We start from the raw sequence: 59628 nt of genomic DNA on the forward strand, positions 1-59628 counted from the left end.
ATAATCCCAGTATTCAGTAGACTGAGGGAGGCGAGAGGAAGGAAGGGAGGAAGGGAGAAAGGGAGGGAGGGAGGGAAGAAGGAAGGATTCAGCCATTTGCAACAACAGAAAGGTACTACTGGAGGATACTGAACTAAGCGACATGGGCAGATATAGGATATTATGATCACTCTTGTCAAACTCACAATCAGAGAGCAGAGTGGTGCATGCCAGGGGCAGAGAGGCTGGTGTGATACCTGGTAAGATACTAAGTAGCCAAAGGGCCCAAGGCTTCAGTTATGCATGGCAACAAATTCCATAGGTCTAACACCTGCAGCAAGGTGATCTCAGGTCTCCTACTGTTGTGTGTACTTAAAATGTGCCAAGGAGGTAGAGACTAAGTGTTCACAGAACTAGCACGCCCTCTCACACACACAGAGAACTCAGGCGATGGATATTTTAACCAGCTTGATCATGGTGGTTATATATAATGTATATATAAAACTGAATTGTATACTTGGTTTTTTTGTTCTTGTTTGTTGTTTTTAAGGTAGGGTTTCTTTGTATAACAGCCCTGATTGTCCTGCTACTCACTCTGTAGACCAGGCTGGCCTTGAACTCAGAGATCCACCTACTTCTGCCTCCAGAATGCTGGGATTAAAGGTAGGTGCCACCACTGCCCAGGATGGCTTTCAGTTTTTAAAAAAGATTTTAAAATGTATTTTACATGCATAAGTATTTTGTCTGCGTGTATGTATGTGCACTGAGTATGTGCTGACGCCCACAATGCCACAGAAGGGCATTGGATCTTCTAGAGCCAGAGTTACAGGCAGTTGTGAGCTGCCATATAGGTGCTGGGAACTGAACTCAGGTCCTCTGCAAGTGCAGTCAAGGCCATCTCTCCTGCCTCGTTTGTTTGTTTTCATTCATTCATTCACCTTTAGGAGAGATGTTCTTCCAGGCGGAAGACCATGCACTCCCTGGCCAGCTGGCCTGAGATGCAGGTAAAGAGACCAGCGGTAGATGATGACGTTGATGTCGAGGTGCTCTTCGGCGTCTACAGGGAGATGCTGAGTAGGATACCAGGTCTGGAGGAGAGATGTTGGGAATGATTGGCATTTGGGTGATGTGATGGTTACTGCCAGCTCCCCTGTGCTATGAGATGCCTAGATGTTGGACTGCACTATTTCTGGGCACTCTGTGGGGGTGTTTCCAGACAGGTGAGCATTTGAACTACTGAGGGAAGTGAGTAGGGCCTGCTCCATGGGGCCTCGTCTACTTGGCAGTGGTCCCAATAGAACAAGAAGGTGGAGTCTCAGAGTCCCCTTCCCTCTCTCTGATTAGTGGGAACCAGGGATGGGAAGGAGACTCAGGAGAGATGGTCAGAACTCACAAGAGCCATCTCTGCCACAGTACAGAGGGGCGGAGGATATGGGGGAAGCACAGGCACCGTGTGACCTACAGTGATCTCTGGAGCCAGCTTCTGAGGTAACCCATGGAGTTGGACCCTGAGGTGGAATTTCTCCTGGGAGCTAGAGGTTCTCTCCATCAGGGGACAGATCTACAGCGGCCTGGCCCCACACCCACCATAGCCCTCAGGTCTCAACTCCTGCCTTTGGCCAGCTGCTCCCTTGCATTCAGCCAGGAAACTGGGCAGCCCCTTGGCCTGAGATGGGGCCCCTGCATTGGGCTCCCAAAGAACCTGCTGTGACTTGAAGACTCCTCACTCCACGTGTCTGCCTATCAGTCTCCCACCTGGCCAGATGCACCCGAGGTTCCCACAAAGGCCCCTTGTTTCTGTGGCTTGAAATCTAAGAGTTTAAGAGGTGACTGACAAGCAGAAACCTTCAGAGAAAGCCCTTTGCTTGCTTGTTTGCACAAGGTGGCCCTTTGCCAAGCAGAATGCCCCTGAACTTCCTGAGACCCGAGGTTCCGGGAGGCCTTGTCAAAGCCCTCTGCAAGGCAGGAACCCCATAGCACCTGCCCTACTAACACTAAAGAGCACAGCAGGATAAATGTCTGTTAAATTGCATGGCCAGGACCCCAGGCTTGGGTCACAGTCCCGCTGTGGCATCCCAAGTGGCCTAGACTAGCACCTGAAATGGACAGGTACCCCAAGTCCCTCAGCAGCCCTAATGACACTCGGGAAAGCGTCTGGCAGGCGAATGAGCCAGTTGACCCGACTTTGTGGTCTTAGGGGTTTTCCTGGACAGCTGATTCAGGGCATGTGATCAGAACCACTTGGAGCCTTGAGGCTTTCTACCATATTCTATTGTATCGTATCATATCATATGGTATCATATTTCTCACATCCCTAAGGACAAGCACTGTTGTCCTCTGGCAGCAGGAACCTACAGAGTAAGAGGGGCCTGGACCCTGTGGAGACTAACTCACAAGTGTTCCCAATGACAAAGACAGCATGGACCCTTTCTGAAAACCTGGAGGGCTCTGACCAGAGCTGCCCATTCTGTCCACACTGTCCCACGTCTATGGGGACAGCGCTCCCCTCACTTCCAGGAGAGAAACCCAGGCTGTCCCTTTCCCAGGTTAGCGACAACACAGCAGGCTCGGCATGCATGACGGTTTATTGGATTTGACTTTTCCCTAGAGTTGTTCTTCACTGGCCAGGGAATGAAAGATGCGGGGAAGACAGATCAGAGTCAAAGGCACTTGGAATGTTGGGATGGGTAAAAAGAGGAAAAGAGGTTGTTCCGACAGTGACAAGCCCATGTCAAAGGCTTACAAAGTGTGCACCCAGGAAACCTGGCCTCATTCAGCAAGCACCTGCCTGTGCAGGCATCACTGGGCCTAGGCCTTCTGCTGTCCTTCTATCCCCAACATCTCCAGGCCCTGGCTGCCACACTCAGTGGGCTGAACACATGTGAAGTTCCGTGCACACAAAAAGTATTGGGAGAGGGGGTGCTTGTAGCCTTAGATAACAGCTCCACACTGCGATGTGACGGCCCTGGTCTGAAGACCACCGGACCCGAGGATTAATGTGAATGTTTGGCTCTGTGAGCCTGACCTGGCTTCGGGACTCTCCAGGGCAGCGTCTGCTCTCAGAGTCTCTGCACCACAGAGTGAAGGGAGAGGAAGTGGTGGTCCGCACAGCCGGAGCCTGGGGACTGTTCAGAGGGAGCTTCAGTTTCCTCAGACCCTGAGCCAAGGACAGAGACAGTCCAGGAGAGGAAACAGGATGCTGGCTCCCAGGAGGGCTGCCCCCACGGCCAAGGCCACAGGCTCCTCTCTACTTCTACCGCTTCTTCTTTGTCTCCTTCTTTGGCCTCTTGTTGGTGGAAGGAACAGCAGCCTTGGGCTTCTTCAGTACCTCTGCACCTCTGGCCTCGGACTGCTCCGCCTCCTGTGTGGTGAATTTTTAAAAGAGAAAGTTCTGTTTAGAGGAATCCACCTTGACCAACTGAAGCATGCCACAGAAACACAAGGGAAGGATTATTACCTAGACTAGATTCTGAAAGTACAAGGCACCAGGTGGCATCTGGGCTCCTTTACCTCCCAGTTCAGTGGCCTGTGAGCTCCTCAGTCCCAGTCTTATGTGTAAGATGAGAACAGTGACAGACAGGAGGTGAAGTCACAGGAAGCACCAGCAGGGTTGGTGACACCCAGTGGCTGTCAGGATGTCCCATGCTAGGACAGCATTAATGAGGGTTGGCGGTGGGGAGGCTGCCAAGGCTAGCACACCTGGTGGTTACTCCCCCTCTCCCCCTCCCATGCATCCACAGAATTTGGGCTGGGAGTGGAGCGAGTGGCTGGCAGGCGGGCTAGCACTACACTGCGTTCTGTAGACTCTGGCAGGGGTGCCCTGGGGAAGGGCAGAGGCAGCCTCAGGACGGAACCCTAGATTCTCAGCAACTGGGGCAGCTCCATTCTGCCTGTTTCATACCCTATGATGCATCCCTTGGAAGACTGGGCTGAAACAAAGGTTTTGCTGCTGAAAAGAAAAAAAGAGTTCAAAGTCACAGATCTAGGTCTGGCCCTCACTGTGCAGATAAAGAAGGTGAGCCCCAGGAGGGGACAGGCCCTGCCCCAGGCCACTGTACTTGTACCAGAGAAGAATCGGGAATGCTCCCATCAGGTGTTCTTTGGTATCTCCTTTGGTGATAACATGAGCAGTTTGATGGCCCAAAGGACACCAGAAGCAGGCTAGCTGAGGAAATGCCAGCCACAGCCTGGGTCTGTCTGCAAGCTGTACTTGGTATGCAGTGTTTATTCTTAAAACTCCATGCCGGGGGCTGGAGAGATGGCTCAGAGGTTAAGAGCACTGGCTGCTCTTCCAGAGGTCCTGAGTTCAATTCCCAGCAACCACATGGTGGCTCACAACCATCTGGCGCCCGGGCATACATCGAGGCAGAATGTTGTATACATAATAAATAAATAAATCTTTAAAAAAAAAAATCCATGCCGGGTGGCGGTGGGGTGGGGTGGGGTATGTGGCATGGTGCCTCAGCAGGTGAAGTGCAGCAATGAGCTGAGTTTGCTTGTATGTGTGTTTGTGTACATGTGTGTGCTCAGTGCCCGTGGAGGTCAGAAAAGGTTGTTGGAAGGTATATTTTGTTTATACATTAACAAATTAAGCTTGCCTGAAGATCAGAGTGCAGAGTTAAGCCACTATAGGCCAAGAGAGTGGTGGCACACACCTTTAATCCCAGGACTCGGGGAGACAGGGGCGGATGGATATCTTTTAGTTCAAGGCCACCTTGGGCTACACAGTATTGAATCTGTCTAAAAGAGAAACAGAGCTCACACAAAGGTGATCCCAGCACTCGGGATCCCATGCCTTTAATCCAGCACTAGGGAGTAGAGACAGGAGTGATATGGTTGGGTAGAGAGAGGAATTTAAGGCAGAAAGAGACAGGAACTCAGTGCAGTCTGAGGTTTGGTGGAGACAGTTGCAGTCTGAGGCTCGCCCGTGCAGTCAGAGGACGAAGTCTAAGGAGACAGTCAGAGAACAGGATCGCCCCTTCGGTCTGAGCATTGATAGAAGTAAAAGGAATCTTTAGTGGCTGGCTGCTCTGTTTCTCTGATCTTCAGCATTAACCTCTATATCTGACTCTGGGTTTTTATTATTAAGACCAATTAGAATTCGTGTTACATTGGATCTCCTGGATCTGAGCTACCTATGGCTGTGAGCCACAAGGTGAAAACTGAACCTTCTGCAAGAGAATCAAGAGCTCTTAACTGCTAAGATATCTTCCGGCCTCCAGCCTCTTTGATCTCAAGTTAAAATAGAAAAATCAAAAAGCAGACTAAGGCTACATCCTTGCTCTGGAAGGCAAAGAGGTTCCTCTTGAACGAGATGGGTGCAGGAAAGAAACCCATATAGCCACTTCTCCGTGGGTTACGGAAAGGGTTATTCCACACCGCCAAGGCTGTCTCGGGGATTTCTTGGGACCAGACACCTCTGTGTGGAGCTCGCTGAGCCTGGGTTCCAGCTTATTTTATTTTCCAGCATTACTCCAGCCCCCAGGGGCCCAGCCTCCATCACAGGAGCATAGGAACTGCAGCTCAGAGGATGGATCCTAGAACAGAGACCCAGCCCAGACCTGGCCAACTCCCCCTTAGCCAGAGGGCAGGTGCGAAGGCTGCCCTCCCCACCAAGTCTCAGGACTGGCTGCTGGGCCTCCTCCAGCCAGAACTCACAATGGAGTTCAAGGTCTCCCAACACTATTATTTATGTAAACTGGCCAAGAAATTAAAAAAAAAATTAACCAGTTAGAGAACAAACAAAATGGCAATTTTATTTTTTTATTTATTTATTTTTTTTTAAAGATTTTATTTATTTATTATGTATACAACATTCTGCCTCCATGGATGTCTGCAGGCCAGAGGGCGCCAGACCTCATTACAGATGGTTGTGAGCCACCATGCGGTTGCTGGGAATTGAACTCAGGTCCTCCGGAAGAACAGTCACTGCTCTTAACCGCTGAGCCATCTCTCCAGCCCCAAAATGGCAATTTTAAAAATCCAATATGTGCAGCTTCCAGTGAAGCTGGGCGTGGGCACCAATCACACCACCACCACGCTGGCCCCAACACTGCCTATAGTTAGTGTGACAGGTCCTGACGAAAAGCAGTATGGGCCTCAGGTTATAAACAAAGGAACCAATACCCAGAAAGGACCAGGGCTGGCCTGAGCTCTCGGCTGGTGAGTTGCAGAGTCAGCCCATGTCTCTTACTGCTTCCGTGGTAACTATGAAATCTATTTTCTACACTTGGGAGCCTCTTGCGCCCCATTCTGGAATGATGAGACTGCTCTGTTCTAGATTCTGCCTGTTCCTTCCTTGTGATCAGAAGTCCTGGAGGAGCCGGGAGAGAGGGTGAGTGCTGTAGTGATGTTTGCTTTGTGGCTGACGCAGGCCTGTGGGTGTACACGCTCTGCAGCCATCACGTCTGAACATATTAGCAGCCCCCCCTCCTGCTCACCCCCACCTTTTGGCACTGCTATCCATCTAGCTCGCAAGGCATTTCTGAGCTCTCACTGCTCCCTCTGACGGAGATGCCCCCACCTCCATCTGTCCCCAAGGCCTGTTTATTCTACTTTCCAAGAGGTTGCGGGTTTCGCGCATCCCAGCCACACATACAACTCAATGTCCATTCGTGTCTCGGCCACTCCGGGTTTTGCATCCTCCCCTCGCATCCTCCACATTGCTTCTAGTCCATTCTCTAAAACGATGTAAACAGTCACGATTGGGCTGGTTTTCCAGTTTTAAAAAGACCCAGTGTGACTTCTGAGAGGCAGTCTACTCTAGCCTTGGCTTGCCTGCAGGCAGGCCCCTCACTCTGGGCCATGGGCACTGCTTCCTGGCATCCGCTTGTTGCAGAGGTGCTGGGTACTCACTGTCTTTTTATGTGTGGCCGCTGTAAGAGGCCCTGCGCTCACCACAGGGGGTGCAGAGCGGTCAGTATACTCCACTCACTTGCTCACTGGGCCTTATGATGACGAGGCAGTCACTAGGCCTCATTTACTGGCAGGGACGCCAAGGCTCTGACACTGGGCCCTTCTAGGCCAGGCACAGGGAAGCAAAGCGTCTGTCTCAGTGTGAATTGGATGCTCAGGTCCTAGCACTACAGGGGTAGTGTCCACTCTGAGCTGACAGGAATGACTGAACAAATGAGTGATTTAATTTCTTTTCAGATGTGCCTGGCTAGGAAAAGGCAGGGAAGAGCAGACTACACACCCGACAGCCTCACCTTTAAGTCTGGGGACACCACACCTCATCTGAAGTGATGAAGTGATGAAGGGAAAAAGAAGCCTCCACTGTCAGGTGTTTCCTGGGTCTTTGGAGGCATCTTTTGGGGGACACAACTCCATCAATTATGAGGTGGTGAGAGAACGGCTCAACGGGTCAGAACATTGCTGCTGTCCACATTGCCCAGGTAATAGAATCTGTGCAGGATCAAGGGAGAAACACTAAGCTCGTTCTCTCCACTGTGCTGCTCCATGGGGCTGTGTGCCTGCAAATCGGGACAGAATGTCACTCAACACTGTCATTCTTTCCTTGAAAACAGTCCAGGGAAAGAAAAACACAGCTCTGCCCAGGCTCCGCCTGGGAACTGTCTCATCTGACCTGCCAGGAGCTCTCCTCTTTTTAGGTTGGACAGAACTCAGCAGGTCAGCCTCACGCTGCCGCTCTGGCCTTCCCACAGTGTCACTGAGGCCTGAGGCGGGGAGCTGGAGCAAGGCAGTGGCCTTGAGAAGAGGACAAGACACCAGCTGAAACGGAGTGGGGGAGACTGTCCATAAGGCTCAACTCTGGCAAACAGACACACGGCATCCAAGCTGCTCGGTTGGCAGTGGAACTGTGATCAGAAAACAGTTGGGCGGGGCGGGGGGCAACACACGGAGCAAAGCACTGCTGCAGAAGCAGAAGAGCCCAGTTCAGATCCCCGGTACCCATGTAAGAAGTGGGGTGTGGCAGCACAGCTGTTAGCTCAGCATTAGGGAGGCAGAGACAAGGTGTCTGGGGCTTGAGTACACACACATGCATGCACACATATATACACATCACATACACACATACATCAGTCCCAGAAGCTCATTCGGACATATTCTGGCAGGACTTTACAGGTCCTTCCCACTGGTTAGCCTGTGGGTGTGTCCAGTCGTCCCTCACATGAGCTGGCACACACTTGCAGCCTGGTGCTAGTGGGAGCATGAGGAGGCCCTCACCTTGCCCACCACATAGCGCTCTCAGGAACAGGTCATTAAGTCAAGCACACCTGCCTCGCAAGCTGCAACAACATGGCAGAACCAGAGTTGGCTCTATTAGCCAGTCCCTGGATGCTAGGACTGGGCGTGTGTTATAGTGGCCCTCATGGGCAGGGAAACTCCGTTCCTCTACAGAACATTGCACAGGGCTCTGGCACTCTGGGCCATTATCCCAGAGCTCAGGGAAGGAAGTGCCATCTCTGTGGGCAGTACATTAAATGCCCCCACACTCACTATCTATTCTAGTGAGCTGCCCAGAAGAGCACGTGGTCATGTAGAGCCTCCATGAGACTTGTCATCCCTGGATGACAGGATGCTGATAGCAACCATCCTCCCTACACACCACGGGGCCTGAGAAGGAAGTCAGTACTCCCTGGGACAGGCAGGAGCTGGAGAGACAGACGGCTCCAAAGACTCTATGCTTCCAAGTCCACTGTGCCTCGATTACCATGTCAGCTGCTTGCTGAGTCTTCACTAACACAACAGACCTGGACAGGCATGAGCAAGCAAAGCTGCCTACCTTCTACTGCTGGTAGCTGGCTGGTTGCTGATGACAGCTCAGCCAACAGCTAAACTATGACCTCCCGGGGCACTCACTACCAGGTGTACTCTTAGTACCTGCTATGTGAGCCACTGAACAAAGCAAATACCTACTCACATAGGGGGCCAACTGGGTCTACCTTCTGTGCAGAAGCGAATCCAAAAGAGGACTGGGAGGCAAGCTCAGACCAGATGAGGCAGAGGGGGCAGCCACCCACACTTCCTCAAACTCCATCTCTTCTCCCCCGCCGCTTCTTTCTTTTCTTTTTCTGTTTTTGTTGTTGTTGTTTTTTTGAGACAGGCTTTCTCTGTGTAACAGCCCTTGCTGTCCTCAAACTTGCTCTGCTTGCTCTGTAGACCAGAGTTCTGGCCTTGAACTCACAGAGATCCACCTGCCTCTGCCTCTCAAGTGCTGGTATTAAAGGTGTGTACCACCACCACCACCCAGCTTTCTTTTCTTTCTTTCTTCCCTACTTCCCTTTCCTCCCTTCCCTTCCTCTTTTGTTTCTTTGGTTTTTGAGACAGAGTTTCTCTGTGTAGTCCTGGCTGTCCTGGAACTCACTCTGTAGACCAGGCTGGCCTCAAACTCACAGAGATCTGCCTGCCTCTGCCTCCAAGCACTGGGATTAAAGGTGTGTGCCACCAATGCCCAGCTTTCTTTTCTTTAAGACAGGATCTCATTGTGCAGCCTTGACTGATCTGGAACTTGCTACGCAGATCAGACTTGCCTTGACTCACAGTCCCCACCTGCCTCTTCCTAGAGGGTTCAGGGATTAAAAGCATGCACAGGCATGTCTGGCTTACTACCCTGTAAACTGCTGCCTTTCACCTAGGAAAAGCTACACAGACCTCCCTAGAAATGCACCCAGTCAGCTCTGCCGGAACCCCTTTAAAGAGGGCTGCCCGGGCTTGGCAGAGCTGGCAAGCTGAGTCTGCTTGCCTCTGGTTTCTGAGGTAGTACATTTTACATAAGTTCCCCAGGACTCCAGCTTTTATAGGACTAGACCTCCCCTCTTCTTGCTCTGTAGCTTCCACCCACTGACTACTGCTGTCCACAGCGGGCCAGTATACAGTTCCTTCTAGAGGCCTTTGAACTAGATCAAGCAGGAAGGCAGCCCTCTTGAGATGCAACATCTGAAGGAGATAACCCCTGGGAGCTGTCATCACACTACAGGGTCAGGGAGCAGAGGAAGCAGGCCCTGGTGAGATCTCGGGGGATGGGGGGAGAGGGTACCTTAGGAGCAGCAACAGTGCATAGAAACTTCAAGCAGGGTAGGTAGGTGGGGTCAAGCTCAGGCCTTTCTGGAACCTTATTTTCCTTGCAGAGTCCAGCAACTCCTCCTTAGGTTTCAATTAAGCATGTTAAGTGGAAGTAAGTTCAAGGCCAGTCGGGGCGACAGGAGCAGACCCAGTTTTAAAACTGCCACACACACACACACACACACACACACACACACACACACACACACGCGCGCAGGCGTGAGAGCAGCAAGTTGGCGGGTGACCCTGAGGCCTCTAGTCTAGCTTCTTTCTCCAGGCTCTTCCTCTCCCAGCTTGAGACATCAAGCTGTCACTTCAAACTTAACCCATGCTCCTAAGATTCGTTTATGTATTAGCATCACTTGGGCAACTCTGAAGACCCCAGCAACAGCATCTCCATGAGTCAGTCCAGGCTACAAAAACTACCCCAGTGGCCCAGCCAGCTACAGAACCACAAGATGATGACACTCCCAGCCCCTGTCATGGGCAAACATCAGTAGTCAATTCTTTCTTCTAGAGTCTAGAAGCTCAGGATCCTTATTTTATTTTCCTTTTGAGACAGGGTCTCACCAGGTACCTGTAGCTGGCCTTGAACTTGAAGAGATCACTGCCTGCGGCCCCACCCTCCTCAGTGCTGTGACTAAAGGAGTATGCCACTACAGACAGCCTAAATCTTATCGCCTTTATTTATTATGGGTGTGTGCACGTGTGGGTACACTGTGGAGGTCAAGGGACAACTCTGGAGTCGGTTCTCTTCTGCCACTATGTCGGTTCTGGAACAGAAGAAGTTGTCACCAGTTCCCAGCCTTTTTACCATCCCCTCCATCCAACCAAACCTGGCTTAGAGGCAAGTGTATTTGCTGTGTTGTCTGGATGGGGCAGAGGCAGTCTAATGACCTGCTATCTCATATTTTAAAATTCAGCCTACAAGAAAATACTTGGGTTGTGTGACCTTGGCCTTAGCCGGGAGCAAATAAATGTTTTCTCAGGTCGTAGCTAATGAGCTGTCAATGGGAAAAGCTTCCATCTGGCTTAGAGTTCTAGAGACTTGGCTTGTGTGACCAATAGGCTCTTATTTCTCCTCTGAAAAGGAAGGGGGTGGGGTGGGAAGCATTTATATGCGTTCTTTTTTTTCTTCCCTGATTAGCCCCCAAAGAGCTTTCAAATAATTTGCTAAGTATTGAAGCATTGAAGTCATAAACCAGTTGCAAGAAATCAGCTTACTGGAACAAGAGGAAAGACATTCTTTTGCTTTTCAAAGGCTTTCCCATCATCTGAAGCCAAAAATATTATCTTCTGACCCAAAAAGACACTAATAAACCTTGTTTCTATATGATGCCAACGAAGAGGACGGTTTTGCCCTAAGCAAAACAGCAAAGAGCAGCATTGTTCTCTGGGCCTCTTTACCCCACTTCTGCCCCTGTCACCTCGGTAGCAACCTCGGCTACCAAGCACTTCACTTCCCTGTGCCCTCAGGCTCTAGGAGCCTCTCCAAGCTGCCCCTACTTTCCAGGCTCCCTTTCTCCCTTGTGCCCTAGCTAAAGCTCCCCCTCATCTCCCTGCTTGCTGTCGCACACCAGCAGTGGAGTGACACGCAGCATGACTGGCTCTGCTGTCTACTTCTCACACAGCTCCATTTCCTTTCCTTGCATGTAGCTAGGAACCGGTGAGGGAGAGGAGGCTGTCTCAGGCAACATACGGAAGAGAATCGGAAGCAGAATCCCTAATCCCAGGGGCCATGTGCTGGCCTAAGGCAGTAAGTGGGGTCACAGTACTTCATCTTCATCATTATCACTGTATTGCTACTGAACCACTGGAAAGGGTTTTTTTTTTTTTAAATTTTTTAAAAGATGTATTTTTCCTTAATATTTTCATTTATTATTTGGGAATTTCACATAATGCACCCAGATCACTTCCCAGTCCTCCCAGGTCTGCCCCCTCACCCTTGTGGCCTCCCTCCACCAAAAAAAGAGATTAAAAAAAAAGTCGAGTGCACAGTCAAACTCCCAGTGGTTGGCCCGCCCCCAGAGAAAAGTGAGTTTTTCTCCTCCCCAACTGGCAGCTATTTATTGTGGAAAGCTGCACCTCAGCATCCCCATCACAATTTCTAAGAGTTCTCTTCAATGGCTTCCTGTCTAGACTGTTTTTGGGGGGGATGGGGTTTGTCACAGAAGTCTTCTTCCATGTCTCTCTTTCTCAACTGTGAGTCTGCAATCATTGATGCCACTGCAGATGTGTTCTTGTCCTTTATAGCCAGCAGGAACATGGATCGTGCCTTTTGGTGTCAGCATGTACCATGGTGCCATGGACCTACCTCACCCTGGTCTCCAGTACAGGTCATAGACACCAACCAACACAGTTCCCACTGGCAGCCCAGCCCACAGACATCAACATCACTTCAGGCCGGCCATCTGTGGAGGCCCAAAAATGTGAGCCTATTTCCATATTGACCAAAGGTCAGAGAGGTGGAAATTACCTCTATTTCCTTCTAGGTTATTGTGTTTCTACCTCAAACAATGGTCTTACCTAGTTTTAGACCAGAGGGTTCTGTTTGCTCAAGATCATTTTCAGCAGGTGTGGCTAATAGCCAGACCTTGTATTTCAGGAATAGAGAAGTAGATATGTTTCTACCTCAAACAAAAGTCTAAGGATCCGCAGGGCAATGGTGGTGCACGCCTTTAATCCCAGCACTCGGGAGGCAGAGGCAGGCGGATCTCTGTGATTTCGAGACCAGCCTGGTCTACAGAGCAAGTTCCAGGACAGGCTCCAAAGCCACAGAGAAACCCTGTCTCGAACCCCCCCCCCAATAAAAAAGAAAGTCTAAGGATCCAACCAAGTTTCCAGGTCTCTTAAGGAGATAACATTGGATTCCACACAGGGAGTGATTTGTCTACAGATGTTTTGGTCTAGAATGTGGGTTGTTTTGTTCTAGCGACAGAACGCTTAACTATGGACGTAGCCCGCGACCGCAGTTTTTTGTCTTACTCCTACATTTTGAGGTCAGGGATATTTTAAGCAATTGGAAATTAAACATGGGCTGATTTCAGTACTCACTGGAATTCCCTCCTGGTACTATTCCATGTTTTTCTGTCTTATTATCTTTGTATTCTTTACTAATACTTCTAAATCCCCACGCCCCTACACTGGCGAGTGGTATTTTTGTCAAGGCTGGTCCCTGACAAAGTCCAGACCATGGGCATCTGCATGGCCTTTGCTGGTAGCATGGGCCGTGGACATTACATCCTCCAGCAGCTGTGAGCTACAGACGGCCTAATGTGGCAGCACAGACCATGGCCCCGGACATCAACGATGCCTCCTGCTGCAGCAGGACCATGAACCCAGACATGTCCCCTGGCGGTAGCACAGGCCACAGTCATTAATACAGCCTCCAGCCTCAGAGGCCTAGACATCAACATGGTTCAGTCTCTCTCTGCCGAGCACGCACTGCTCCATCCTTCCTACTCCTCCATCCATAATTCATCCATTGCAATGGCATTGGAAACCGCAGTACATCACTCTGTGTGTGCCTGCATGTGCATGTGTGTATGTATTTGCCCATACAGTTCTACATGCAAATACTCATTGCCACGAGTCACTGGTCTGGCTCAAGGCCTCTGGTCTCTTAAGCACTAAAAATACTGGACCATTTTCAAGATTTCTTTGATTACAGCTATGTTTCAGGTTTTTGTCTTTGGTGGCAATAACGTGCTCCCAGATCTGGTTCTGCAAGACCAGCTCCTCCTCGAGGTCCAGCAGCTTGTAGATGGAGTAGGTGTTGGGGTTGACTGACTTGAAGCATTGATCTGAGACTGGGTGGCTGCAGAACTGGTCAGGCCACCCTACGCTGTCATGGGCTTTTGAGTGCATCCATTTATTTACTGATTTTTGTTTTTCAAGACAGGGTTTCTTGTATAGCCTTGGTTGTTCTGGAACTAGCCTTGTAGACCTGGCCTCAAACTCAAAGAGATCGCCTGCCTCTGGCTTCTGAGTTCTGGGATTTAAACTGTGCACCAACACCCACCTTAAAAATGTATTTATTTTATTTTATGTGTATGAATGATTTGTCTCCATGTCTGTATATATACCATGGCATGTCTGGTACCTACAGAGATGGGAAGTCAGGCCAGAAGGTTTTTGGATCCCCTGGAACTGGAGTTATAGATGATTGTCAACCACCACATGACCCCACATGAGTGCCAGAAACTAAACCCAGGTCCTCTGTAAGAGCAACAGACACTTTTAATAGCTAAGCCATCTCTCCAGCCTCAGTGTTTTGTTGTTGTTTAAGATTTACTTTTTGTATTTTTGTACATATGTGTTTATGTGGATGCCTGCAAAGGCCAGAAGAGGGCGCTGGACCCTGTGGAGCTGGAGTTACAAGTATTGTGAGCTGCCTAATATGGGTGCTGGGAACCAAGCTTAGGTGCTCTGCGGAGTAGTAAGTACTCTTTACTGAGCCATCTCTCCAGTCCTCTAGCAAGCTTTTTTTTTTTTTTTTTTTTTTTTTTTTTTTGTAAAAAGGGACAAATTCAAATATAGTGGTACACCCTTTCATTCCCAGCACTTGGGAGATAGAGATGAACTGATCTCTGTGAGTTTGAGGACAGTCTGGTCTACACAGTGACCAGGCCAGCTGAAACTAGGGCCAGTGAGATGGCTCAACAGGTAAAGGATTTGCCACTAAGCCTGCCGACTTGAGTGTGATCCCCAGAGTCCACAGGGTGGAGAGACCAGACCCCTGCGAGCTGTTCTCTGACCTCCACACATATACACAGGCATTCACAAAGACTGCTGAAACAGCCCTGGTGGCAGCACTCGGGAAACTGAGGCAGAAAGGCTACTCTTAGTTCCAGGCTAGCCTGGGCAACAGTATGAAATCTTGTTTCAGTAAAACAAAGCTAATACAGTAAACTTCAGTTAGGAACGTACCTCCTGTGTTCCCAACCCTCTGAACTACAAACAAATAAAACAAAACAAAAAAGATTTGCTACACTGTATTAACATTTTTAAAGATGAGGTAAATTAAGTCTTCCTGCTTACTGGGGGACTTAGGAGAAGGCACGAGAATTTTTAAAGTTTCGTCTACTGATTTACTATGGAGTGTGCCACAGTGAACATGTGCGTAGATCAGAGAGCAACTTTCAGCTGATTTGGGGGAGACCTATTTCTAAGCCCTTTGTCAACTCCTTGCCTCAAAGGACCTTAACCTTCCCTGTAAGCCTTGGGGCTGACTGAGGCTCACTTCAAAGGGTTAAGAACAATGAGCGGAACATGACTTCCCCTTGTATCTCTCCAAACACAACACCCAGCATCTCCTCCCCCCTGGAGACTCAGGGCCTCAGCAGCAGCTCTAGAGACAATAAAAGTGTGTCCCTATCATCCCCAACAGCATGCCCTGTCTGAGGACTAGGGCCAGGGTTGTATTGTTAAAGGGTAGAAAGTCCAGTGGTAACAGTCACAAAATACCAGAGTACATGACAGACACAACCCCCAGAAGCCACAAACCCATTCATGCTGGACCTTTCAATGCTCTGTCCTTGTCTGGTTGCCGTATGTGCGCCTGAGTATGTGCTCATGTTGCGTGTGGTGCACGCGTCCATGAGCGTAAGACACCAAACCTAAGGCTTGCTATTCTTCAGCTAGGTTGGTGGCCAAGACACAGTACTCTGTCTGTTCCACCCACCCCAGCGCTGCAGCCATGTGCACTTAGCCAGGTGAGTACTGAGGACCCACACTCAGGTCCTTTATCCGCTGAGCCATTTCCATATCCCCCAGCTCCAGTGTCTATGCAGCCCAGACTGGTCCTGCAGGTACTGTGTGGCTGCCTTAGGGTTTTCTGCTGCTGGGAAGAGACACCATGACCATGGCAACAGTTCTGGAAACATTTAACTGAGGTGGCTCACGTAGTCTCCGAAGTTCAGTCCACTATGACCATGACAGGGAGCATGGCGGCATGTGGGCAGATGTGGTGCTGGAGTTGAGAGTTCTACATCTTGGCTTGCAGGCAACAGGAAGTTGACTGAGACACTGGGTGGTATCCTGAGCATAGGAAACCTCAATGCCCACCCCCACAGTGACACACTTCCTCCAACAAGGTTATACCCACTCCAACAAAGTCACACCTCCTAATAGTGCCACTCCCTGAGATTATGGGGCAATTACATTCCAACCACCACCACAGAAGCTAAGCTAGCCCCAAACTCACAAGTGCCGGACTACAGATGTGCTCCATCTTAGCTCCCTTCTCATCTCACTCCAGTGTCTTCCTAGGAGACTTCAGCCTCTCACATGGCTTCAATGCCATCTTACACATGCCCTAATGTCAGTCAACTATTTGGTTACGGCCTCCTCCTGCAGGTATACAAACCAACCTGCTGACTTGGGACAGACAGACCACCCACATGCCTTAAAGGCATGTTTAAAAACATATGTATGCATATATACAAATATATATACACACACATACATACATACACGTAATTTATTTTTATTTTATGTGCATTAGTGTTTTGCCTGCATGTATGTCTATGTGAGGTGTCAGAAGCCCTGGAACCGGAGTTATACAGTTGTGAGCTGCTGTGTGAGTGTGGAAAATTGAACCCCGTCCTCTGGCAGAGCAGCCAGCGCTCTAACCACTGAGCCATCCCCCAGCCCTTAAAGGAACTTTTTTAAAACTTAAAAACTGGCATGCTCTTTCCCTGACCCCATGTCACACCTGTCCCTTGACTTGGTTCCCATTGCACCAGCTCCCCTCGCCCTCTCCACTACATCAGCGGAACTTCAGAACACAGCAAGCCCCAAGATGTACAGTCTCCAGGGCGTGCTATGCATTGTGAAAAACACACCTTTAATCCCAGCACTTAGGAAACAGACAGGTAGGTCTTCATGAGTGCGAGGCCAGCCTGGTCTACATACACAGTGAGTTCAAGCCAGTCAGGGCTGCACGGTCTCATTTCTGGAGGGGGAGCATTCAGAAAGAAAAATAAAAAGAAGGAACAAAACTATGTTTATGACTATGTGCCAGCTCAGTACTCCAGAGGAAGGACTGAATACATACATGGATACATCACACACACCGCACACATATGTATATCACACACCACACATATAGATATATCACACACACCGCACACGTATAGATACACACACACCACACACATATAGATATATAACACACACCGCACACATAGATATATCACACACACCACACACATATAGATATATCACATACACCGCACACATATAGATATATCACATACACTGCACACATAGATACATCACACACCACACACATATAGATGTATCACACATACTGCACCTCCCACACAAGCAGTTATTTGGTTTTAAGAAACAACAATGAGCCGGGCGGTGGTGGCACACGCCTTTAATCTCAGCACTCAGGAGGCAGAGGCAGGTGGATCTCTATGAGTACAGCTTGGTCTACAAGAGCTAGTTCCAGGACACCTAGGACTGTTACACAGAGAACCAAAACCAAAACCAATCCAAAACGAAACAAACAAAAAACCAATGACTCAAAATGATAAAAATGAATCATAGTATAAAAATCGCATTCTATAGGAGGAAGAAAAGGGGACTGGTAGGAGCATAATGAGATTAAAGGAAACTTCCATGAATGTACCTTATCATACAGTTTGGAAATAGTATATATTTATATAAAATGTTTCATATGATTTCAAAAACAAATTAAACTAATAAGGAAAAATTCCTAGAAACTAAAAACAAGTTGTAGCGAATATACCTAATGGCTTCTGGAGTGGAGACACGGAGAGCAGGCTGGGTATTGTGCTTCGCTGCAGGAACACAACCTGAGGCCAAAACAAACCCTCACATTTCCACCTGAGTCCCAGGTTGGTAGTGAGAATCAGACACTGTAGGTGTGTAGAATAAAGTAACGTAAAACACAATAGCCATCTTTCCAGAAGCTGCTGGCACCGCTGGTCCCTGCTGGCACTGGCACTGGCACTTCTAAGCGCTGGTCCCTGCTGGCTCTGGGCACTGGGACCTCTAACAGCTTCCCTCGCTCCCACAGCTTGTATGAGTGCACTGTGCCTAACCCACCAAGGATCTGCTTATGCTGGACACCTGCTTTCCTGGAAGTCTGGAATTTGGGTATATGGTAGGTAACCAGTGCTTATGCAACCAGTTATGTGACCCCAATAAGAAGCCCGTGGGCTAGAGCTATATAGCTCATGGGTAGAATGCTTGCTTCTCAGTACATGATGCCCTAGATTCAAGGCCCATTACTGTCACAGAAAATAAAACTGTTAGTTTATGGCTGTGTTTGCTAAGCATGCACGAGGCCCTGAGTTTAGTCTCAAACACCCCATAAACCAGGTGTGGCAGTGCATATCTGACATCCCCATTATTAGGGATAGAGAGGCAGAAAGATCAGCAATGTAAGGCCAACCTCTGCTATGTGAGACTGTCTTGAACAAAAACAACCCAAACACACACACACACACACACACACACACACACACACACACGCGCGCACGCACGCATGCACGCACGCACACTGTATGGAGTTCCTGGTTGAACAATGCCTCATGACCTATCCACTCCTTGCTACTGGAGTTGGACACACCTGTGTGGCTCCAGCGAGGGCATTTTTGGGCTTGGGTTCCTCCAGGTTTAGTCCTCGCCTTTTCTATAGCCTTTCACTGTGGCAGCCACAGCTATGAGGCCTCCTAGTTAATCACTGAACCTAAGTCGGTCTTGGTTACCTCCAACGCAGCAGGACAGACCAAATTAGTCATTTTGTTAATCTTTCTAGGAAATAAGACTGCCAGTATAAACCAAAGATATTTGTTTAGGACAGGCAGGATGGCTCAGTGGGTGAAGGCACTTGCAGCCAAGCTTGACAACCTAAATTCAATCCCAGGGACCCTCATGGTGGAAGGAAAAACTCAACTCCTAAAGGTGTTCTCTGACCTCCACACACACACTGGCACATGCACACACTCACACATATACATACACACAAAATAAATAAATGTAAAGAATGTTTTAAGATATAATTGTAGCCTCCCAAGTAAAAACAGCAGCCTTCAGTTTGAATTCTAAACAGCTGGATGAACTCCAATTCTCTTTCCATTGAGACAGGGTCTCACTGTGTAGCCCAAACTGGCCTACAATTTACTAGAGTCTAGACTGCCCACAAATTTACAGAATCCTCCTGCTATAGCTTCCCGAGTGCTGTAATTACGAGCGGGAGCTATTCTATCTGACGCAACTTCTTTCCTAACAAACTTAGTGCGGTCGGTGTGCTGGCACACACTTGGTGCACATCCCAGTGCCTGGGGGGCTGAGGCGGGAGAAGAGTGGGTTCAAGGACAGACTGAAATTTAAAGGAAGATGCAGTCTCAAGTAACAAAACACGGAAACAAAAGCCAGGTCAGTGGGATGGCTCATAGCGTAAAGGTTACCAAGACTGACAAACTGAGTTCTGTCCCTGGAACCCACAAGGTGGAAGAAGAGAACCAACTCCCAAAAGTTGTCCTTTGACCTCCACACAAGCTCACACCCACACCCCCCACAACAAATAAATAAGTAAATAAATAAATAGAATTTAGAAATTAAAATGGGGCTGGAGAGATGGCTCGGTAGATAAGAGTACTTGTTGCTACTGCAGAGGACCTGGGTTCAATTCCCAGGACAGTCCATTGTGAGCTCCACGGGAGCCAACGGGCATGCACATGTTCATCTATATATATGCAGGTAAAATGTTCATACATATAAAGTAAAACCAAAAAAATTAAAAAAAAAAATAAGCCTAGTTAAAACATCAAATAGAGTGCTGGTGTCCCGGTTAGGGTGCTGATTGCTGTGAAGAGACACCATGACCATGGCAACTCTTATAAATTGGGGGGCGGGTAGGGCTGAGCTGCAGTGGATGCTGGAGCCACTTAGGACAGAGTTCAGGCTCAGGTAGACCATCTGAACTCATGATGATCTCAGTACACAGGGGCAGATGCCACGATCCTACTGACACCAACCACGACTATAAAAACAGCGAGTTCAAGCACCAGCTATGACGGGTATAACAAATACCTGAATGAATGGCTCTAGGTGCTTATATGAGACTTCCTGCAGGAACAGTGACCACACAGAGAGAAGCAATCATGCAAATCCTGGAGTGTATAGATCACAGAGGATAAAAACCTGCTTTCACCAACTAATCAATGTCCGAAAAAATGGGGGTGTTGTATAAGAACGAGGGGAAGAAGGTGTTGCAGAGTAAAGACATTCATAGCGTAAGAGTCAAACCCAAAGCCAATGTGACCACGTCACCATGTGTCTCCAGACCCGCTGGGCCCTGTGCACACCTCTGGCTGCACCTCTCACCCAGTCCCCTGGGTTCCAGCCACAGTCATCTCTGGGTCCCCTGGATTAGCTCAGTGCTTCAGTGTGCAGGCTCCTCGCAGGTACTTCCCCTGCCCTGGATTAGCTCAGTGCTTCAGTGTGCAGGCTCCTCGCAGGTACTTCCCCTGCCCTGGAATGCTGTCCCCCCACCTTCCCTACTCCGCCATTCTGTCTCGGCAGAGGGACAGCCCGGCCCTGGCCCAGGGTATGGGATTTGGTCCTTCTAGTTATTCACTCATACTGTACCTTGTGCTTCTCATAGAAGAAAAAAAAATTTTTTTTCTGAGACAGAGGTTTCTTTGTATAGTCTTGACTATCCGGGAACCACTCTCTAGGCTGGCCTTGAACTCACAGAGATCTGCCTGCTTCTGCCTCCAGAGTGCTGAGATTAAAGGTATGCATCACCACTGCCAGGCTCATAAAAGCAAATTTATTGCTTTTCATTCCCAACTTTGGGAGAAAGGATCTTACTACATAGCCCAGACTGGCCTTGAATTCACAACTCTCTTGCCTTGGTCTCTGAAGAGCTGGGACTATAGGCACACATCACTAAGAACTGCTTTATCTTTGCATCCCTCCAAAAGACAAGACGCTCCTTGAAGGAGAGGGCACCTTTTTTTAGCCATCTGACAGGAGCTAACAAGAGTCTTTATTTTTTTTTTTTTATTTTATTTTTTATTTTTTGGTTTTTCGAGACAGGGTTTCTCTGTGGCTTTGGAGCCTGTCCTGAAACTAGCTCTTGTAGACCAGGCTGGTCTCGAACTCACAGAGATCCGCCTGCCTCTGCCTCCCGAGTGCTGGGATTAAAGACGTGCGCCACCAACGCCCGGCAACAAGAGTCTTAACAGAAGCCAAGGGTGATGGCTCACACTTGTAATCCCAGGAGGCTGAGGCAGGGAGGTTGCCTTAAGCCTAAAGACAGCTAGAATCCATATCAAAACAAAATAAAGAAACAGAAACCTAGCATTCAGGACTCAGAGATACTGAGTTTGGGGCCAGTCCTAGGTTATACAATAAGAACCTGAGTCAAAAAAAATAAATCAATATAAAAAAGACCTGAGCCGGGTAGTGGTGGCGCATACCTTTAATCCCAACACTTGGGAGGCAGAGGTAGGCAGATCTCTGTGAGTTCAAGGCCAGTTTGGTCTACAAAAGCTAGTTCCAGGATAGGCTTCAAAGCTACAGAGAAACCCTGTCTCAAAAAAAAAAAAAAAAAAGGTTAACACCTGGTCCCAATCCAGAGACCATACTAACTTGATAAGGGCCAGCACAGTCCCTGCTGATCTTGGTTGTGGTGATGTCTGCTGGTACAAGAATCTAGCCTGACATTCAAAAAGATGAGATCCTAGGGAAGGACTCACCGTGTCGTGGGACTTGGGAATGGGTACGATGATGGCCAAGACACAGATGAGCTGGAAGATGGCTCCCAGGAAGAGCCCGTACCGCAGTAGGTTCTCCAGGAAGGTGGGCTCAGGCACCTCAGGAGGCGAGAAGTCCAGGTCAGAGGCCATGACCCAAGTCACCACTGCCAGGGGCCTCTTGAGAGTCACACTTCTCCAGAACCAAATTCTAAATGAAAAGAATGAATGTCAGTGTCTTAGGTAGGGTTTCTCTTGCTGTGATGAATCACCATGACCACGGCAACTCTTATACAGGAAAACATTCAACTGTGGTGGCTTGCTTACTGTAGTCAGAGGCTGTTCGTTCATTCCTGACTACTCAGCCCCGAAATAGCCACACAGAAACTATATTATTTGCAATAATGTTTGACCAATAGCTTAAGCATATTTCTAGCTAACTCTTACATCCTAAACTAACCCACCTCCATTAATCTGGGCATTGCCACGAAGTCATGGCCAACCAGCAAAGTTTCGGTAAGCTCCAGCAGAGGCGTCTGTCTCCTATGGCGGCTACATGACTTCTCCCTGACTCTGCCTTCTTTCCTCCTCTATCTGCTTGGAGTTCCCGCCTTGTTCTATTCTGCTAAGCCACGGGCTGAAACAGCTTTATTCATTAACCAATAAAAGTAACACAAATACAGAAGGACTTCCCATACCAGCTTACAGTTCAGAGGTTTAGTCAATTACTGTCATGGTGGGAAGCAAGGCAGCATGCAAGCAGACATGGTGCTAGAGAAGGAGCTGAGAGTTCTTACAACCTGACTCATAGGCAACAGGAAGCGGTCTGAGACACTAGGCTGTAATGAGACCTCAAAGCTCACCTCCACAGTGATACACATCTTCTAAGGCCACACCTCCTAATAGTGCCACTCCCTTTGGGGGGCCATTTCTTTCAAACCCCACAGTCTGGTTTCTTTTTTTCTTCCTTCTTTCCTTTCTTTGTTTTTTGTTTGTTTGGTTTTTTTTTTTTTTTTTTTTTTTGCTTTTCAAGATAGGGTTTTTCTGTGTAACAACTCTGGCTGTCCTGGAACTTGTTTTGAAGATCATCTTGGTCTCAAATTCGTGGAGATCTACCTGCCTCCGGAGATTAAAGGTGTGCTACCACTACCCGGCTGAATGTCAGGTTTCAATGTGTGGTTTTTATTTTTTTTTTTTTTTATTTATTATTATTATTATTATTATTATTTTGGTTTTTCGAGACAGGGTTTTTCTGTGGTTTTGGAGAATGTGTGATTTTTAAATGTCCCCCCATACCACGCATACATGAATGGACAAAATATGAAGCAACTTAGCATAGTGTAAACAATTCTTGAATTTAATTAGAGAATATATGCACATTTTTCAATTTTTAAAATTTTTGATGTTTTCCAAATATAAAAGCTAATAAAATTAATAAGCAAATGCAAACTCCCCCAAGCAATGCATTTACTAAAGACCCACACATTTCTGTGTTTTCTTTTCTTCTTTCCTTTTTGTTTGTTTCTTTCTTTCTTTCTCTCTCTCTCTTTTAAATATTTCAAGACAAGGTTTCTCTATAGTTCTGGAACCTGTCCTGGAACTCACTCTATAGACCAGCCTGGCCTCGAACTCACAGAGATCCACCTGCCTCTGCCTCCTGAGTGCTGGGACTGAAAGTGTGTGCCACCACCATCCAGTTTGTTTTGCTTTTGAGACAGTGTCTCATTCATCGTGGGCTGGCCTGGAGCTTGCTATTAACCCAGGATGAGCATGAATTCCTGATTCTCCTGCCTCCACCTTCCAAGTGCTGGAATGACAGGCTTTCATCCTTATTCCCAGTTTACTTAGTGCTGGGGCTGGAACCCAGAGACCCACGAAAGCAGAGTAAGCACTCATCCAACTGAGGTACACCCATCTGATTTTGTTTATTTATTCATTCACCTAGTCACACAGCACTTAAGGATACCAAAGACTGAAGAAAGAAATACAGACAAATGCTGTATTCAGAGCTCTGCTCCAAATGGAGGCAGTGACCATGGAGACAGGCTGTATGGAGAGAGAAAACTGTCCCGGAGACATTTAAGAAAGGGACCTTGTGCTCTTGTATGGGGTGGGAGGGGAGGCCTCTGCGAATGTGGCAGGGCTTCAGCAACAGACTGGAGCGGCCACACTTATCATTTGAGGGATGTACACTGTGCATAGATAGAAAAGGAAATGTGGAGACCCCTGGATGGGAAAGGGGACCCACACACCGAGTGGTCAGGAGGGAAACTGGAAGCTGGTGAGATGGGCTGGGAGCACGAGCAAACCTTGGAAGACCCAGACCTTCTTGATTTGACCAAGTAAAAAGTAAAGCGGAGGTGACAAGATCTAAATTACTTTTTGATGCTGTTATTTTACTTATTTATTTACTTTTTGTTTATTTGCTTTTATTTTCTGAGACATAGTCTCTTTATGTAGTCCTGGCTTTCCTGGACCTCATTATCTAGACCAGGCTGGTTTTATACTCAGAGAGAGCTACCTACTTTTGCCTCCCAAGTACTGGGACTAAGGGTGTGTGCCATCACCCAGCCTGGCTGCTGTTACTTGAGAGAGGAATACAGTCTGCTCTAACTCAAGAAACCCTCCTGCCTCTCAGTCTCCCACATGCTGGAATGCAGAGATGTGCACCACCATGCCCAGCTCTAAACTACAAGTTTGAATGGAGAGGCCAAGAAGATGCATGAAAACCTAGCCCACACAAAAAAGTTGGTGGGTGGCTGGAGAGATGGCTAGAGATGGCTAGATAGTTCTGTTCTTCCAGTGGTCCTGAGTTCAGCTCCCAGCAACCACATGGTGGCTCACAACCATCTATAATGAGATCTGATGTCCTTTTCCGGCATACATGCAGGCATAACACCATATACATAATAAATAAATCTTATTATTATTATTTTTTTCTGAGACAGGGTTTCTCTGTGTAACAACCCTCCCTGCCTGTCCTGGAACTCACTCTGTAGATCAGGCTGGTCTCGAGCTCACAGAGATCCACCTACCTCTGCTCCCCAAATGCTGTGATTATGGGCGTGTACCACCACCACCCAGCTTTAAATTAAAAAAAAAAAAACAAACTTTAAAAAAAAAAGAGGTTGGTGGATAGGCAGAAGGGGGCAGTCAGGCCTTAGCCTACCTCTCTTCTCACCGCCTATTTCATTCTCTTTTCTTTCTTTTCAGATAGGGTTTCTTTATATAATGGCTCTGACTGTCCCGGGACTCTCTCTGTAGAGTAGGCTGGCCTCAAAGTCAGATATCTGCTTGCATCTCTGAGTGGTAGGACTAAAGGTGTGTGCCAACACCGCCTGGCTCTCGCCCCTTCTTAATCCCTTGGTAAAGCTGGAAGAACTGCCTGTGGTTCTCCAAGAGCACCTGAGTCTTTCCAACCCCGAGCCATCCATGAAGCTCCCATCTGCCCAGGACAGCATCTCACCATGACTGCTGCCCTACTCGACCTCCAAGCCTGAGTGCAAGGCCTCCCATCATGCCTCTGTGCTGCCCTCCTCCTTAGCTTCTTCTTCATCATGGTACCTACAAGTGGCATCCTTCTGCCACCCTAACAATAAAGAGACCAGTGTGCTGTGGCATTAGCGGCACCTGAATGACAGCCTTCGTGCTTTCAGACAGAGCTGTGCCATAAGGTGTGATTTCCAGCTGATTCTGAGAGACCCAGTATGGTGCCCATGGGCCGCACATGGCCCCGAATGCAGCTGGCCTGAACTGCAGTGACAGATAAAACCAGACCTAACTTTTTATGAAAAAATGTAAAATATCTCATTAGCAATGCTTTATGTTGATTATATGCTGAAACATTGTTAAATGTTTCATATTGTTAAATTACTAAAATTACTTCTTTTATGACATCAAAACTTACTAGAAGCCGGGCGGTGGTGGCGCACGCCTTTAATCCCAGCACTCGGGAGGCAGAGGCAGGCGGATCTCTGGGAGTTCGAGACCAGCCTGGTCTACAAGAGCTAGTTCCAGGACAGGTTCCAAAACCACAGAGAAACCCTGTCTCAAAAAAAAAAAAAAAAAAACCTTACTAGAAAGCTAAGGTGGCCAAAACGGAGAGCTACTGACGTACAGGCCTACGGACTAGAGAACAGACATACAGGCCTACGGACTAGAGAGCTCCAAATAAACACGTGCCCCTAGGAGAGGGCAGCTTTTAAACAGTGCTAGGAAACTGAGCGTCCACACGCAAAAGCAACAAAAGAAGCTGAACGGAACCCTTGTACCCTACACAAAGATTAGTTCAAATTGACCCAAGATCTAAAAATACGAGTGCAAACCATAAAACTGTTAGAGAAATCTTAGGGGAAATCTCTACAATACTGGATTTGGCAATGTTTTCCCAGATGTGACATCAAAGGCACAAGCAACAAAAGAAAAAGGTCAATTAGACTCCGCATAAAAATCAAAACCCTTTGTTTAGAGGACATTTCTCAGAGAGAGAAAGACAGGCCAGAGAATGGAGGAAGACACGTGTGACTCACACACACAGCTTCGGACAAAGAACTTCCACAGCGCCACAGCACAACAGAAGCCGTGAGGCGGATCTGGAAGAGGCGCCTGCTGCCAAGCCTGACAACTTGCATTTGAAGGAGAGAACAGACTCCCAAAAGTTGTCTTTTGGCCATCACATACGTGCCACAGCAAGTGTGCCTCTGTCCCCTAAAACTAAGTGTAGAAACAATGAACAAAGGAGAGCATGAGAAATCAGGCAGTTCACGGCTGTAATCCCAGTACTCAGCTGGAAGACGAGTGCTAGGGTTGGTGGGGTTGGTGAGGTGGCCTAGCAGGTATCAGCAGGTAAAGACAGCTGGTGCCAAGCCTGAAGGCTAAGCTTGATCTAGGACTGACATGGTGGAAGTCCAGAATCAGCTCAGCTCTCAAATTGTTTCCCTCTCTCTCTCTCTCTCTCTCTCTCTCTCTCTCTCCTCACACACACACACACACACACACACACACACACACACGGTGGGGGGGATTTTAAAATGTTAAAAAAATATATAAAACAGGGCAAGTGGGCACGAAGCATCAGTGGGAATGTGGAGAAATTGCGCTGCTGGCTTAGTCACTGTTCTACTGCTGTGAGAGGCACCATGACTAAGGCGATTCTTAGCAAAGAAAGCATTTAATTAGGGGCTTTTTACATTTTCAGAGGGTTAGTCCATGATCATCATGGCAGCAAGCAGACGGGCATGGCGCTGGAGCAGCAGCTGAGAGCTTTTTATATCCTGAGCCGCAGGCAGCGAGACTGTGTGTAGTGTGGGCTTTTGAAACCTCAAACCTCACAGTGACACACCTCCAAGTCCTTCTCAAATGGTTCCACAGTTGGGGACCATGCTTTCCGACCCAGGAGCCTATGGGGGTCACTGTCTTTCCTACACCACAGCTGCTGGCAGGAGTGTAAGCTAGCACAGCAGCTGTGGAAACCAGAGCTTTAGTCTAAGAGGCTTTTAAAGAAGGTCCAGAAGTAGGGGTAATAGAGACATAACATGTCCAATGACAATGAATTTATTCTTAGAAATGATCAATTTTGAGCCACAATTAGAGGCGCACATCTGTAATTCCAGGACTTTGGAGGTGGATGCAGGAGAGTCACAAGTTCAAAGTCAGCCTGAGCTATATGACACCATCTCCAAAAAGGTTAACTCTATGGTATATTTTAATACAAAACCTGTTTTTCTGTTTGTTTACTTATTTCATTTCTCTTTTTTGGACACAGGTTCTCATGTAGCCAGGCTGGTCTTGTTGATCTTGCTGCCTTCAACCCCTGAGGACTGAGATTTTAGGCCTATACCATCATGCCTGGTTTACCTGCTTCTTATGCTTTAAATGTAACTAGCTGAAAACATCATATAGTTCCAGAGACTAGCCCTGCCACCACAGGCTGTCCAGAGACTAGCCCTGCCACCACAGGCTGTCCAGAGACTAGCCCTACCACCACAGGCTGTCCAGAGACTAGCCCTGCCACCACAGGCTGTCCATATGTCCTTCTTTCATCTAGGCCTTGTGGTTCCTCTACCTGAAATGATTTTCCAACATGAAGAACAACTGAAGGATTATAAACGGCCCGCTACATAAACAGAGTGGGTTTTACACAAAATATTGTTGTTTCCCTTTTAACCTGGTCACTCTGGAAGGTTATGTGCTTGGCCAGCAAAACAGTCAATTCTCACATCAATTTAGTCTATTCTAGAAGCCTTCTGAAGCCTGAGCCACCCCCTCACTCACTGTCCCTGCCCCCGTCCTCAGAGCCGTCAGACCTTCCTCCCCCAAGACTTCTGGAAAGAGTCCAATGTTGTCTGGTTCCAACTGTGGTGACTCAGGTGGGGTACAGAGCTCAGGGATACCATCTTTGGTCATGTGTAAGGTGCAAGGCTCAGACGGCAGGCAGACTGCTTGGAGCAACTCCTAAGCTGGCCCTGAAGTGAATTCCAAGGCAGCCCAGCATGCTCCTGGAGGAGCTGACAGGCTCTCCAGGGCAGTGGCCCTAGTCCAAGGCTGGAGAAAGCCATACTCCTCCACTGGCACCTCATAAACTTCGTGCCCTCGACCACGCTTCATGCTCAAGACTGTGAGAAGCCTACCAAGTGTATCGTTATTGTGTGGACTAGGGGTCCTGTGATAGGCGGGGCCAGGCGTCAGGAAGCTGGAGGTGCATGCACAGAGAATGACTACGGACATCTAGTACACTGTGACTGATCTCCTGACTTCTTACAGCCATCAACAAATGTGCCCAAAGCCATAATATACTTAAGCTTTTTTTTCTTAAAAGGCTACTAGGCCAACATATAACAAGATCATAAAACCGATAATCTCCTTTGTCTGAATAACTTACTTCCTAGAATTTAGATTAAGGAAACAATTAAAAAGAAAAGGCCTCCAGGTACAAAAACAGTCTTGGCAGCACCATTCCCACCACTGGAAGGCAGGAAGCCACATCCGTGTCCAGCAGGAAGGGAGCTGGTGATGGAGCATGAACACCGTGGGGCTTCACTGAAAGGACAGCATGCCAGGCACACACACTGTGATCAGGCCGGGGGAGCTTCGGCAATGCCATAGTGAGAGAAAGAAACAACTGTATCGACAGAGTGACTGCAGCCTTGCATAAACAACTCTCACTGGCTAGAGAGCAAAGGCAGGCCCTTGCAAAGGAGCATTGTGGACAGATACCATTCCGGTGTGTCACGGAGCTTCCACTCTGGAGAGTCCGCTTAGACATGTTCAGAGGAATGTCAGGGCTGAAAAGTCGAAAACCCAGAGGAGGAGGAAAGGCATGTTATCTTATATGGAGTGGTCAGGGAAGAGCTGAGAAAGTGACATCTTTGCCAAGGCAAGAAAGCAAAGGGCTGGGGATGTAGTTCAGCAGCATATGCAAGCCCCTGGACTCAATCCACAGTACACATGCACGCCCCAAAAAAAGGAAAGCGAAGAGTGCTATTTAACCACCTACTACAATATTCCAGAATGGAGGGATAGTCAGGGCAAAGTTTCCAAGACAGGAATGGGCTCCAGGTGAGCAGGGGAGCAAACAAGCTGGGCAGGGCCATGTGGACCATTAAAAGGGCTTTGGCTCTCACTCTGAGCAGAAGTGAAGCCATTATAAGGTTCTTGACAGAGAAATCACACACTGCCTCTGGCTGCTGTATAGAGATCAGACTAGGGAACAAAAGTAGAAATAGTTATAATAATATTAACAGGCTCACAAGAAATGCTCATGACAGGTGGGAACCACTGAAGTTAAGACATACTCTAAAGAGAGAAACAACAGTTCAAATTATTAATGAAGTTCAATCAGAGGGGAAACTGCTTCACTTAATACTGTAAACAGAAAATGCTAAGCACCAAAGGTCAAAACCCACTAAAAAAGATCACATCACAAAGAGTAGACTTTAATGTACACAAATGATGCAAAGGTTCAGAATGGAATACTGGGTGCCACTCTGACTCTGAATGCATCTTATACACACTGAAGAGGTGATGGAAATAAGGTCCTGACATGAGCGACCCTGAAATGAGCAGCGTCTCCAGAACTAAAGCGGCCGAAAGCAGCTTCCTGGGCTGGGCATGGTGACATATGCCTTTTATCCCAGCACTCGGGGGGCAGAGGCAGGCGGATCTCTGAGCTCAAGGCCTGTCTGGTCCACAGAGGGAGTTCCAGGAGAGCCAGGGCTACACAGAGAAACACTATATCAAAAACCAAAAAGAGGGGGCTGGAGAGATGGCTCAGTAGCTAAGAGCACTGGCTGTTCTTTCAGAGGTCCTGAGTTCAATTCCCGGCAACCACATGGTGACTCACAACCATCTGTAATGAGATCTGGCGCCCTCCTCTAGCTTGTGGGCATACATGGAGGCAGAATGTTGTATACATAATAAACAAATAAATCTTTAAAAAAAAAAAAAAACAACCCAAAAAGATACAAACAAAAAAGCTGTTCTCCACGTGGTCAGTTGTGAAGCCACTGCACATACGCCAGGATTGATTATAAGTGATGGGGGAATGTCATAGTTAGGGTTTCTATTACTATGGGGAGACACCATGGCCACGAAAACACAAGGAAAATGTCTACTTGGGATGACTTGCTTATAGTCTCAGAGGTTCAATCCAATATCATCATGATTGGGACATGGCAGAATGCAGGTGGACATGGTGCTGGAGAGGTAGCTGAGAGTCCTACATCTTGTAGGCAACAGGAAGTTGACTGAGACACTGGGTGACATTGTGAGCACAGGAAACCTCAAAGCCTGCCCCCACAGTGACACACTTCCTCCAACAAAGTCACACCTCCTAATAGTGCCACTCCCTGAGATTATGGGGCCAAACTACCATAGGGACACTGGGTGTGCAGCAGTGGGGAGGAGATTCCAGGTTAGAGAAGGAAGCTACAGTTATCCACAGGATACTAAATGAGGATTAGAGACATCAGAACAGGGCACTTAGCTTGACACAGACATATACAGAAATACTTATAGCCATGTATACACACACACATATGTATATATATATAATATACATACATACATACACACATACATACATACATACACACACATACATACACACATACATACATACACACATACATATGTATATAATATACATACACACATACATACATACACACACACATACACACATACATACACACACATATTCTGGTTGCTGAGAGAATGTGAACACAAGAATGCCCCAGTAGCAGTGAGCACACCTGAGTCCAGATCTGGTTTCTGGGCCATTTTTCCATGAAAGAAACCAGGACTCCTTAAGAAAGTGGATGATGGGGGCTGGAGAGATGGCTCAGCGGTTAAGAGCACTGACTGCTCTTCTCAAGGACCCGGGTTCAATTCCCAGCACCCACATGGCAGCTCACAACTGTCTGAAAATCCAGTTCCAGGGGATCTGACACCTTCACACCAATGCACATAAAATAAAGTTAAATAAACCATAAAAATTTAAAAAAAAAAAAAAAAAAAGAAAGTGGATGATTTCTACGCAGGAATAAACAGGATGAGCTTGGGGCAGAAAGCATGCAACTACTTTAAAAACAAAAAAGCAGAACCAAACATTGCCAGGGTCAAGAGTCAGATTCAACAGCCAAAGTCGGGAACCAAGAACAAGAAACCCAAGATATAAAAGAAATATTGATACAAAGAAACAACTGGCTAAGTCAATGGCAGAGAACAGACACATCTTTCCTATGAATTGCAGGTATTTTCATATGAATTGCAGTCACTCTGCCTGTGTACGTGTGTGTGTACGTGTGTGTGTACATGTGTAGCGTATGCTTCCACAATCCCAATGAGTGCTGCACACAATGACTTTCTTCTACAAGTACAGTGTCAAAGCGGAACAGGAGTAACTTTAGAGTTACGTGACCACTCCCTGAAACCCAGAGAGCCTGGACAATATCAAGGACACTCACACACCGCAGCAGGCTCCCGTGAGGGCCGTCCTTCTCGAAGCCTGTAACCCAGTCTACTCACAAGAAAAAAAGGCACATCTCAACCAGGAGGTTCTTCTGCAGAATAACCAATTAGTGATCCCCAAAACCGTCAGGGTCACCTAGAACAGGGACGTTCTGAGAATCTGCCGTGGCCAGTAAGAGTTGTCTCTGGAGACAGGCTGGCTGGATGCACTGTGCTATTCTGGCCAGGGTACAGAGCGAGGGCTTTGGGAAGAAACTGGAAATCTGAACCAAGTTCTGATTCCAGTTAATGGTGATGCACTGATACTGGTTCATTGATTAGGGCAAATGTTCTATTGAAAACTCAATAGTGTCTCAAAATAGCCGTAAACCTAAAATTGTCTTTTTTGGGGGGGATATTTTTTTAAAGTTTATTTATTTTTGCATATGAGTGCTATATTTGCATGAATGCCTGCATGACAGAAGAGGACATCAGATTCTATTATAAAAGGTTGTGAGACACCACGTGGTTGCCAAGAATTGAACTCAGAACTTCTGGAAGAGCAGCCAGTGCTCTTAACCACTGAGTCATCTCTCTTGCCCCACCCCCAATTGCTTTGAGATATTTTTTGAGCCAGTCTCATGTATCCTAGGCTGGCCTTGCACTCACTAGGTGTCAAAGGGCGATCCTGAACCTCTGGCCCTCTCTACCTCCCCAGCACGGGGATTACAGGTATGGACCACCAGTCGACATTTATGCGGTGCTGAGGATGGAACCCAGAGAGCCCATTGTGCACGTTAGGCGGGCACTTTCATCTGCACTACATCTTCTGCCTCGAAAATACTTTTAAACCACCAACATTTCAAAATAAATAACAACAGTCATGTGGAGAAATTGCAGGACTAACAAGTACTAACTCTGAAAACATAGATTCCAAAACTGCCAGAGATGTCAGCATCTCCCGACTGTTCCCCAGTGCTGGACAGACTCTGGGCAGGGATTCCTGCCTCCTAAGCAGGGGGTTTTCCAAAGCTGTTCTGAGAAGTCAGTTAAAAAGGGGGAGGGGAATAGAAAAGTGTCAGTAGACACTTCCTTATAGCGATTGTGACAAATTCCCCAAAACTGCTCAAAGTTGGGGAAGAATTTTGTCTGCGGGAAAGCTAAGCTGCCTCCTAAGGGAGTCACAGTTGGTGGTTGGTGGACTGAAACTGATGTGCAGACATCTTGCAAAATGTAATTACTGCTCCACTTACTGTCATTTAAAAGTATGAGATCCCAGAGTTGCTCTTCCTTATCCAGTGGATGCCTGATACATGCACAGTACTGAACCTTAAATATATTATTTTCTTCTCTACACACACCTATGATAAAGGTTACAGATGAGACCAGCAAGAAAGTAACAATGAGAAAAAACTGCAACAAAAGTTGTTGAATCTGGCCTTTGTCTCTAGATATCTTTAAAAAGTGAATTATAGGGGCTGGAGAGATGGCTCAGCGGTTAAGAGTACTGACTGCTCTTCCAGAGGACCCGGGTCCAATTCCCAGCACCCACATGGCAGTTCACAACTGCCTATAACTCCAGGATCTATGCTACCCACATGCAGGTAAAACATCGATGCACATAAAAATAATAAATAAATCTATCATCATTAGCGTGGGGAGAACCACCTGCGGCAGTCAGAGGACAACAGGATGCAGTTCTCTCCTCCTCCCACGTGAGTGCCAAGGCTCACACTCAGGTTGTGGTGACTTAAGCATGGTGGTGAGGTAAGCATGGTGGTGAGGTGGGTGTGTGGTGCAGGATTACACTGCCTTTCCGACAAGAAAGGGGAACCATTCAAGCAGCAGGGATGGAAACGGCTGGGTGTCAGGAGCAGAGGGTAAAGGTAGGTGGGGATCCGTGACCGCTGAGAACTTTTTTTTTTCTTTTGTGGTTTTCCAGACAAGGTTTCATGTGCAGCCCTTGCTGTCCTGGAACTCGCTCTGTAGGCTGAAATTGAACTCAGAGATCCCACCTGCCTCTACCGCCCAGCATTTTTTTTTTTTTAAATTTATTTATTTATTATGTATATAATATTCTGTCTGCATGTATGCCTAGAGGCCAGAAGAGGGCACCAGACCTCATTACAGATGGTTGTGAGCCACCATGTGGTTGCTGGGAATTGAACTCAGGACCTTTGGAAGAGCAGGCAATACTCTTAACCACTGAGCCATCTCTCCAGCCCCATTTTATTTTATTTATTTATTTTTTTTAAATAAGCCCTGTATCCACCCTAGCTGGAAAAGGAGATAATCCGTTTGTTTGTGACAGAGTCTCTCTATGCAGCCATGGCTAGCCTGGAGTTCGCCATGTAGACCTGCATGAACGCAGAGAGCTCACCTGACTCTACTTCCCTAGTGCTAGGATTAAAGACACGTTGCCAGCACACCCGGTGAAAGGGAGGATCTCACGCTGGGAGAAGAGAAAGGATGAAGCCCTGGTGCCATCACAAGAGAAACTTGTCCAGAAAAAGGTTTTGCAGTTTTTACAAAGTATCAGACCACTATCTAAACCTTAGCATCATGTCAGTACTTCAGGGAGGGTCTTGGAAGTCAGAGGATTCTTTTACTTGTTCCTTTTCCCAATGTGTGAGCACCGAATAATCTCCTCTTACTGCTTTTCGCTGTTAGTTGTCTCATAAATTGAAGACCAGTGGCCAAGTCTACCTTGTCGGCACTGACAAAGCCCAGACTTTGACCCTAAAAATCCCACTTAATAAAAACATTTCAGAAAGACATTGCAATTGCCAGACATGGTGGCACTTGCCTTTTGTCCCGACACTAGGGAGACAGGCAGATCTCTGTGAGTTCGAAACCAATCTGGTCTACATAGTGAGTTCTGAGCCCTGTCTAAAATAACTGTCTAAACCCCTGTTTAAAAATAAACAAATAGGGGGCTGGAGAGATGGCTCAGAGGTTAAGAGGACTGGCTGCTCTTCCAGAGGTCCTGAGTTCAATTCCCAGCAACCACATGGTGGCTCACAACCATCTGTAAGGAGATCTGGCGCCCTCCTCTGGCGTGTAGACATATATGGAGGCAGAATGTTGTATACATAATAAATAAATAAATCTTTAAAAAATAAAAATAAAAAAATAAAAAATAAAAATAAACAAATATGCTTCATGGCATATCAATTAGAAGTTGTCTGTTAATTCATCATAATGTTTGCAGGGGCCACCGTCCTTAAGTGATCACACGGATGACTTCAATGTTTTGTTCCATCCAAGGATTAGAATCCATAACCGTATTCTTTGAGGCATGCAGAATTTGAAACCACATTGTCAGCTGTTTCCTTGTCATCTTCCATCACAGAAAAGCAATGTCTTCCAATTCCTCGCTTGTTGGCTTGTCGCAATGGCTTTCAGTGTATTCTTCTGCTTCTACGGGGTATGTGGCAGGAGCTTCGTTGGCAGCTACAACCTCTATGGAGAGCTTTTCAGAACAAACCGCTCCTAAACCGATGTAGCCAAGCCTTACTCGTAGGCAGTGGCTCTGTGTTCTTGTTTCAGGGCATGGCCGACTGACGCACAACATTCTTGTTCATGTTGTCTACTCACAGATGCAACGGCCTCGCTACCCTAAGTAAACACTAACTGGACACTGCGGCTGTAACCTTGGCAACAAGAGGGACAAAAGCAAAACTAACACTTATTTATTTAGATTTCAGAGACGTTTTCATACAGCCCTCAAACGTGCTCTGCAGCCAAGATCGGAGTACAGGAGCTCCACCACACAGGTCCTCCGGTGCCATGTATAAAACTCAAGGCTCCTGCTTGCTGGGTCAGCACGCCCCCAACTAAGCTACACACCAGCCCTGATTTGGAATATTTTAAAGACCTATTTTTAATTAGGAGTAGCTGCCTGTATTGTGCAAAACCTCAAGCGTCCAGAAGCACTGGACACTATGGAGCTGGTTGGCAGCTGCCTGCCGTGAGGGCAGGAAACTGAAGTCCAGGCCTCTGGGAGAGCGGCAAAAACTCTTCCCCACTGAGCTGTCTCTCCAGCCCTAATTTGCTTGTTTTTACACAAGGTCTGGCATTAGGGCCCAGGCTGACTTCAAACTCACTATCCTACCTCAAGTCTCAAATGTTGGGAGTAGAGAGGGTGCAACACCATAGTCAGCACCATTTTTCTCCTTCATAATTTCAGATACAGGACTTGTTCTTGTAGGGCAGTGGTGGCGCACACCTTTGACCCCCAGCGCTTGGGAAGCTGAGGCAGGCGGATCTCTGAGTTCAAGGTCAGCCTGGTCTACAGAGTGAGTTCCAGAACAGCCAGAGCTACAGAGAAACCCTGTGCCGAAAAGCAAACAAAAACTAACAGCAACAAAAGATTTGTCCTTACCAAAGGTTTTAGCAACTTTAGCCTAAGGATTTATTTTATTTTGTTTATTTCAAGCACATTTTTACCTAAGAGTAGCACTTTTTGGCTTCACTTTGGCAAAATGCAAAGGCTAGCATTACTCCCCTGGTGCTGATTACATAGGGTTCCTTGAGCAGTCAGCTGTTCTAAATGACTTAATGAGTGGGTAGCACACATAACAGGGATCCGCTGAGCAAGATGACGTACGTCCCGAGCAGGAAGGGGTGCAAATTTCGTCACGCTACTCTTTTGGGGGGGGGGGGGCAGAGAAGTACTGGGGGATTGAACGTGAGGCTCAAACACGCTGGGGCAATCTACCACTGAGTTCTTCAGCACGCTACTTCTAACCACACAGTTTAAAAGCCTCGGGCTGTTTGTTCCTGTGGTCTTCCGCTTACTATTTTCAGGTTACGGGGAACTGAAACCGCGGATACGTGGGAGGCCACCGCATCACCTTCCCTTTCTCTAACAGCTTTCTCTCAAGCACGTCCTGTGCACCTAAGCACTTTCGCAGGTATGCTCTCTCCGGCCTCTGCACAGGCTATGGCCCCTCTGCGGAGGAGGAAACCGAGAAGGGAAACCGCAAGATGCCCGAGGTTACACAGCATCACTAGGCACACGCGAGATGCCATGCCCGGGCTCCACCTGGCGGAGGGCAGGCTGGGCCCTGGCCTTGCCGAACCCGAGCTCTGGCCCAGGCGAGGGACCCCGGCTCCCCGGCAGGCAGACGGTCCAACGCAAGGAACTTCCCTCCGCGGCCCGGGGAGCCGCTGCGACTCGCGGCTCCGCCCCGATCCCGCCCGCCGGGAAGTCCAGCCGGGCCACCGGCACCTGAATACTTACCTCCAGTACCGCCGCTCCGCTGCACCGGAAGTGTTTCCTTGTGACCCGGGAGCGGTGCAACCGAAGCACCAGCAGGTTCCGCTCTGCTGGATTTACAGGGATACGACTTCCCCGCCCTCCTCCTCCTGTTCCCTAAATTCATACTGAAGGGTGAAGCCTTAATGAATTTTTTGTTTGATTTGAGACAGGGGCTCACAGTGTGACCCTGACTGTCCTCCTGCCTGTTTACAGACTGTCTCCACGCTGTTCAGAACTCAGTTCTAAGTCTGAGCTAGAAGCCAACAATATAAGAGGGAGGACAAACAGATCCACGTGCTATCATCCAGACAAAAAGAAATAATAAATTTAAAAGCAGCCACTGAACATCTCTGCTCCTATGAAATCAAGTGAAAGAGAGTGAAATTAAGTAATGGGTATGGAATCCATAATGCCGTAAGTGTTCGAAAGGCAAATAACAGCATTGGAATAAGTGAGACGGGTCCGCGGGGGTTGGCGCGGTGGGGGCAGTGATGTTATCGGTGCCTGATAGCCATGCCTTTTATAGTCTACACTGAATGGGGCTGCGGAGTGTGATCCACAGGATATTGGGGAAATACAGAGCTTGAGTTCCAAGATTAAGTCAGAAAAACACTGGGACTTCCTCTTTGCCTTCTCTTGCTCGCTCATGGGAAATCCCATATAGTGAGGTTCACATGGGCGGTTACCAAGCCTCCTGTCAACATCACTCAGCATGGCAGCCAAATGAATAAACTATCTCCAGAGCATCCTCCAGTCCCAGGGCAGCTGACTGCGGCCCTGACCCCAAAATCTTTTAACTGTGTGTGGGGTGTGTAGGTGTTGGTGTGGGTGGGTGGGTATGGGTGTGGCATATGCACACATATGTACATATGCATGCTGAGACCGGAGGCGTGTATCAGGTTTCCTGCTCTTACAGCCCCACATTATTCCCTTGAGATAGGGCAGCCCCAGTAACCCTGTCTCCACTCCACCTTAGTACTTGGTACTTGAGATTCGAACTCAGGTCTTTATGCTTGCTCAGCAAGCACTCTTACCCATTGAGCCAGCCCCAGCCCCCAAATCAATGTGTAGACGGATTTCTGTTTTTTTTTTTTTTTTTTTAATTTTCCAACACTGATGATGGAACCTCAAGCGTGTAGCTCCGGACTCCTGCTCCTGTGACTTCCTGCTAATGATAAACTATAATCTTGAACCACGAGCCAATACAAACTTCCTAAGTTGCTTTTGTCAAAGTATTTTCACAGCAATAAGCAAGTAATAGGGGCTGGAGAGATGGCTCAGTGGTTAAGAACACTTGCTGCTCTTGCAGAGGATCTGGGTTCGGTTCCCAACGCCCACAGGGTGGCACAAAATCTATAACTCCAATTTCAGAGAATCAGAAGATGAGCAGAGAGAAAGCCATATATATATAAAACAAAAGAAAGAAAAGTAGCTGATACAGAAATGGAACTGAGGTCTGAAGGGAACATGTATTTAATACAGGATTTGCCCTAAAGGGGTCAGTATGAAGCCTGGAAAAGGACAGTGGTTTTGTTTGGGGGCGTGTTTTGTTTTTAAGACAGGGTCTCACTATGTCACCCTAGCTAGACCGGAAGTCTCTACCTAGACAGGTTGTCTTTGAACTCACAGAGATATGTCTGACTTTGACTCCATAGTACTGGGATTAAAGGTGTGAGCCACCATGCCCAGTAAGGAAGACTTTTGATGAGTTGAGTTATAAATCCTCCACCCAAAGATATGTTGGAACCAGCCTTCACTACAGAATGTGATTTTATTCGGAGACAGGATCTTTTGGGGGGCAGGGAGGGGCAGCAACTTTATTGATGGTGTTCAAGACAGTAGAACTCCCTAAGTCGCCCCCCTACCCCCGCTCCTTCCAAAGGTCTGGGATGGAGACTGTGAGGGGAGAAACTCAGTGAGGGGAACCAGCTGGGACAGGGACTCCTCAGCAACCAAGGGCCTCTCCCCTTGTTCTTGCTGGGCGGGTGGCCCAGAGCTTCTTACTCCATGGACGCCGTGGAGCCGATGATCCACCACTCTGTTTCTGTATTCACTGTCATAACCGACAATGAACTTTCCCGAGTCGTGGAGACAGGACCATTATAAAATTAATCAGTTGGACATGGTAGCTCATACCTGTAATCTCAGCACTTGGATCCCGAGGCAGGAAGATTGTCATGTGTTGGGAGCTAGCTTGAACTCTATAGTGAGCCCCAGTCTGGGCTACATAATGAGACAATGTCTTTAAAAAAAATAAGTAAGTAAATAGAAGCTGAGCAGTGGTGGCGCACGCCTTTAATTCCAGCACTCAGGAGACAGAGGCAGGAGGGTCTCTGTGAGTTCCAAGCCAAGTTGGTCTACATAGTAAGTTTTAGGATAGCCAGGACTAAATAGAGACTTTGTCTCAAACAAACAAAGAGGGTCATGGAGATAGCTTATTCCGTCAGGGTGCTGCTGTGCATGTCTGGCAACCTGAGCACACTCCCTGGCACCCACATAAAAGTGGAAGGAGAGAACCTACTCCATCAAGCTGTCCTCTGACCTCCACATGTGTGCCATAGCATGTGTCCACATCATGTACACACATACATGCACAGTTACAACAATAAATATTTTAATAATTTATTTTTAGTTTATGGGCATTGTTGTTTTGCCTGCATGGATGACTGTGTGAGGGTGTTGGGCTCCCTGGAAGTGGAGCTGCAGACAGTTGTGAGCTGCCGTGAGGGTGTTGGGAATTGAACCCGGGTCCTCTGGAAGAACACCCAGTACTCTTAAGTGCTGAGTCATCTTTCCAGCCCAGTAATAAATTTTTTTTTTTTTTTTTTTTTGGTTTTTCGAGACAGGGTTTCTCTGTGGTTTTGGAGCCTGTCCTGGAACTAGCTCTTGTAGACCAGGCTGGTCTCGAACTCACAGAGATCCGCCTGCCTCTGCCTCCCGAGTGTTGGGATTAAAGGCGTGCGCCACCACCGCCCGGCAATAAATATTTTTAAGAGAAAAATGAGCACTGGGTGGTGGTGGCACATGCCTCTAATCCCAGCACTCGGGAGGCTGATCTTCGTGAGTTTAAAGCCAGTCTTGTCTACAGAGAGAGTTCCAGGACAGCTGGACTGTTACACAGAGAAACCCTGTGTTAAAATCTAGTCTAAAAAAAAGGGATTGGGGGCTGGAGAGATGGCTCAGAGGTTAAGAGCACTGACTGCTCTTCCGGAGGTCCTGAGTTCAATTCCCAGCAACCACATGGTGGCTCACAACCATCTATGATGAGATCTTGTGCCCTCTTCTGGCCTGTAGACAGAAGAGAAGAAGAAGGAGGAGGAGAAGAGGAAGAGGAGGAGGAGGAGGGATTGGACCCAGATACACACGTGAGGATGTCATTTGACGATAAGGCATCCTAGATGTTCCTGTACAGTTAGAAAACACTAAGAACCCCCCTCCCACCCCATTGAATCACCAGGAGCTGACACAGCCTTGGAACGATTCCTCAAGCCTTCAGAAGTGCCACCAGACTTCTTGGTTTCAGACTCCTGGCTAACAAAATAAATGTCTGCTGCTCAAGTCACCTGGTGTGCGACATGTACAGTGTTTGACAGCCCAGCCCTGGCATGCTAATATAGGTATCCAGTGCTTTGAGACCTGTTACTACCTATCTGCAAAGGTGAGAAGATCCCCAGTGTGACTGCTACAGGCACAGCTGCTTACTTTCTGGGCGTGTCTAGAGGACTCCCGCTGAGTTTAGCTTCTCCTGAGCCCTTCCTGGCTCCATTAGCACACAGCGCAGCTCTGAGGCAGGCTTGTCTCTAACCATAATGTCTGTGCTGTCTAACATGACTCAACATGGGGCAGGGCAAGCATTGCACTAAGTTAACTGTTTTGTTTCCTGTGTCTCTGCATGTGGTTTTGAATGTAGTCGATGCATGTGTGTGCAGGTGCACGCCTCTGTGTGTGCATATGGAGGTCAGGGATCAATTTTAGGTGTCTTCCTCTATTGTTCATCACCAGAACAAGAGAGTGTGGTGATATTTTGTTTGTGCTTTAACAAATAAAGCTTGCCTGAAGATCAGAGTGTGGAGCTAGTCACTAGTTAGCCATAGAGGCCAGGTAGTGGTTGTGCACACCTTTAATACCAGCACTCAGGAGGCAGAGACAGACAGATCTCTGTGAGTTCAAAGCCATCCTGGGCTACACAAGATGGATTCAGTCTAAAAGAGAATCAGAGCCAGGTAGTGGTGGCTCACACCTTTAATCCCAGTTCTTGGGAGTCACATGCCTTTAATTCCAGTCAGACTGGGAGGTGGAGACAGGAAGGGACATGGTTGGGCAGAGAGAAGAATATAAGGCGGGAGGAGACAGGAGCTCACAGCAGTCTAAGGACTTGTCAAGATGGGATACCCAACTCAATCTGAGGATTCGTGGAGACAGGATCTTGCCCCCTTTTGTCTAAGGATTCAGTAGAGGTAAGCTCTCTCTAGTGACTGGTTCCATTACTTCTCTGATCTTTCACACTTTACCCCAGTATCTGATTCCAGGTCTTTATTATTAAGACCAATTTGATTCATGCTATACTAGAGTATTCTGAGTTTTGTGCAAGAAGTGTTTGCAGAATCCAGGAGAAACATCAGACACACTTGGAAGCCATGGGAGGCTTTCCGGGAGAGGCGAATGTCAGTCTCTCAGCAGAGCACACGGTAGAAAGGCAGATCCAGGCCAAGGCTCCCTACCGCCCCCCCACCCCCCGATCCAGAACTTTGACTCTCTGAAGCACTTCTATCATGGAAACTGCACGAGTCTTATGGGCCCCACACCAGCATCTGGCTGGCATTAATTACTTCCGCACTTATTAAGTGCCCCATTAACCTTGGATCTGACAGCACTGCTGGCTCCCTGGGTTAAATCCACACTAAATATTCAATTACACACAGCGCAAGCAAGCTCACATTTGGCAGGGGTTGGCTCACTTGCCCTGCAAAAGCACTTTTCCAGTTGAATAACAACGGTGCCTTTCAGCTACGTAGTGCTTTCCTCTTGAGGGACTTCTGCAGCAGGACCATCTCCCAGAGGGAGGCGAAGCTGGGTACCATCGTCTCTGCTGAGTAGTTAATGAACTCAGTGATGGGAGCAGGCCTCTCACCACACTCCCTGGACTCCACTCTTCCTCCAGGGCCTGCTCACATTACCTTGGCCTTGAAGCTTTCTCCACCCCCACGCGGGACTCTCCAGGCAGCACCAACCACTGAGAGAAGCAAAACCCCTAGTTCTGGCTGAGAGGAATGTTGAGCCCTCACTGCTGACCACCTTGTGATGGACCTATGACCCGCATTTGCTTACGTGAACCTCCTACCAACGCTGAGGAAACTGAGGCAGAGAAGTTGAATGGTGAATCTAGTTGTAAGTTGTTGCATTCTGAATATGAGGTGGCTCCTCCAAAGATTCTCGTGGGTGGGTTTGGGGCTGGAGAGATGGCTCAGTAATTATAATTGCACTTGTTGCTCTTTCAGAGCGCCCTGGTTCAGTTCCCAGAACCACATAGCGGCTCATAACTGTCTATAATTCCAGTTGCAAGGGATCTGACTTCCTCTTCAGACCTCTGTAAGCACCAGGGATGCATGTGGTGCAGATACATGCATGCATGCAAAACACTCAAACACATAAATAACCTTAAAACAAAAGGGGCCTGTGTGTTGAAGGCTTGTTTCCCAATGTATTCGAGTTCAGAGCTGGGCTCTGGAGAATTGATTAAATCTTGAGGAGTCTCCGTCCATTGATGGATTTATAGTTTGAAGATGCTATTGAGTGGGAGGGAGGGATCAGGAGGTGGAACCTACTTGAAAAAAGTAGATCCCTGGGAGAGGCATGGTGGGAGGAGCCTGGTAGGAATAGGCCTGATGTGAGTAGGCCTGGGAAATAAATTTTTGTCCATAGTGGCTTCCTGTACCTCCCCACATTTTCCTGCCTGCCTAGTGAGCAGCTGTGTACCACAGCCTCTCTGCGGTGATGCGGCCCACAGCAATGGAACCAAGCAACCATGGATCAAAACCTCTGAAGCTGTGGGCCAAAATCAATCCTCTTTTAGACTTTTTCTTTCCAGCATCCGTCACAGTGAGTCTAATTAACACAACATTAGTCAGTGTTGTGGGGCTGGAGAGATGGCTCAGAGGTTAAGAGCACTAGCTACTCTTCCAGAGGTCCTGAGTTCAATTCCCAGCAGCCACATGGTGGGTCATAACCACCTGTAATGAGTTGTGGTGCCCTCTACTGGACCTGTAGACGCGCACGCAGGCAAAACACTGATAAATAATAAATATTCAGTGTTGTAGCCAGGACACAAAGGCCTTTGATCTTCTTGACTAAACCACAAAAAAACCCTGCAATTTATTCATTCAATAGAGATTTGTTGAGTGCATACTTATTTATTTTTATTTTTTTATTTTATTTTATGTGTATGAGTGTTTTGCCTACGTGTATGTACGTGCACCGCACACGTGTGCCTGATGTCCTCAGAGGTCAGAAGAAGGCATTGGGTCCCCTGGAACTGGAGTTACGGACAGTGACATGTGGTTGTGGGCCACCCTGTGGATGCTGGGAACTGAACCTAGGTCCTCTGCAAGAGCAGCCAGTGCTCTAGCCCACTGAACCACCTCTTGAGCCCAGAGCACCCACTTCGGTGGCCAGCACTTGCTAGGGAAGCCACGGTGATGGAAACAAATTATCATCTCGCAAGGAAGACAGATTTAAAGTTCCTCCACAGAAGATTATTTATTTATCACACACAGAGTGGTGCTAACAGGATTTATGTGTATGTGTCTGCACATGTGGAGGTCAGATGTCAACCATTGGTGGGCTTTTTCAGAAACCTTCTGTTTTGATTGTTTTTAAACTATAGGAATAGAGGCAGTTTATTTTATTTTACCTCATTTACCTCTTTACTCATTTTAGCATTAGTGTCTATGTGTCTATGTGTACATTCACATGTGTGTGAACTCTGGCGTGCCCATGTGGAGGTCGGAAATCAGCTTCAGATGTCGGGCCTTGATTTCCACTGCGTTTGAGACAGATCTCTTGTTGGCTGCTGCATCAACTGGGCTAGGTGGCCCACAGCCTCCACCTCCCTTCTCTCCAGAGGATCACTAGGGTTGCACACAGCATTCAGCTTTAAATGGGCACTCAGGTCCTTGTGTTAGCACAGCAAACGAGTTACCCACTGAGCCACCCACAGCCCCAGATACTTATTAAAGAGATGGGTGTTCCCTAGGACAGGAAGGGTCTAAAGAGCGGGGACAGCACCGAGACTCAAAAACCTACCTAGTGTTTTATAAGACAGGTCTCTCAGTAGGACCTGGGACTTGCCAATTAGGATAGGCTGACTGTCCAGCAAGCCTCAGGGACCCACCCGCCTCTACCTCTCCTTCAGCTGGATTGCAAGCAGACAGCTTATCTTATGTGGGTTCTGGAGACGAACTTGGGTACTCATGTTTTCAAGGTAAGAACTCAATAGAGTCAGATAAGATGCTGTTAGGAAGAAAAGTCAGATCTCGGAATGGCTCTTTTTTGTTGTTGTTGTTGTTGTTGTTGTTGTTAATTTGGGATCAGTAAATTCCCCCTTGTTTTTATATTTTGTAGCTAAGCAATGCAGGAGGATGCCTACGTTTTCTCTGAAAATGTTCATAAGGCTCATCTTTCTCTCAGTCATAGATTTGCCTGCTATAAAAAAATGGAACAAAAATAGTAATAACAGCCAGGCGTGGTGATGCGCACCTTTAATACCAGGACTTGGGAGGCAGAAACAGGCGGATCTCTGTGAGTTCAGGACTATGCAGAGAAACCCTGTCTCAAAAACCACAACAAAATAGCAATAACAAAAGACTTGAAACAGCTCAATAGTCACCCACAGGGGACTGTTAAACAAATGAGGGGCATCTATGCTGTAGACTATGTGGCTTTTTAAACGCACGGGGCAGGCCAAGCCTGGTGATGCCTGCTTGCAATGCCAACTGAGGAAGGGAGATTTTTGAGTTTGATACCAATCTTGACCACATACTGAGATTCTGTCTAAACAAGACAAAACAAACCAGAAAGCGGGAGACAGTTCAGAATGCTGGAGAAGGATCCTTAGGGCAATTAAAGGAAAGGAGCAGGCCCGGGAGGTAAAGGAGCACCTGCATAATGCACGCAGGTGTCTAACAAGGATGTGCAAAAAACGGAAGGGTCTCTCCAGGTAGGAGACCCAGCACCTACAGCCTAGAAGAGGCTTCCTGGGTTGGTTGGTTGGTTCAGAGGGAATCTGGCCACATAGGCCAGTCTGGTCCTCCTGCTTCAATGTCCCCTGTGCTAGGGTTACAGATGCCATTGCACCCAGCTCAACATTTAATCCATTTGTTTGTTTTGTTTGTTCTATTCTGTTTTGTAGGTATAAGGTCTCATGGAGCCCAGGCCAGCTGAAGTTAGCCTTGAACACCTAACCTTTCTGTCTCTACTTCCCAAGTGTTGAGATTACAGGCATATGACATATTTAATGTATGTTGTTTGGGGCCTTTGGGTTTTATGTTGAATTCATATATGTTCCTGGAAGATATATGTTAATCACTCTAAGAAAAAGGTGTAAACATTTAAAATCTTAATTCATATTTGTGTGTGTAGCAAGGCGTCCATGGAGACCAGAAGAGGATGTGAAATCCCTTGAGGCTGGAGTTATGGGCAGCTGGGGATCATCTGACAAGGGTGCCGAGAACTGAACTCGGGTCCTCCGGAAGCATCAGTGTTGCTAGTCTCCCCAGTCCAAGACAATTTGCATATGACATTTAAGTGAGGAAAAAACTACAGTTGCACCAGACAGTGGTGGCGCACGCCTTTAATCCCTGCACTTGGGGAGACAGAGGAAGACAGGTCTCTGTGAGTTCGAGACCAGCCTGGTCTACCAGAGCTAGTTCCAGGATAGGCTCCAAAGCTACAGAGAAACCCTGTCTCGAAAGAGAGCGAGCGAGAGAGAGAGAGAAAGAGAGAGAGAGAATCAACTTCAGTTGCTATCCCTGTTCCCATCAGCCCCCGAACAATGGTACTGTTATACTGTTATTTTCAAAGGAGAGGTTGCCCACAGCAGCCTCCGGGAGGGCACAGAATGATTAGAACATGTGTTGCTCCCAGTGAGGTGACAGAGGGCTAAAGGGCCAGGCAGGAAATGGAGAAAAGAGGAGGGAGAGACAGGAGAAACAACGAGACTACGCCTACATACGACGACCTCCTAAGAAAGGATCCGCAATTACGTTAGTGCCCCTGAGACCCCAAGCTACTTGTACTGCCTGCTTCTGGGTTGCCAGCTGCCAGGTTGTCATGGTAATGCAATAACCTCTGATAAGCTTATTTTCTATTCTGAAAACAATTTAAATTAGAGCAAATACCATTCGTCGGCAGATGGGAGGCAGTGAGAGGAACGTTCACGGGAGAGAAAGCGTCAGGGTGGCCTCTGTGGGGCCGATACCTGTGTTAAAGCTAGGGGAATGAGCGGAGAGCAGAGGGTCAGAAACCCGGGCAGGCGTCTGAAGTGCTGGAGGCGACTCCATCATCATTTCCTGCTCCAGTAGGTGGGATACGCGCAGTGTTTTGACACAGTTCCCAGTGCCCAGAGTGCCAGCTGGGGCCACATTTGAAAAACCACTGTGCTAATGTCTCTGTCCTGGGCAGTGGGAGGGGTATATTCCAGCCTCTGCTCGCCCTCCACACATCTACACCTCTCCATGGGTCTCCTCTGTCACCCAGTGCCACTGTCATAGGATGTGGGAGAGGTATGCTCCAGCCTCTGCTCGCCCTCCACACATCTACCCCTCTCCGTGGGTCTCCTCTGTCACCCAGTGCCACGTCTGAACATAACAACAGTTATCGGGGGCTGGAGAGATGGCTCAGCGGTTAAGAACACTGACTGCTCTTCCAGAGGTCCTGAGTTCAATTCCCAGCAACCACATGGTGGCTCACAACCACCTATAATGAGATCTGGTGCCCTCTTCTGGCCTACAAGCAGGATACTTGACTGACTGACTGACTGACTAAATGAATGAATACATAAATAAATAAATCTTTAAAAAAAAAAAAACAACAACAACAGTTATCGCGGGCGCCTTGGAGGCCAACGGCTTTCAGGGTGGCTTCCAAAGCTGAGGCCTAACCTTGTATAGACAAGTGAATGGGAAGACCGGCTGGTGCCCGGCTGTTCTTGCTAGAATGCTTTCATTCAGCTGGCTCACCACAGAGATGACTAGCATGGACCAGAGAGAAGATAGTTGTTCATTGTGAGTATAAGTACAGAAGGGCCAGAGCTGGCTGGAAAGGACTTGGAAGTGATGGACATTGTCTTCAAGAGCCATTGTTGACCTCAGTGGGATTCTGATTTCCCGCAGAAATGGATGTGAGGGCTGAAAGGTCCAAAAGCCAACCCCATCCGACACGCACAGCTTTCTGAGTAGATGCAGAGTTGAGCCTCAGTACTAGCGCCTGAGGCAGGAGGATCACTACAAACTCCAGGTCAATGATACCTGAACTTAAAAAAAAACTTAACATCAACAACAGCAAAAACCAGGGCTGAGGATGTGGCGCAGCTTGGAGAACAGAAAGTCCTGGGTCCATCCCTGCACCACATAAACCCAGCAGAGTGGAGCACAGTAATTCTAATGCTGGGATGGGGGTGGGCAGAGCCGTGAATATCAGAAGTTCGAGGTCATCTTTGGCTTTGAAGCAAGTTTAAAGCCAGCCTGGGCTACATAAAACTCTGTCTCAAAAAAAAAAAAAATAGTGGAACTGGAGGATGCTCAGCAGTTAAGAGCACGGACTGCTCTTCCAGAGGACCACAGTTCAATTCCCAGCACCCACACGGCAGCTCCCAACTACCTGTAACTCTGAGATCTGTCACCCTCTCACAGACACACATGCAGGCAAAATGCCAATGTGCATAAAGTAAAACTAAGTTATTTAAAAAAATAGAAATTAAAAAAATTAAAATACAGAAAGAGCTACTTTGGTGGCCAGCACAGCTTTGTTTCGCTTTGGCTTTAAGGGTCAGAAATACAGTGGTTTGCTGGAAACATGCATGCAGGGAGAATAGCAGCGTGCACTGAGGTCTGAGGTCTGAGTCGAGGCTGCCTTCCTGAAGAAGACTGGATGGGTGGAGACCTCTTGATGGAGACAGCAGGGCCCATTGAGGAACTGGAAGCAGAAGTGGGAACAGCTGGAGCTGCGGGCCAGCACGTCTCCTCCCTCCAGATGCTGCCGCCTGTGGGAGGCAGGCTTCTGGAAAGGGCTTCTCTTCCGCCCGGGGACAGAGTCTGTTCTGTTTCTCACCCACTCTGTCTGGCTCCCCTCCAGTACAGTTCTTAAGGCTCTGGTCAAATGCAATTCCACAGGCCCCTGTCCCAGGATCCAGAAACAGCAATATCTGGCCTCTTCTACCAGCCCCTTCTTCTCTAACTCCATTCCAGTCCCCAATCCCTAGCAACCACCCATCAAATACTTTCCCTGCCATGGTGTGTATGTGACAGGGGACACTGGACAGTCATTCTAGCTGATTTATACAATTTGTTTCCTGGGTTTTGGGCAACCCACTCCATCTGCGGATGGCTGTGAGCGGTTTTCAAGCATCATGCCTTCCTAACCACTTCCCAGGAGCTCCCCAAGGAGCTGCCTGTCATTCTCTTTCCAGGGTCAGCAGAGTACAGCCCTGGATGTTTCCGAAGCACAAATCAGCCTAAAAAGCACAGGGCATCTCCATGGCATCCTTCATCTCTCTCGTTGGCGCGTTCTGCACATGCCACGGAACATTGAACCAAATCCCAGGAACACCTTCTGAACCCCAGGAGCCATGCAGCATTTTATTAGGTAGCTGATTGGCACAGCAAACTGGGAGTCTACCACCCTCTTTTCACAGATCAGTTCAGAGATAGGATCTAACTTGCCCAAGGTTAAGAGTAAGTTCATAGACCATCTGAACTTGGAAACTGGCTCTCCTGCAGCCCCTATTGGGGGACAGAGTCCTCACAGTTAAAGGAATGCGCAGACCTCCGAGGAGCGCGGTTTAACTAACTGCCCTTACCTATGACACACAACTGGCCTAGGAGGGAAGTGAGCCCGTCAATCTGTCTCATTGCATTTAGTTGCCTTTTGTTGCGATTCCTTGTTTGTTCTTTTTGTTTGACTGGTTTCGCTTTAGATCTGGTTCCCATTTCTCATTTCGGACTAAAGGCCCTTGGGTAAGGAAGAGGGAAGTCTGCGAGACTCTTCTCTTTCATTCTGTGCAAATGTTTCTACAGCTCCCCCCCCCTATCTTTTTAAATCACATTTTATTTTCTTCCCAGGGCCTGACAAGCTTCTAAAATCCCCTGCCTTTCCAATCTCCTCCTCCCCTCGGCTGTGATTATCCCGGGAGAATTTAAATTCCTTATCGTGGGTTTGTGACAGTGCTGGATTAAGCACAGACAGCCTAGCTTCCACTCTGAGGTCTTGTCAAACTGCCCGCAATAGGTTTCTTTAATAGGAATCATGGTTAGAGTTTTTTAAGGGTGATAATGGGAATGTAGCTATGTTAAAGAAAGAACCCTTATCTTTTTTTGAGACACATACTGACTGAAATATTTATCAGTAAAATGTTAGGAAGTCTGGGATTAGCTTCCACACAGTCTGGTGGGGGAGGTGACGAACACGACTCTTGGTCACTGAAGGTGTCCGTCTCCACTGGCTTTCTCTCACAATTTTTATTTATTTATTTATTTTCCCCAGCGCTGGGGATGGAACCCAGGACCGCATGCATGCTCTGTAGGATTCTGCCACCAAGCTATTTGACCACACCGCCTCTCTTTGCTTCCTCTCCTCTACCCTCTCATTCCTCCCACTCCCCTCTCACCCCCCACTCCCCTCTTGTCCCCCACTCCCCTCTCACCCCCCACTCCCCTCTTACCCCCCACTCCCCTCTCATCCTCCCTCCCCCCACACACACACACCGGGTTTTGAAACTGTTAGGTTGTGAACTGGGGGATGGGATTTGCCTCTGGGAGACTCGGCAGGGGAGAGAATCTGAGAGCTAGAGGCAAACAGGCTTGGGTTTAGGATCCCACTTCCATCTCCATGGGCTGAGGGCTTGGTCGTGCATAGCTTGCTCATCTGGGTCCCCGTTACCTCATCTACAAAGACCAGACAAGGCTGACAGAACACAGTTCGCTTTCCTCCTAGGGTCTTCTTTTGACTTTATTATTAGTGTTTGGGCTGGTGTCAGGGGACAACTCTGCAGGGTGGGTTCTCTCCTTCCAGGGGGATCAAACTCAGGTGGCCAGGCTTGCATGGCAAGGGCCTTTACCTGCTGAGCCATCTCACCGGCCTGGATTCCTTTTCCCTTCAGCTTCACCCACCTTGAAGGCAGATGTAAATTTTCCAAGGTCTCCCCCAACTCCAGTGCCCTTCAAAGAAGGAAGGGAGGTCTGAGCTTTGGGCCAGATTTGACCTCCTGCTACCCAGTTTTTTTTTGGAGGCCTTAAGACATTCCAAGCATGACGCTGGCAAACTGGAGCTTGCTATGCCCCTCTTACCCTGATCCCATCCCACAAGCATGCGAGCATCCTAACCCTCCCTCCACCACAGAAACTCATTCCAGCATCCTTTCTTTCTTTTTTTTTTTTTTTTTTTTTTGGTTTTTCGAGACAGGGTTTCTCTGTGGTTTTGGAGCCTGTCCTGGAACTAGCTCTGTAGACCAGGCTGGTCTCGAACTCAGCATCCTTTCTTTCACTTCCCTCACCTGGCTGCCCTAAGCCATGGTCATCTTCTGGAGCCTCCGACTATCGCACTGGTTCAGGCCTTGGGTTCACTCGCCTCGGCTTCCTAACTGGATTCTCTTCATTCAGGCTGTGGGCAATGTTCTCCTTCCCAAACCATCCTTCCCGGCCTTGAAAGCCTCCAATAATCCCTCTCCATGGAGAGCAGGAAAGGACTAAATTCCTTAGTGTGGCATTTGATACCCTGCAAAGCTTGGCCTAAATCATCTACAGTTCCTACTGGTGAAGCCACGGACCCAGGTTCATATCAAAATAAGTTGGAGTCTTTTTTTTTTTTTTTTTTTTAATTTTCGAGACAGGGTTTCTCTGTAGCTTTTGGTTCCTGTCCTGGAACTAGCTCTTGTAGACCAGGCTGGCCTCGAACTCACAGAGATGCGCCTGCCTCTGCCTCCCGAGTGCTGGGATTAAAGGCGTGCACCACCACCGCCCTGCTAAGTTAGAGTCTTAATTAATGCCCTAGAATCCTAGGTCCTACCCCAAACAGTTGCATTAGGAATCAGTCAATATCAGAAGCACACAGAGGACTTGAGGGCATGGGGCTTAGCTGGTAATTAGCTGTGTAAGTTTTAGGACCAGAGCTCAGACGCCCAGAACCTATGTAAAAGTCGGGCTGAGCAGCATGCCGGAAATTCCCGTGCTGGAGAGACAAAGATAGAAGGACCCCTTGGGGCTTGGCGACAAGCCAGTTCAGTGGAATTAGTGAGCTCCAGGTTCAGTGAGAGAGAGTCTTGGAAAATAAAGTAGTTAGCCTGGAGAGCTGGCTCAGCCCTTGCTGTCCAGGAACTCACTATTGGACCAGGCTGACCTGAAACTCACAAAGATCCACCTGCTTCTACCTCCCTCCTGAGTGCTGGGCCTAAGGCGTGCACCACCAGCGTGCACCACCAGGCCCCTCTATAATTTTTTAGGCCTATATTTTAAAAAGTAAAGGTGTAGTAGTGATTGAGGAAAATGCCTGAGGCTGACCTCTGGCTTTTGCCTATGCACACATGTGCACATGCATCTGCAACACACAAGAGCCTCTGCACACACATGGATATGCATCTGTAACACAGGAACCTCTGCACACACATGGATGTGCATCTGTAACACAGAAAAGCCTCTGCACACAAATGGATGAGCATCTGCAACACACAGGAACATCTACACACATGTGCACATCTGTGACATATAGGAATCTCTATCACATGTGCACATCAGTAACACACAGGAACCTCTGTACATATATGCACATGCACCTGCAACACACAGGAACTTCTATACATGTGAGCATCTGCAATACACAGGAACATCTACACACGTGAGCATCTGCAACACACAGAAACATCTACACACGTGAGCATCTGCAACACACAGGAAGCTCTACATACACACACACACATGCACGCACGCATGCACATACACGCACGTGCATCCCATTCACAAAAGATCTGAGGACCCTCCCTTCAGCCACAGTAAGCGCCATGCCCTGGCCTTCATGCATGCTGCACTGACTTTCTCACTTTGAGTCCTGCTCTCGATGCCATGTCCTTCCCATGGCCTCTGTGCTGGCTGACAAAGTGAACCTGCACCCACTCTGCTCCACTAGCTCAGAACACACCTTTGTCATAGACCGGGTCAGAACCTGGGTCAATGGGCTCTAGGTTCCTGAAATCGCTCCATCAAAAGCGTTCTGACCAGGGTGTAAGGTACCGCTATTCTAGCATGAGAGACAGACACCCGCTCTGACTCAAGCCCCACTTACTGCCCATGTGAGACTGGACATTCCGTCCCCCATCTCAGTGTTCAGCTTCTTCCGTCCTGCAGCAGAAGCTCTAGGTGTCCCTAATCCAGGTAACTGAGTGGTAAAGTCGTGGATTCCGTACGACTAGCAGGTGTATGTCACCACCCTGAGCAGGAATTCAGGACAGCTGGAGTCCAGTGAAAGAAGGCTAACTGTTGGCCCCGGGCGGGGGGGGGGGGGGGGGGAGGGTGAGGTGGGGGAAGGGCGGGGGGGATTGGATCAGAGCAGCAAGCCGGGTCCTAGCCATGAATTCGGGTGTCTGGAGATTAGTAGCAGAGTTACTAACTCCTGGCTGGGAGTGGAAGTGTGGTGGCGGGGCTGATCCCTGACTAAATGACTGGGAGTGGGTGAAAGGTGAGCTGGGAGATTGAGGCTCTGAAGGGGAACTCCGACGCTCTGCTTCCGGTGGTTGGTGCTGGGCTACTGAGTCCCTTAACTGAAGTGGAACCACGGAAGGGAAATGAGGCTTTATTGTAGCCCTGAGGATTTTTATGTCATGGGAAACTGGGAACTGGAGACTCAGACGGGGCTTTGGGTTTTGCCTGTGATGGGAAAATAATAACTTCCTCTTTGTGTCTGTAGGACCCTTTGTCACTAAGACGTGCTAACCCTGGGACTTAAGTGAACAGAGGGGATCCCAAGAGAAGCCCGCTCCTAGATCCTGAGGCGTGCTGAGAGCTGAGATTGATATACCTTGGGTCCTGAGAAGCAGGACCTGGGCCAGGGAGATACCTAGGCTCCTGTAAGTGGAAACACAGCTAAGACCTAGGTATGAATTAGGAAGAGAAAGATTAAAGGGCTTGGGTGACAGAGTGAAGGGTGGCACGGCAGATCTGCCCTGAGCCTGCTTGGATTTCACAGGAAACAAAGCCTTCGTAGGGAACAAGAGGCCTCCGGCACTGGAAACAAAGCCTGACATCACCAAAGACTGAGGAACAGCGCCATCTCCTGGCTGCCTGCGGCTATGACTCGCCTTCCCAGGCGGAAGCGCCCGGTTTAAGACCGTCCCGTGTGCCTGGCGTCTTAGCAACCTGGAATAAAAATTTTAGCGACCTATGGTGAGCCTGAGATTCTGCTCTTTTACCAAACCCTCCTCCTCACCAATCACCTGCTATTCGGACCATACTCTGATGAGACACCTGCTATCAATGATGAATCAGCTTTGGTCCTCAGCATCTGGAAGGGATTAAAGGAAGAAAGCACACCCCCCCCCCCTTGCCCTGTATAAAGTCATTCAATCCCAGGGAGACCAGGCAGGGAGAACGTTTCTTGGAGGGATGGGTCCAAGGCCTTCGACAGGGTGAGGCAGTCTGAAATAGGAAGAGCATCCCCGTGGCATGATGCCAGTATTAACGCTACTCACACTATAGCATCCGTAGTTCACAGTTCAATAGCCACAGGTTGAGATGCTGCAAGCAAGGGGAATGCTGGAACTGCTACTTAAGGGGGCAGAACTTCCAAGTAACCTAGAGGTCTTATACATGCCTTCCCTAAGTCTCCCCCAGCTTACTCCATTATGGAGACTCAAGTCTTTGAACTTATTGCCACTTTGAACTTAGGGTCATATCGCTGAGCTACATCTCCAGCCTCAACCTCTCCCTCATTAAATTTAAACCTTTTTTTCTTCTCTGTTATTGTTTTTTTAGAGACAGGGTTTCTCTGTGTAGCCTTGGAGCCTGTCCTGGAACTCGCTCTGTAAACCAGTCTGGCCTCAAACTCACAGAGATCCACCTGCCTCTGCTTCCTCCTGAGTGCTGAGAGCCACCACCACCCGGCTAAATTTAAGCTTTTTATTTTTATTTCAAGGCTGACCTTGAATTCTGTATGTAGCACCCAGGTGGTTCTTGATTCTGTGACCCTTCTGCCCCCAGCTCCTAAGAGGCAGAGGCCAACGACGCTAGGCAAGGCTTGACTTCTCTTCGTTGAGAATTCGCCTCCTTGGATGCAGCTGTTTCTTAGAAGAGAACTGCACAGAGTCCCACCTAGTCAAAGCGAGGCTGATCAGGAAGAGCCACACAGCCCAGGAGAGAGGACCAACCAGCCTAGTTTACAGAAAAAGAAACTAAGGCTCAGAGAAGTCAAGAGACTTTGTCCAGGGCCACCGGGGAAGGCCGACTGCCTGGCTCCCAGAAGAAGTAACACTTGCCGCTGCTCACTCCATAAACAGACCCGGAAGGGCAGGAGGGAAGGTAATGGAATCGGGAAGTCTAGGGTCTGGGCCTCCCCTTCACCTGCACAGAGGCCTGGGAATGCTCTCATCCTTCCGGGAGGACTTGAAAGCAGCGTTTACAAAGCCGGGTCTGAGGCCCGCGGATAGACCCCCTTTGTTGACGGCTCTCGCGCCGGTCTCCCATACCCGACTTTCAGCAGCCTCCCCTTTGAATGGCTGACTCTCCCACACTGGAAATCGGCGACACAAATGTGCTACCTGTCGCCCTCTCAGCCCGGTCGCACCGCCCCAGCCTTTGGGGTCCTTTTAGAACCTGCCTTTCTCTGGGGGTGCTTTCTTTTTTCTTTGTTTTTCCAGCTCAAGCCCGGGACCCTAGACACAGCGGCGATCACTAATTAAGGCAGGGTTAAAAACACACCCCGGAAAGAGCCAGCCCCGAGCCAGGCCAACCAGAGCAGAGTGATGGGAATCGGAGGTGGAGGCTGGATTTTCATTCTCAGGATTCTTTCCGGCTTTCTCTCTCCCGTCCCCTTAGTGGCCTAGGGAGCAAATAAAGCTTGTCAACAAGATGGCTCCCAGCTTCCCTAACCGTGCTGCCTGGTTTCTGAGCTCAGGGCTCAGTGGATCTGTCTATGCCTGTCTCTGCTTCTTCACTGGGGAGTTAGATGCCATGGTCCCCACCGTGCTACTGTAGTAACTGGGATGCAGACAGGTTGAGGGCCTTACCCAGATTCACGCATGGGGCAGAGCGCTATTTCCTCTAATCCACCGACCACCCAAGCCAGGGTGCCTGTTTTAGGTTTCTTCCCTGTTATATCTCATGAAGTGCTTCCAGTTTAAAGTGCCCATTCACCCAACTCTTGAGTACATTTGTGTGTGTTTGGGAATTGAAGGCCCTGCTTTCCAGGGCCTCTGAAGGCACCGGTGAAGTGCTGGGTCTCTGTACTTCTCAAGGCCCAAATGCAGAACAGAGGACAGAGACCCACACATTCTCATAACGGCAGAAATGAGATCCTGGCCCTCAGGACAGCTAATTCAGAAAGTGCTGAGGCTCTAAAGGGGCCTAATTAGCTATTTGATGGGAATTTGTTTGGTTTGTTTTTTTTGATTTGGTTTGGTTTTTCGAGACAAGGTTTCTCTGTGTAGCTTTGGAGCGTGTCCTGGAACTTGTTCTGTAGACTAGGCTTGCCTCAAACTCCCAGAAATCCTCCTGCCTCTGTGCTGGAGCGCTGCCACTTTGCTGCATGATGGGAATTTGTAAGAGAAGGAAAGAGATGCTCCCCTAAGAACTGGCCAGACAGTGCTCCTGGCCCTGGAGGGAGAATCAGGCAGTCCCTCTCCTCCTTGCCCCCTCCTCCTCTTCCTCTTCTTCCACTCCCTTTTCTGTGTGTATGACTTGTGTGCACATATGTGTGTGTGCACACACCAGCAGGCATATGTCACAGTGAACCTCTGAGGTCAGAGGATGACTTTTGGGGTCTGGTTTTCTCCTTCTACCGTAGGTTCCGGGGACAGAACACAGGGTCTCGTACAGCAAGCGCCTTCACTCTCCGAGCTATTTCACCCTTGGAAGGTTTTTCAATATTCAAAATATTCTCTTATCACACAACCCAGCAGTTCTGCTCCTAGAGATCTCCAGGAGCAATGAATGCATTCATTCTCAGTAAATCTTACAAAGTTTCATATGTGTTATTAAAATATAATTTAATTTTTTCCTTTTCTTTTCTTTCTTTCTTTTTTTTTTTTTTTTTTTTGGTTTTTCAAGACAGGGTTTCACTGTTTAGCTCTGGTTGTCCTGGAACTCACTTTGTAGACCAGGCTGGCCTTGAACTCACAGAGATCCACCTGCCTCTGCCTCCTGAGTGCTGGGATTAAAATGTGTGTCACCATGGCCCGGCTTAGTTTTGTTTTTGTTTTTTTTCTAAATTGTGTGTGTGTGTGTGTGGGGGGGTGTTTTGCCTATATGTATGTCTGAGCACCCTTTGCATGCGGTGCCTGTGGAGGCCAGAAAGGGCGCTGGATGCCCTGGGACTGGGGTTACAGAGGGTTGTGAGTCCCCATGGGAGTGCTGGGGATCAAACAAGAGTCCTCTGAAAGAGCAGTGAGTGTTTTTGGTTACTAAGCCATCTCTCTCCAACTCTGCAGAGTGATTTTTTTTTTTTTTTGTTTGCTTGTTTTTGTTTTTCGAGACAGCATTTCTCTGTGTAACCCTGCCTGTCCTGGAACTCTGTAGACCTCTGGCCTCAAACTCACTGAGATCCACCTGCATCTGCCTCCTAAATGCTGGGATTAAAAGCATGTGCCACCACAGCCCAGCCTGTAGAGTGATTCTTAATATATAGGCTCCAACTAATTAATTTAAATGTCCCTCGTGGTGAGTAGATAAGCAAGCTGTCACACAGCCAGACAGCAGAAGAAAAACAGACCAAACTATTGATGCATGGATCCCCATGTGTTCATCTCAGTGATATGCTGGGGAATACCTATCATATACCATATCATATTCAATACATAGGAATTCCCAGAAAGGAAGAATAAAGATAGAATCAGTTGGGTTCTGCTTTTTGCCTGGGCCCGTGGGAGGGAGAGGCAAATGGGTGGAAGGGGTGTGTGATTTGAAGTAAGGGACATTCTGAGACAGGGCTGTGGCAATGGTGGCACAGCTGTTTATACTTATGATCTCTCTAAAGGACTGAAGCTCGGTAATAACTGAACTGGGCCAGCAGCTCAGTGGTAGAGCGCCTGCTTGGCTTCCACGGAGCCCTGAGTTCGATTTCCAGCGTGGCAAGAAAAAAGAGAGCAAAGTGAACGCTGTGATAGTCTCAGTGTTAGGAGTTGACGGAGGGCCAAGGGGCCCTGAGCAGCCCTTAGTTTGGTGTGGGCTCTACATTTGGAAGTCTGAGCACTGACACCTGACCGGTTCTGACTGGCTCACAGTGCCTCTGCTGCCTCTTCTTCCTGCTAACTGCAGAGCTCACTCCGTGCTGTGCCTGGACCTTATACACTCTTTACTCAGGAGTGGAGCCCAGCACCTGGATCCACAGGAGGGAACGGAGGTCAGGCATATGTGGGGCCTAGCACGGCTGGCTTACGACTTCCTCTGGAGTCAAACTCCAACTCTCCCAGCTTCCCCAGTCAGCTCTGTGAGTCTTGAATCTGTCCCCAGCCCAGAGACTCGCCACTCAGGAGGCCCAGCTCTCCAGTTCCTCTTATATTTACTGTAATAATCTCATTCTCCTACCTGCCCAAGAGCCCATGGCTCTGAGGATCCCAACAGCACCAACTGTCCCAACCACCTGCCTGTTGCTAGAACCTATCAGTTCATTTATTGGTTTCATTCTGTGTTTTGGTACTTATTTTAAACTTATCATCTCATTTTTAATTCTTTAAGCTATGTCCTGACCTGACCACTTCGTACAGACGTGGCCAGCAGGGCGACATGCCCCTTACTTCACCTGTGTGAAGAACATCTCATGTTTGTGAGGAACATTTCATGGCTCAGTGAAGGCTAGGAAGCAAGGTTGCAAAATATCACTCAGGCAATTCTCCTGCCTCGGCTTCCTAAGAAGTTGGCACTGCAGGTACACACACCCCAGTATTCATTTAGGCCCACTTAAGAATCTGTTTCATAGGTTAGATAGATTTCCAAAGAAAAGAAACTTTTAAAAAGTTTGAAGCGGTCACTCATTGGCGTAGACCTGAGGCCTGGAGGGTAGATGGAGCTCAGAAAGGTCACAGAGGTTGTGACTTACAGGCATGGAAGAGGAGGCAGATCTCTGACTCTGTGTGGCGCTCTCTCTGTCCACAGAGCTGCACAGGAAGCCAGGGCTTCTGCTTAGACGTGTGTGTGCAGAGAACATCTCAGTTCTCCCAAGGCCTCCACCTCTTCTCTCTCCCTTCACACTACTCTGAGGCAGCTGCCATGTTGGGCTGTCATGATACGTGACAGAAGTTGCTGTCGGGGTCGGCCGTCAAAACTTGGTGGTGGACGGCAGCAGCTGGTGTAGATCAAACACAGGGAGATTCTGAGAACTGGATGATGAGGGAGACAGCGAACAATGTTCCTCAGGGAGAAATAAAACACTTATTGGTAAGACGATCTGCTCCAAAGTGAAATAAAGTCACGTGTGGACAAAACAGAATGATATGAACTTGAAAAGGCACAGTTTGGGGAGGATGGACAAAGCCATGACAGTGCTATAAATATTATAATTACTAGAATCTCAGTATTGTTCACTATTTTTCTCAGAATAGTGTCATTCAACATTTGATTCCGTTCACCCCCTCATAGACAGAGGGAAAGTTTGGTATGGACCTTAATTTGTGGGGGCACAAACACCACTTTTCCCCATTAGAGATCATCTGTGTCGTGCTAAAAACGGTGCATTAGATGACTCGTGCGTAATGGACTCTCTGACGCGGACGACACTCAGGGAAATTAAGGTTTAAAAGTGAGCGCACGGCTGTGGCTGGAGCAGATGCCCGAGGTCAGTGGGACCCGAGCAGTCCTCGGACGGAGCCGGACACCTGTCGTATTGGAGGTGAGAGGGAGCTATCCTGGGGGAAGGGCTGGGAAGGGACAAGAAAATCTGACATCTCACCAACTAATGGAAACCAAGTCAAATTGCCTATGGCCAGCCTCTGTGTCCACGGATTGGTGAGGACATGACGTTCCCGTTCTGATGGCAGTGACCGCTCAGTAGAGACTCTGGAATGTGCTTTTGGTGGCTGATGCCATGTAGGCACAGTAGGGAAGGCATGGCACTTGGTCATGGAGAAGAGGCAGGCAGAAGTGTTGCAGGAATTGGTGAGAGGGGAGGGCGGTCTTGGGGGCTCCTTCCAGGGTGTGAGTTAGGCTTCTGGGTTGAGACATGAGCTGGCTGGATTCTCCTGTCAATGACAGGACTCAGCCATGC

General features: G+C 48.2%; 1 protein-coding gene across 1 annotated transcript; it reads right to left on the bottom strand.

Annotated features, from left to right (window-relative positions):
• Positions 1–2546: 2546 nt before the first annotated feature.
• Manbal (mannosidase beta like) lies at positions 2547–36999 on the bottom strand. The gene is made up of 3 exons (XM_057781464.1): positions 36940–36999; positions 21750–21957; positions 2547–3340 (listed from the first exon to the last, which is right to left on the bottom strand). Exons 2-3 carry the CDS (start codon positions 21897–21899, stop codon positions 3233–3235), a joined length of 258 nt encoding a protein of 85 aa, XP_057637447.1. The 5' UTR covers positions 21900–21957; positions 36940–36999; the 3' UTR covers positions 2547–3232.
• Positions 37000–59628: the final 22629 nt, after the last annotated feature.

The sequence above is a fragment of the Chionomys nivalis genome, chromosome 9, assembly GCF_950005125.1.
Source record: "Chionomys nivalis chromosome 9, mChiNiv1.1, whole genome shotgun sequence".
Lineage (NCBI taxonomy): Eukaryota > Metazoa > Chordata > Mammalia > Rodentia > Cricetidae > Chionomys > Chionomys nivalis.

Excerpts from the sequence above, each read along its gene's own strand:
- Manbal (XM_057781464.1), bottom strand. The coding sequence starts at position 21,899 with ATGGCCTCTGACCTGGACTTCTCGCCTCCTGAGGTGCCTGAGCCCACC. Across the intron at positions 3,341-21,749 it reads TTCCCAAGTCCCACGACACG|GAGGCGGAGCAGTCCGAGGC; the intron begins GTGAGTCCTTCC and ends TTCACCACACAG.